The sequence below is a fragment of the Rhinopithecus roxellana genome, chromosome 16 (assembly GCF_007565055.1).
Source record: "Rhinopithecus roxellana isolate Shanxi Qingling chromosome 16, ASM756505v1, whole genome shotgun sequence".
Taxonomy (NCBI): domain Eukaryota; kingdom Metazoa; phylum Chordata; class Mammalia; order Primates; family Cercopithecidae; genus Rhinopithecus; species Rhinopithecus roxellana.
Genome location: NC_044564.1, coordinates 96,036,403 through 96,108,491, shown reverse-complemented (window position 1 = coordinate 96,108,491; position 72,089 = coordinate 96,036,403). Strand labels below are relative to the sequence as shown.

General features: G+C 43.1%; 1 protein-coding gene across 8 annotated transcripts; it reads right to left on the bottom strand.

Annotated features, from left to right (window-relative positions):
• Positions 1-46,886: 46,886 nt before the first annotated feature.
• Positions 46,887-71,806, bottom strand: PTGS1 (prostaglandin-endoperoxide synthase 1). Of its 8 annotated transcripts, XM_030919837.1 has the most exons (12): positions 71,717-71,771; positions 71,531-71,617; positions 70,978-71,199; positions 64,720-64,836; positions 64,162-64,302; positions 63,817-63,960; positions 61,306-61,487; positions 61,111-61,194; positions 59,055-59,301; positions 56,068-56,354; positions 51,986-52,133; positions 46,887-50,424 (listed from the first exon to the last, which is right to left on the bottom strand). In XM_030919837.1, exons 3-12 carry the CDS (start codon positions 70,994-70,996, stop codon positions 50,069-50,071), a joined length of 1,725 nt encoding a protein of 574 aa, XP_030775697.1. In that variant the 5' UTR covers positions 70,997-71,199; positions 71,531-71,617; positions 71,717-71,771; the 3' UTR covers positions 46,887-50,068. The 8 variants fall into 8 exon arrangements, with proteins under 8 accessions (XP_030775697.1, XP_030775698.1, XP_030775696.1 ...); XM_010355393.2 differs by lacking the exon at positions 70,978-71,199 and having other exon boundaries at positions 49,310-50,424; positions 71,717-71,806; XM_030919838.1 differs by lacking the exons at positions 64,720-64,836; positions 70,978-71,199 and having other exon boundaries at positions 71,717-71,806.
• Between the last annotated feature and the right edge of the window lie 283 nt (positions 71,807-72,089).

Sequence of the window (72,089 nt, the reverse complement as noted above, 5' to 3'; positions counted from 1 at the left end):
CTTTCTTCCTTCTAGCCAGCCGTGGAGGCTCCAGCTAAAGCCCTTGGCCTGGTCAGATATGTCAGAGCAGCAAATTCACAAGGGGATTTTGTTTCAAGAAATCATTCTGCATCCATTAACTATCCATATTTAATTTAATTTAAAAAATTAAATATGAATCTGCCTTGCAACATTTAGGAAAAAATATTCCAAGTGATTATACATCTAAATGTGACAGACAAAATGACAAGGCTTCTAGAACAAAATAGATGACTATCTTCATGACCTAGAGGTAAGTAGAGATTTGTTCACTGGAACAGAAACCCATCATAAAATAATAAACTAATAAATTTGACTACATTAAAATTAAAGACTTGTGTTCAAAGTACATGATTATAAAGAGTGAAAAGGGAAGCCACAGAGTGAGAGAACACATTTACAGCACATGTCATCTTCAGAACATATAAAGAACTCCTGTAAATCAACAGAAAAATGGATGGGAAATTTGGACAAGGAATTTCATATAAAAGAGAATATTCAAATGACCAATAAATATTAAGAAGGGTTAAAGATACCACTAAACACCTACCAGAATTGCTAAAATGAAAGACAAAAAACAAAAAGTCTAGTCAAGATTAAGGAGCAATAAAAACTCTTCTTCACTAGTAGCAACAGTGTATAAGTTAGTATCACTTTAAAACTGGCAGTATCTACTAAGGTGAACTTATGCATACTTTATGATCCAACAATTTCACTCCTAGAAATAGACCCAACAGATATACATGCATATGTTCACTAGGAGACATATATTAGAATATCTGTGGCAGCAGTAGTCATGATACCCAAAGTTGGAAACTGCCCAAGTGCTCATCAACAATAGAATAGAAAAATAAATTATGGAAAATTTACAGAATTATATACTTATATTGATAATTTTATAAACATAATGTTGCGCAAAAAACTCCAGACCTGAAAAAGTATTTCAATTCCATGTGTACAATGTACTAAACAGACAAGACTAATGTGTGGTGTTAGAAGTGAGCATAGTGGTTATGCCTGGGACAGGTAGTGCCTGAAATAGAGCATCATGGGGATTCCTAGGTGCTGGTAATGTTCTATTTTTTAATGTGAGTGCTGGTTACATGCTGTTTTCACTGTCCTGGGAAAATTCATAAAAATGTATACTAATAATTTGGCCACTTCTTTCTATGAATGTTTTATTTTTAATTTTTTAAAAATTTAAAACATACACAATAAAATGCCACTATAAACCTACCTGAATGGTTTAATTTTAAAACACTGACACCACCAAGTTTTGATGAAGATGTAGAACAATGGAAACTCTTACATAGTACCAGAAGGAGTGTAAATTGATTCAACTACTTTGGGAAACCCTTGAGAATTATTTACTAGATTTTAAAATACATATACCATCTCATTCAGCAAATCCACTCTTAGGTACACACCCAACAGGAATGTGTATGTTTTCACCAAAAAATATTTCCACAAATATTCATATCAGCATTATTCATAGTAGCCAAAAAACTGGAAATAAATTAAATGTTCATTAACAAACAGAATAGATGAATAAATTGTGGTGCAGATACAATTCTTTATACTATACAGCAACATGAACAATTCTGTATTGTATTAGTCTGTTTTCATGCTGCTGATAGAGACATACTCAAGACTGGAAGAAAAAGAGGTTTAATTGGACTTACAGTTCCACATGGCTGGGGAGTCCCCAGAATCATGGCAGGAGGTGAAAGGCACTTCTTATGTGGTGGCAGCAAGAGAAAATGAGGATAAAGCAAAACTAGAAACCCCGATAAACCCACCAGATCTTGTGAGACTTATTCACTATCATGAGAATAGTATACAAAAGACAGGCACCCACGATTCAATTACCTCCCCCTGGGTCCCTCCCACAACACATGGGAATTCTGGGAGATATAATTCAAATTGAGATTTGTCTGGGGACACAGCCAAACCATATTGTTCCACCCCTGGCCCCTCCAAATCTCATGTCCTCACATTTCAAAACCAATCATGCCTTCCCAGCAGTCCCCCAAAGTTTTAACCCATTTCAGCATTAACCCAAAGTCCACAGTCCAAAGTCTCATCTGAGACAAGGAAAGTTCCTTCCCGCCAATGAGCCTGTAAAATCAAAAGCAACTAGTTACTTCCTAGATACAATGGGGGTACAAGTATTGGGTAAATACAACCATTCCAAATGGGAGAAATTGGCCAAAACAAAGGGGTTGCAAGGCCCATGCAAGTCCAAAATCCAGCAAGTCAGTCAAATTTCAAAGCTCCAAAATGATCTCCTTTGACTCCAGGTCTCACATCCAGGTCACGCTGATGCATGAGGAAGGTTCCCATGATCTTGGGCAACTCCATCCCTATAGCTTTGCAAGGTCCAGCCTCCCTCCCAGCTGATTTCATGGGTTGGCGTTGAGTGTGGATTTTCCAGGCAACACAGTACAAGCTGCCAGTGGATCGACCATTCTGGGATCTAGAGGACATTGGCCCTCTTCTCACAGATCCACTAGGCAGTGCCCCAGTAGGGACTCTGTGCAGGGGCTCCAACTCCACATTTCCCTTCCACACTGCCCTAGTAGAGGTTCTTCACTAAGGCCCTGCACCCACAGCAAACTTTTGCCTGGGCATCCAGGCGTTTCCATATATCTTCTGAAATCTAGGCAAATGTCCCTAAACCTCAATTCTTGACTTTTGTTCACTCACAGGCTCAACACCACGTGGAAGATGCCAAAGCTTAGGGATTGCACCCTCTGAAGCCACAGCCCAAGCTCTATGTTGGCCCCTTTCAGCCATGGCTAGGACACAGGGCACCAAGTCCCTAGGCTGCTCACAGCACAGGGATCTGGGGCCCAGCCCATGAAACCATTTTTGCCTCCTAAACCTCCAGGCTTGTGATGGGAGGGGCTGCCGTGAAGACCTCTGACATGTCCTGGAGACATTTTCCCCATTGTCTTGGAGATTAACATTCAGCTCCTTGTTACTTATGCAAATATATGCAGCAGGCTTGGATTTCTCCTCAGAAAATGGGATTTTCTTTTCTATCACGTTGTCAGGCTGCAAATTTTCCAGATGTTTATGCTGTTTCCCTTTTAAAACTGAATGCCTTTAACAGCACCCAAGTCACCTCTTGAATGCTTTGCTGCTTAGAAATTTCTTCCCCCAGATATCTCAAACCATCTCTCTCAAGTTCAAAGTTCCACAAATCTCTAGGGCAGGGGCAAAATGCCACCAGTCTCTTTGCTAAAACATAAGAGTCACCTTTGTTCCAGTTCTCAACAAGTTCCCATCTCTACCTGAGACCACCTCAGCCTGGATCTTATTGTCCATATTGCTATCAGCATTTTGGGCAAACCCATTCAACAAGTCTCTAGTGCATTCCAAACTTTCCCACATTTTCCTGTCTTCTTCTCAGCACTCCAAACTGTTCCAGCTTCTGCCTGTTACCCAGTTCCAAAGTTGCTTCCACATTTTTGGGTATCTTTTCAGCAATGCCCCACTCTACTGGTACAAATTTACTGTATTAGTTCATTTTCACGCTGCTGATAAAGATACACCCAAGACTGGAAGAAAAAGAGGTTTAATTGGACTTACAGTTCTATATGGTTGGGGAAGCCTCAGAATCATGGAGGGAAGTAAAAGGCACTTCTTACATGGCAGAAGCAAGAGAAAATAAAGAAGAAGAAAAAGCAAAAACCCCTAATAAACCCACCAGATCTTATGAGACATATTCACTCTCATGAGAGTAGCATGGGAAAAACCAGTCCCCATGATTCAATTACCTCCCCCAGGTCCCTCCCATAACACATGGGAATTCTGGGAGATACAGTTCAAGTTGAGATTTGGGTGGGGACACAGTCAAACCATATCATGTATACTCTACAGAAACAAACAAATTACAGCCATTTGTACCAACATGAATGACTCTCAAGAGTACAATATTGGGTGAAAGAAATCAGACACAAAAGAATACATGCTATGTGATTTATGTATATAATTTTAATAGAAAAGCTAAACTGTAGTATTAGAGGTCAGGCTATCAGTTACTTTTGAGGGGGAAGAGAAAAGGGTAGCAGCTGAAAGAGAGCATGAGAGTGTCACTCATAAATGGGAAGACAAGGTTGTATGGAAAAGAGAATAGATAAGACAAAGTACAAACTGGAGCCATATCTTTCATGGTCTGTTAATCTCACCTGCTTCCCAAGAGGAAAAAATAATAACAAACCTCAGATACATCACTCTCAGGTTTCATGCCCTGTCTTCAGCTTTCATCAGGCCAGCACACCTCGGGCGCTCTCTCTCAGTCTCTGGTTCTGCCCCGTCTCTGCCCCACCTTTCCCATGAGTCCTTGGTGAAGGTTCTTGGGAAAGAAAAGGTTGGTGGCTACAGAAGTTCTCTGTGGCTGAGGCTCCAGTTGTAGACCATTATGCCAGCCCACATTTAGCCTTTAAATATTTGTTTAAAAGTCTGCTGTTTCCAGCCAGACATGGTGGTTCACGCCTACAATCCTAGCACTTTGGGAGGCCGATGTGGGTGGATCACCTGAGGTCAGGAGTTCAAGATCAGCCTGGCCAACATGGTGAAACCCTGTCTCTACTAAAATTACAAAAATTAGCTGGACATGATGCCACACGCCTGTAATCCCAGCTACTCAGGAGGCTGAGGCAGGAGAATCGCTTGAACCCCGGAGGTGGAGGTTGCAGTGAGCCTAGATCATGCCACTGTACTCCAGCCTGGGTGACAGAGCAAGACTCCATCAAAAAAAAAAAAAAATTCACCTGTTTCTTCTTACTCTCATCTTTGGAAGCTTTCTCCTCATGCGCTATTCCAACATGGATCAATGAAGCTTTGTGACTCTTCTAACCTGATATGGTTTGACTCTGTGTCCCCACCCAAATCTCCTGTCAAATTGTGATCCCTATATGTTGGGAGAGGGGCCTGGTGGGAGGTGATTGGATTATGGGGGTGGATTTCCCCTTGCTGTTCTCGAGAGAGTGAGTGAATTCTCACAAGATATGATGGTTTAGAAGTATGTGGCAATGGCCGGGCGCGGTGGCTCACGCCTGTAATCCCAGCACTGTGGGAGGCCAAGACGGGCGGATCACAAGGTCAGGAGATCGAGACCATCCTGGCTAACACGGTGAAACCCCGTCTCTACTAAAAATGCAAAAAATTAGCCGGGCGTGGCGGCGAGCGCTTTTAGTCCCAGCTGCTTGGGAGGCTGAGGCAGGAGAATGGCGGGAACCCGGGAGGCGGAGCTTGCAGTGAGCCGGGATGGCGCCACTGCACTCCAGCCTGGGCCACAGAGCGAGACTCCGTCCCAAAAAAAAAAAAAAAAAAAAAAAAGAAGTATGTGACACTGACACTTCCCCCTTCTCTCTTTCTCTCTCTCTCTCTCTCTCTCCTGCCACAGTGTGAAGAAGATCCTTGCTTCACCTTCACCTTCCACCATGACTGTATGTGTCCCCAGGTCTCCCAGCCATGCTTCCTGTTAAGCCTGTGGAACTGGGAGTCAACTAAACCTCTTTTCTACGTAAATTACCCAGTCTCAGGTAGTTCTTTATAGCAGTGTGATAACAGACTAATACATTGTCTAAAAGGAATTCACCATTTTCTGTATTTTTGTTCATTTACATAGTTTTGCATTTACACTCTAAAAGGAAAAAGTTCTCACTGTTAGGGTGGGAGCAATATTCTCTTATGACTTTCCACATCCTAAATGGAAGCAGAAGTCTAAAATTGTCTTCATTAAAGTATATGTATATTAATATTATATAGTGTGTGTATGTATGTGTGTGTATATTATAATATATATATCATTAACTTTTATATATGTATAATATATATTTTTATATATCTTTATACATATATATATATATCTTATTAACATTATTCCTGTATATTAGTCAGGGTTCTCCAAAGAAACAGAATCAATAGGATAAATATAAGAGGAGATTCATTATGGGATTCGGCTCATGTGATTATGAGCCCCAGGTCCCTCTATCTGCTGTCTGCAAGCTGGAGAACCAAGGATGCCTGGTGTAATTCAGTCTGTGCCCAAAGGCCTGAAAATGAGGGAGGCCACTAGTGTAAGATCTGTAGTCCCAAGCCCTGAGAACCTGGAGCTCTGATGTCTAAGGGCAAGAGAAGATGGATGTCCCAGCTCTAGAAGAAAGAATGAATAATCTCTTCTCTGCTTTTTTGTTCTGTGCAGACTCCCAACTGATTGGATGATGCCCACCCACATTGATGAAGGTGGACCTTCTTTCCCCTCAGTCCACTGATTCAAATGCTAATCTCTTTCAGAAACATCCTTACAGACACACTCAGAAATACTGTTTTAACAAATACCTGGGCATCCCTTAAAACAGTCAAGTTGATACATAAAATTAACCATCACAATTCCTAAGTAGCTTATCTTCTTGTGATTCTGAATGGGATCATTTTTTCAGCTTAAGTCCATATCCACCATACAATGTAAGGTACTGTTTCAAGCCCCAATATAATAAGTGGCTTGCAACAGATCAAAACCAAGTTGACCTTGCTTTATAAATCTAGAAGTGAACCACCTAGGTATTAGCTGAGATCTTGGCCTCTACAAATTTATGTACCAAATTCATGCCAAGGCAAGTATTCCCATGTTCAATGTTTCTGTCTAGAAGCATCTAAAAGAATTTACAGCTTATATGTCACTAAGCTTTTTTTTTTTTTAATGTGAATTTTAGAATAAGCTAAATTTTATAAGTTTCTTTGTGACCACCTCCTGGGGCTTGGTTTTTATAGTAACTCATCAACTCACAAAGGTAGTTCTGGGTTTCATTTTTGTCATAACTCATCAACCTCACACAGGCAGTTTGATAACTTAGCAATCTCTTTTAACAGTCCCTTTAAACCATATTATGGGGCAGCAGTTGTCCACATCTGAAGGAGGTGAAGAAAATCTAAGAAAGACCACCTGCCCTCTCCTCCTATACACAGCATGCAGGAGCACAGAGCATGCTGAGGTCTTGAGGCAGGACAGACAAACAGAGAAGGAAACCTTCAAACACAGCAGGACTTCACTGAGTTCTATGCAGCAGCCACCAGAGCTGGGAAAGGAAGTAACAAAGCAAAGAGAGACCTCCACCTGAAGCACAAGCAGAGAGGGAGCCATAGAACTGAGAAACACACCACTATCACTCTAGGCCTCCACTGAATACAAGGCAGCAGCTGCCTATGGCTGAAGAAGAGGCTGAAGAGCTGCGAGAGAACCATCCTATTCGGCAGGCAAATATGTATTGGGCTGGCTGAAGGCTAAGTGAAGATCAGGAGAATTAAAAGAAACCCCACATTTACTCATACACAAGCCCTTCTTTAGGAAAGTTGCAGTCTTGCCCTCATATCATTTGAAGTTAGTATGAACTGTAACTCACTAAAGCCACAACAAAGTCCAGACTTTGCCCAACTCTAAATTAGTTTGACTCATTTTCCCACACTAATAGCCACAATCAAACTGAAGCATGTATTTTGGGGGGCCTAAATATTATTTATATATTCTCTGTTATTTTACACATATGAAAAAAGGGCATGTGACCCATCAAGAAAGAAAATAATCAATATAACAAGACTCAAAGAGGACTTTTTATGTTAGAATTATTAGAAAAGGACTTTAATATAACTATGATAAAAATGTTAAAGGGTGTACTTAAAAAGACAGGCTACATGCTTGAACAGATGGAGAGTTTCAGAAGTGAGACTGAAACTTTTATAGTGTAGATATAATATATATTATACATAGTATATATTTATATACTACAAGTATATATATTATATGTACTATACTATATATAACATATTTTATTACTGTACTATACTCTGTATACATTTACTATACTATATTTTTATACTTTTATACTACATATATACTATATAATATCTATATGAGCCAAATGGAACTGTTAGAAATAAAAAATACATTATCAGATATAAAGAATTTTTACTATGTGTATATATATCAAAACATCATGTCATACATCTTAAATACATATCAGAAAAGAGAACCACTAACTTTGAAACAGAAAAAAATTTTTTCAGTGGGCTCCTCAGCAGATCAAACACAGCAGAAGAAAGAACCAATGAATTTGTAGCCATGTCAACAGAAATTATACAGACTGAAACACAAGATGGGGAAAATAATGCATTTGGTGAATGTAGGACAATAGAAAATGGTATAACATCTAAAATTGAAATTCAAGAATGAGAAAGGAGGGAAAATGTGGCAGAAGGAATATTTGAAAAGATGACGGTTAAGACTTTTCCCAGAGATCCAAAGAGCTCATTGAAACCCAAGGAGAACACACAAAGAAAACCATATGTAATGCTCACTACCTGGGTGTAATGCCCATGTAATGAACCTGCACATGCATTCCCTGTATCTAAAATAAAAGTTGAAGTTGAAAAATAATAACTGTCCAGGCACAGTGGCTCACATCTGTAATCCCAGCACTTTGGGAGGCCGAGGCAGGAGGATCATCCCTTGAACTCAGGAGTTCAAGACCAGCCTAGGCAAGATAGGATACCTTGTCTTCACAAAAAAATAAAAATAATAAACAATAATAATAAAACAACAAAAATGAAAACATATGTAGGCATGCCGGTAAAATGTAGCATATGTTGGCATACCAGTAAAACCAAAGGCAAGAAGATATTCTTGAAAATAGCCACAGGAAACAAGACATATCCTATGCAAGGGAAAAGGGATGAGAAGATAAAAATAATTTCTGAGTTTTTATCAGAAATACCGAAAGTCAGAAAACAATGGAGCATCAACTTCAAAGTGCTTAAAAAATAAGCCAAAAAAAACCCCTATCAACCTAGAATCTTATATCCAGCAAAAATATCCTTTAAATCTGAAAGCAAATGAAGAGATGTTTAGCCAAAAACCAGACTCACACTATAGGAAATGCTAAAAGAAGTGTATTAGGCTAAAGGGAAATGACAACAGGTAGAAATATGAATCTACAGGAAGGAAAGAAAGGCACTAGAGAAAATAAAATGTAGGTTAATATAAAGGACCTTTTGTTAAAAAAAGTTACGTTTGTAATTATATAGAAATGAATTGTAAATATGTTTATAATCATATATAACGTCTTTAAATCTCTTTAGACAACTGTTGATTATTGAAAGTAAAAATGATAACAATGGATCATGTGGTTTATGACATTTGTAGAAATAAAACATGATATTAAGAGTACAAAGGCTGGGAAGAGGAATCACAAGTGTCCCGTTATGAGGTGCTTACATTATTTGTAATGTGGCAGAACACCTTTTGAAGGTAGACTGTGATAGGTGAAAGTGAAGATTATAATCTCTAGAGTAATCATAAACACAGAGGCATAACTTAAGAGGGATAAATAGAGGAGATAAAAGAGAATACTTTAAAAAAATAATAATCAATCCACCTAAAGGGAGGCAAGAAAGGAAAAAAGATGAATAAAAAACATACACAACAAATAGTAAACAAATGCCAAGACTGGGCGTGGTGGCTCACGTCTACAATCCTAGCACTTTGGTAGGCCAAGGCAGGCGGATCACTTGAGGTCAGGAGTTTGAGATCAGCCTGGCCAACATTGTGAAAACCTGTCTCTACTAAAAATACAAACATTAGCTGGATGTGGTGGTGCGCATCTTTAATTCCAGCTACTTGGGAGGCTGAGGCAGGAGAATGACTTGAACCCGGGAAACAGAGGCTACAGTGAGCAGAGATTGCACCACTGCACTCCAGCCTGGGCGACAGAGTGAGAGTCCATCAGAAAGAAAGAAAGAAGAGAGAGAGAGAGAGAGAGAGAGAGAGAGAGAGAGAGAGAGAGAGAGAGAGAGAAGAGAGAGAAAGAGAGAAAGAGAGAAAGAGAAAGAGAGAAAGAGAGAAAGAGAGAGAGAAAGAGAGAAAGAGAGAAAGAGAGAAAGAGAGAAAGAGAGAAAGAGAGAAAGAGAGAAAGAGAGAAAGAAAGAAAGAAAGAAAGAAAGAAAGAAAGAAAGAAAGAAAAAGAAAGAAAGAAAGAAAGAAAGAAAGAAAGAAAGAAAGAAAGAAAGAAAGAAAGAAAGAAAGAAAGAAAGAAGACCAAAATAAAAAACTAGATTTAAACGCAAACTTATCACCAATTACGTCAAATGTAGATATTCTAACTACCTTCTTCCCAGAGGTTTAAAAAATAAAGATTATCACCAAACAAAAAGTTTCATCTAAATGCTTCCTACACCTACAAGAAACAGAAATTAGCCTAAAGATAGAGAAGGGTACTGGGAACATAACTAATTCTGCAAGGTTTTTTTGTTTTTTGTTTTTTTGTTTTAGTTCACGAATGAAAACTTCATCATGGACAAAAACTGATGCACAGACTAACACTTGAGATGCATTGGTGTAGAATACACTGGAATCTGGGAGCTAATTCAAAAGTTATGTTGTCTAAGGTTAAGATTTTATTTGGGTCCTGGAACACGTTTAGTGGGTGCTGTCTCAGCTCACCTGGAAGCAGATGTCTGATGGCCTTATTTCTAGGCACAAGTCCTCATTAGTCTCCTCAACTTTATAAAGATAATAATAATATCATTTATTAAGCACTTACTATACACTGGCTATTGTGTTAAATACTTTACTTGTGTAATCATATTTAATCCCAACAACCCCATAAGACAGACACTAATGTTATTCACATTTTATGGAAGAGAACCCTGAGACTTGGCAAAATTTTTAACTTGTTTATTACTGCACAGTTAGTTGAGTTATGGAGTTAGTATCCGAAACATCTGTCTGACTGAAAGCCCTGCACTAAATACTAGTGTGTTGTTTGATTGCCAACTCTAAATAGGATTCACCTCTCTACTTGATTGATAATAGACAACAGCCAAGCTTAGGTATCAACAAGGGACTATTGGTTGTCACTGATACTCAGTATTTACCAGAAGTTTAACTAAAAGAAAATATATTTAGGGAAGATTGCTCAAAGGATATGCAGGTCATCCATACTTACCTGCAAGTCTAAATTCCAATACGTTGTCCACCCAAACCACTGGAAATCTGAGCACCTAAACAGCATTCTTTTTGCCTCTGAGCTATTGCCTACTGTGAATTTTTGCACCCCAATGTGATTGCCAAAGCCTACATTAAGACAGATTAAAAGAAACCCCATGCAATGTGTTTGTTCTTAGAACCGCAGATGGTATAATTTCACCTAACCAAGAGGTTTATTTTTACTTTTGGTCCCTGTGAACTGTGTGACTGATCAGAAAGCTTGAGCCAAATCTGAGGCCCACCCATAACAACAGTCATCATAATCTGCATTTTCAGAGTCATTCCTGGCTCAATTTTATGTCTCCACCCTTGTTTATTCCCTCTTTTGTTCTTTTCTAACCTCATTTTCAATTTATCTTATCTTGTATTTTCCTTAAATTCTCCAGGAGTAAGACTTGACATAAATATAAATAAATTTGAGGAAATCCACCAAAATGTAGAAACAATGGTTACCTCTGGGTAGCAGGATAGATTTTTTTTTAAATCTGCATCTTCATAAAGGGTCTCACGCCCTGACCATAAACATTCTTTCTTTTTAGAAGTATGAAAATATATTTCTAATTACAGATAAACTGTAAAATTCTAATTTTTTGTTAGGAATATTGGTAAAAGTGTAGTCCATTAATGGAGACTGAAGGTAAAGATGGTGATACTCCTCAGGAGGGAGACTCTACAGTTGATTTCATGTGTTAAATTGGCTGAGCCATGGTAACAAGGTGTTTGGTCAAATATTATTCTATGTGTTTCTGTGAAAGTGTTTTTTGGCAATTCCTGACCTATTGGTTCAATGAAATCTCAATCAAAATTCTATTGGGCTCTTTTGTAAGTTGAAAATTTTTAAATGAAATTTATATGGAAATGGCAAAGAACCCAGAAGAACCTAAATAACTTTGGCGGGGGGAAGAAGACTCACACCATGCAATTCAAGACTTACTAAGCTGTAATAATCAAGACAGTATACTTTTGGTTTTATAGCTCAATCAAACAAAAAGAGTTCAGAAATAGATTACAGTTATATGGTCAATTGATTTTTGACAAAAATTCCAATGCAATAGAGAAAGGACAGTGTTTCAACAACTGATACTGGAACAATTGGATATCCATATAAAAACATTCAATCCTTAACTCACACCATATATATAAATTAATTCAAAATGGATCATAGTCTTAAAGGTAAGAGCTAAAACTGTAAAACCTATAGAAGAAAATATGAAACAAAAGCTTTGTAACCTTGGATTAGGCAAATAATTTTCACATAAGAAACAAAAAGCAAAAACCATAATAGAAAAAACTGCTAAATTCAGCATCATCAAAATGTTAAACTTCTGCTATTTGAGAGATACTGTTAAGAGAATGTAAAGACAAGCCACAGGCTGGAAGAAAATGTTTGCAAAACACATACCTAATAAAAACTTTATCTAGAAAAAAGAACTCTAACAATCAATTATAAGACAAGTAGCTCAAGTAGTGGGTAAAGGATCTGAACAGACACTTAACCAAAGAAGATATACAGATAGCAAATAAGCACACGAAAAGATGCTTGACACCACTGATCATTAGGGAAATGCAAATCAAAACCACAATGAAATACCACTACACATCACTAAAACGTCTAATAGCAAGCTCTGGTGAGAGAGGCACCTGGAACTTGTATCCATTGCAAAATTGAGCAGCCCTTTTTGAAAACAGTTTAGCAGTTTCTTTTTTTTTTTTTTTTCTCTCTTCTTTTTTTTTTTTTTTTTTATTGTACTTTAAGTTCTAGGGTACATGTGCATAACGTGCAGGTTTGTTACATACGTATACTTATGCCATGTTGGTGTGCTGCACCCATCAACTCGTCAGCACCCATCAATTCATCATTTATATCATGTATAACTCCCCAATGCAATCCCTCCCTCCTCCCCCCTCCCCCCTCCCCATGATAGGCCCCAGTGCGTGATGTTCCCCTTCCCGAGTCCAAGTGATCTCATTGTTCAGTTCCCACCTATGAGTGAGAACATGCGGTGTTTGGTTTTCTGTTCTTGTGATAGTTTGCTAAGAATGATGGTTTCCAGCTGCATCCATGTCCCTACAAAGGACGCAAACTCATCCTTTTTTATGGCTGCATAGTATTCCATGGTGTATATGTGCCACATTTTCTTAATCCAGTCTGTCACAGATGGACATTTGGGTTGATTCCAAGTCTTTGCTATTGTGAATAGTGCTGCAATAAACATACGTGTGCATGTGTCTTTATAGCAGCATGATTTATAATCCTTTGGGTATATACCCAGTAGTGGGATGGCTGGGTCATATGGTACATCTAGTTCTAGATCCTTGAGGAATCGCCATACTGTTTTCCATAATGGTTGAACTAGTTTACAATCCCACCAACAGTGTAAAAGTGTTCCTATTTCTCCACATCCTCTCCAACAGCAGTTTCTTTAAAAGTTTAACACATACCTACCATACAACCCAGCAATCCTATCCCTAGGTACTTACCCAAGAGAAAAGACACCATATGTTTGCGGAAAGAACTGTATGCCAATGTTTACAGTAGCTTTATTCACAGTAGCCAAACAGTGGAGACAGCCCACCAATGATGAACGGATAACCCAGTTGTGGCACATCCACACGCAGCAATAAAAATGAATGAATTACTTATATGTGCAACAACTTGGAAGAATCTCAAAAAAAGTATGCTAAATCAAAGAAACTAAACCAAAAAAAGGCTACATCTTATATCATTCTAACTGTATGACATTCAGGAAAAGGAAGGAGGAAATCAGATCAGTGTTTGCCTGGGGCTAGGAGTGGGAGAAGGATAGTGACTACCAATGGATAGGAGAGAACTTTTGTGGCAATAAGAATATTCTATATCTTCATTGTAGTTGTTACATAACGGCATGCTGTTGTCAAAACTCATCAAATGGAATACTTCTTATGAATAAATGTTATTGTTCATAAATTATGCTTTAGAAAACCTAATTTTAGAAAAAAACGCTTCATAGAAAATAAAAGTAATCGCATTTTAGAACCTGGGCTATGGAAATATTTTCTAAATAAGATCAAAGTGTAGCAAAAACAAAATATTGATAAAGTTGGCTCATATTAAAGCCAAAGTCTTTGCAATAATCTGACTACAAGACTCTATGTGAACTGGTCCTGTGGCCATTCTGACCTCAGCACCTTCCCCTCTTTATTCATTAAGCCCAGTCCAGCCACACTGGTGTGTTACTCCTTAAATACATCAGGTGCATTACTACCTCAGTGCTTTACCAATCCCATTCTATAATGTTCTGCCTCCTTCAACACAGAGGATATCACTAAGGTTGACTATGGCCGTGCAAGACCCATCTCCCCCAACTTGGTCCCTCAACTCTAGGTGTCAGTGCCGACCAGACCCAGGTAGGCCCTACTTTTTGGATTGGGAAGGGGAGCAGATGAGCCTGAGAGAGAAGTGCCTGTTTCTCCAGTATTCAGAGTTGGTGACAGCCAAAGTCTGTGTTTCCAATGAAGATACTGATCCACGGAGAGACTACGCTTAATTTTTAATTATTGCTCCCTTAGGAGAAGACAAACTTTTAACCACAGATGCCACTTAATTAAACCACAGAGACCTTCTCTCCATGACTAATTAGTATCGAAGCAGATGAGCCAGGAGATTCTCAAATGAAGTTTCTCTGGGGCCTCATTAACAAGAATGGAGCAGACCCCACAGAGGCAGCTACATGCACACTGAAACTTTTCTGATATTTTACACTCAAAGCCTGCTGGTTTCCTCAAGAGGTTCTGATCACCAACCAACACCATTATCAAAATCATCTTCCCAGCCGGACCCTGCCTAACTCTCTAGCCTCATTTCTCTTCATGATCTATCATTCTCTCTATTGCCAGAAATAACAAATAGGTTCCATCTCTTACCCTGCCACTATTTAACTAAGAGTAGCTCCCTGGAGTGCTAAGTTGAGGATGATTCAAAGGTTCAAATCAATCCCCATGAGAAATAATGCTCTGTGATAGATTAGCAATGTCCGTCATGGACATGGAAGGGGGAGATTGTAGGATGAAAGCTATATATTCTCCATCTCTGCCCTATACCAAATCCTGAACCATGCTGCATTCCCAGAACACTTAACGCTTCTTCATACCTCCATGTTTTTGTAGGTTATTGTGATACCACTCCTTCTCTTCACTCAGTCAATGCCTAGTTGCTATCCTCCAAGGCCTGACTTCTCTATAGCTTTCTCTGAGCATCCTTCCTTATCCTTGGGTTCAAGTGGGATAAATAATTTTCTCCATTGTACTTTTAACATCAGATTACTGTTGCAATTACTGCACTGATCTAAGTAATTGGAGTGCTGCACAAGAATAACTCCTAGAGAGGAGTTCTTGGTGAATGATATGAGAAGACAAAAGAGACTGGTAACGACTCTCTAGTGGGAAAAGGAAAACAAAAAGAATAGAGGTATTTATAGCAAGAAATAGAAAGACAAAAGATAGAACCTCTAAGAATAGAGGAAGAATGAGAGACACACCTCCTTAAAGTTACCGTGAGGGTTAGCTACAGAATAGTCCATGATATTGAAAGCAGAGTGGGGAATTGATGAAGAAAGCATAAACTGGATGAATCATATATCATCAGAAGTCCTGTACTAAAAAAACACTAAGGGAAGAAAGAAAATGATCGCAGGTGAAAGCACAAAATGCAAGCAGTGCAGTGCAATGGAAAGAAAAATAATGTGAGGCCGGGCGCGGTGGCTCAAGCCTGTAATCCCAGCACTTTGGGAGGCCGAGACGGGCGGATCACAAGGTCAGGAGATCGAGACCATCCTGGCTAACACGGTGAAACTCCGTCTCTACTAAAAACTACAAAAAAAAACTAGCCGGGCGAGGTGGCGGCGCCTGTAGTCCCAGCTACCCGGGAGACTGAGGCAGGAGAATGGCGTGAACCCGGGAGGCGGAGCTTGCAGTGAGCTGAGATCCGGCCACTGCACTCCAGCCTGGGTGACAGAGCGAGACTCCGTCTCAAAAAAAAAAAAAAAGAAAAAGAAAAATAATGTGAATACTCTGAAAGAATATTGCTTACTAAAAGCAATAGTTAAGGATGTCTTGTGAGGTTTAAAATGTGTGTTGAATTAAAATACATTAAAACTCTAACTCAAAAGGCAGGAGAGGAGCTAATGGAGTTAAAGTGTTCTACAGTTCTTGCATTTACTATGAAATGGTAAAAATATAAAAATATATTGGGCTTTAATAAGTAAAGGATATACATTATAATGTTTAAGGTAAGAACTTAGAGAATAAAATGTATAACTAACAAACTAATAGAAGAGCAAAATTTTAACAGTAATTTAAAAGAAAAGAAGAAAACAGAGAAAAAGGAACAAAAAACAGGCAGGACAAATAGAAAATATGTAGCAAGATACTAGAATTTCTATTGCAGTAATGGCAAAGCATCTTGTCTCCAGTCTGAGCCTCCCATTTTAATAATTTTAAATTATTGGGAGGGAAACTCTGGGGAAAAATTTTTGTTTGAAGGCTTTTGAGCATAACCAAAAGCAGGTACAAAATGGAAGGAATTAACCTTGCAAGAAGGAAATCACCTGGGTGAGATTCATATTTACTTGGCTTTTCTTCTGAGGGCATTCTCCAGGTTATACAATGCAAGGTGGTTAACACTCAAGCAAAAAGCCAATATATCAACATCTGGATTGATGGAGGGGACATTACTACATGCCTTACATACACTAAAAACATAATAAAGGGGAGACTGATTTGAGCAATAATAAAACTCTGGTCTCCCACACAGGGGATCTGTGTGAATTACTCTTTCTCTTGCAGTTCTCCTATCTCAATAAACCAGCTCTGTCTAGGCAGCAGGCAAGTTGAACCCATTGAGTGGTTACAAATTTGGGGGCTTGCCCAGGATTGCCCTTGTGGCTACCTGCCCATAGTCCAGTAGCCCCCCTCCAGTGATGGGTCCAGAGGCCAGCCCAAGCAGCCACCTAGTTCTCTTGGACTGGAACTGATTCTGGTACTCTCTCTACTGTCAGGGTGCTGCCAGCCCAATGTGCCTGGATTTAATTGCAATGGAGGAAAAGTCCTGGGGAGATGTCCCATAACTGCAGCCCTATCACAGGGTGTCTGCCGTAGCCCTACTGCAGGGTGTCTGCATTGGTGAGTATCCTAGACAGTGCCAATGCCTCCTTCCTTCTCCTGACTGGTTCTGTGGACCCATGGTAGGGTGTCTGTCTGTAGCCCCATTGTGGGGTGTCTGTTTGTAACTCCACCACAGGGTGTCTGTCTTGGTTCAGCTCCTTCAGGGGTCACAGTTTGTCTGTAGTCCCACTGAGGGTGTCTGTCTCAGTTCGGTTCCTGAGGGGTCTTGGTTGGCTCTCCCTAACTAGTAGGAAGAGTCCTGGTTTGGGAGACTTCTCAATCAGGAAGACTTTGGAGAGATTTCTCAGATGGAGAATGGGAGGATAGTTAGAAGGGATACTCTTGGAGTTCTTGGCTAGGGATCTGATTTGGAAGGCCTTTGTCTATCTCATCTTTGTGTGTGTTTGTATATGTGGAGCAGATCTCAGAAGGAATTGCTGACAGAAGTCCAGCAGGCCTAACTCAGAGAACATCCCCCATCCTTATTTGACTGGTCACATTCAGTGAGCCCTGAAGAAAGCTCAACAGGCCTGACTTGGTGAGACTGTCCACTCTTTGTCTTGCCCAGAGACCACCCACTGAATTACTGTTCAAAGATCATGCCTCCCCACCTGGAGTAGACCAAGGACAACAGGGACCAATGGGAGAAAGTTTGAGCCTTGCCGTGTTGACACTGGGTCCTGAACGAGGTGACTAGTGTCTGTTTTGTTACATGTATTTTGCTTCAGCTGGGATGGACAATGTTATTCAGTTTTCTATGCAGCCCATTGTGCAACATCTTGCAAAATTGAGAATCTTTTGTCTCTGTTTCCATAAAACAGAAAAGGGTGATTTTTCTGTTGTAAAGGGGCTTAACCCCTACAGCTATAGTACAGCAAGCAGGGTCATCAAAAGTCATTTCATTCTTCTGGCATTTCTTGGTGTGTAATTAACTAGGTAGGAGATACACTTTATGGTATAGCTAATGGCAGTCATGGAGGGATACTTGGCTCTTTGTACTCCTCAAACACAGAAGCATGCTCTTGGCCACCCGGAAGATATAGCAACATCCCCACTGAGACATAAGACTCCCATGCAGGATGGGCTGATTACAAAATGGGCTGATTGGCTTTGGGTTGCCTTGCAATGAAATGCATGGTAGAAGCAGTGCACTATCTTCTTCCATAGGATTGCCCTCCTTTTTGGGGATCCAGGATCCACTATAAAATAACACCCTATCCAAGCACTTTGGGAGGCCACAGTGGGCAGATGACTTGAAGTCAGGAGTTCGAGACCAGCCTGACCAACATGGTGAAACCCTGTCTCTACCAAAAACACAAAAATTAGCTGGGCGTGGTGGCAGGTGCCTGTAATCCCATCTACTCAGGAGGCTAAGGTATGAGAATCACTTGAAGTTGTAGAAGTTGCAGTGAGCCAAGATTGTGCCACTGCACTCCAACCTGGGTGACAGAGCAAGACTCTGTCTGAAAATACAATACAATACAATGCAATACAATACCATAACATGAAGATGGCCGAATAGGAACAGCTCCAGTCTCCAACTCCCAGCGCGAGCGACACAGAAGACCGGTGATTTCTGCATCTTCAACTGAGGTACTAGGGTCATCTCACTAGGGAGTGCCGGACAATCAGTGCTGGTCAGTTGCTGCAGCCTGACCAGCGAGAGCTGAAGCAGGGCGAGGCATCGCCTCACCTGGGAAGTGCAAGGGGAAAGGGTATCCCTTTTCCTAGCCAGGGGAACTGAGACACACAACACCTGGAAAATCGGGTAACTCCCACCCCAATACTGCGCTTTAAGCAAACAGGCACACCAGAAGAATATGTCCCTCACCTGGCCGGGAGGGTCCCACGCCCACGGAGCCTCCCTCATTGTTAACACAGCAGTCTGCGGGCGATCTAACCGCGAGGCAGCAGCGAGGCTGGGGGAGGGGCGCCCGCCATAGCTGAGGCTTAAGTAGGTAAACAAAGCCACTGGGAAGCTCGAACTGGGTGGAGCTCACAGCAGCTCAAGGAAACCTGCCTGTCTCTATAGACTCCACCTCTGGGGGCAGGGCTCAGCTAGAAAAAACAACAGGGGAAGCAACAGAGGCCTGAGCAGACGCGAACGACTCTGTCTGACAGCTTTGAAGAGAGCAGTGGATCTCCCAACACGGAGGTTGAGATCTGAGAACGGACAGACTGCCTGCTCAAGTGGGTCACTGACTCCTGAGTAGCCTAACTGGGAGACATCCCCCACTAGGGGCAGTCTGACACCCCACACCTCACAAGGTGGAGTACACCCCTGAGAGGAAGTTTCCAAAGTAAGAATCAGACAGGTACACTCGCTGTTCAGCAATATTCTATCTTCTGCAACCTCTGCTGCTGATACCCAGGCAAACAGGGTCTGGAGGGGACCTCAAGCAATCTCCAACAGACCTATAGCTGAGGGTCCTGACCGTCAGAAGGAAAACTATCAAACAGGAAGGACACCTATACCAAAACCCCATCAGTACGTCACCATCATCAAAGACCAGAGACAGATAAAACCACAAAAATGGGGAAAAAGCAGGGCAGAAAAGCTGGAAATTCAAAAAATAAGAGCGCATCTCCCCCTGCAAAGGAGCACAGCCCATCGCCAGCAACGGATCGAAGCTGGTCAGAGAATGACTTTGACGAGATGAGAGAAGAAGGCTTCAGTCCATCAAACTTCTCAGAGCTAAAGGAGGAATTACATACTCAGCGCAAAGAAACTAAAAATCTTGAAAAAAGAGTGGAAGAATTGACAGCTAGACTAATTAATGCAGAGAAGGTCATAAACGAAATGACAGAGATGAAAACCATGACACGAGAAATAAGTGACAAATGCACAAGCTTCAGTAACCGACTCGATCAACTGGAAGAAAGAGTATCAGCGATTGAGGATCAAATGAATGAAATGAAGCGAGAAGAGAAACCAAAAGAAAAAAGAAGAAAAGGCCGGGCGCGGTGGCTCAAGCCTGTACTCCCAGCACTTTGGGAGGCTGAGATGGGCGGATCACAAGGTCAGGAGATCGAGACAATCCTGGATAACACGGTGAAACCCCGTCTCTACTAAAAAGTACAAAAAACTAGCCAGGCGAGGTGGCAGGCGCCTGTAGTCCCAGCTACTCGGGAGGCTGAGGCAGGAGAATGGGGTGAACCCGGGAGGCGGAGCTTGCAGTGAGCTGAGATCCGGCCACTGCACTCCAGCTTGGGTGACAGAGCAAGACTCCGTCTCAAAAAAAAAAAAAGAAAAAAGAAAAAAGAAGAAAAAGAAATGAACAAAGCCTACAAGAAGTATGGGATTATGTAAAAAGACCAAATCTACGTCTGATTGGGGTGCCTGAAAGTGAGGGGGAAAATGGAACCAAGTTGGAAAACACTCTTCAGGATATCATCCAGGAGAACTTCCCCAACCTAGCAGGGCAGGCCAACATTCAAATTCAGGAAATACAGAGAACGCCACAAAGATACTCCTCCAGAAGAGCAACTCCAAGACACATAATTGCCAGATTCACCAAAGTTGAAATGAAGGAAAAAATCTTAAGGGCAGCCAGAGAGAAAAGTCGGCTTACCCACAAAGGGAAGCCCATCAGACTAACAGCAGATCTCTCGGCAGAAACTCTACAAGCCAGAAGAGAGTGGGGGCCAATATTCAACATTCGTAAAGAAAAGAATTTTCAACCCAGAATTTCATATCCAGCCAAACTAAGTTTCATACGTGAAGGAGAAATAAAATCCTTTACAGATCAGCAAATGCTTAGAGATTTTGTCACCACCAGGCCTGACTTACAAGAGACCCTGAAGGAAGCCCTAAACATGGAAAGGAACAACCGGTACCAGCCATTGCAAAAACATGCTAAAATGTAAAGACCATCGAGGCTAGGAAGAAACTGCATCAACTAACAAGCAAAATAACCAGTTAATATCATAATGGCAGGATCAAGTTCACACATAACAATATTAACCTTAAATGTAAATGGACTAAATGCTCCAATTAAAAGACACAGACTGGCAAACTGGATAAAGAGTCAAGACCCATCAGTCTGCTGTATTCAGGAGACCCATCTCACATGCAGAGACATACATAGGCTCAAAATAAAGGGATGGAGGAAGATCTACCAAGCAAATGGAGAACAAAAAAAAGCAGGGGTTGCAATCCTAGTCTCTGATAAAACAGACTTTAAACCATCAAAGATCAAAACAGACAAAGAAGGCCATTACATAATGGTGAAGGGATCAATTCAACAGGAAGAGCTAACTATCCTGAATATATGTGCACCCAATACAGGAGCACCCAGATTCATAAAGCAAGACCTTAGAGACTTACAAAGAGACTTAGACTCCCATACAATAATAATGGGAGACTTCAACACTCCACTGTCAACATTAGACAGATCAACGAGACAGAAAGTTAACAAGGATACCCAGGAATTGAACTCATCTCTGCACCAAGCGGACCTAATAGACATCTATAGAACTCTCCACCCCAAATCAACAGAATATACATTCTTCTCAGCACCACATCACACTTATTCCAAAATTGACCACATAATTGGAAGTAAAGCACTCCTCAGCAAATGTACAAGAACAAAAATTATAACAAACTGTCTCTCAGACCACAGTGCAATCAAACTAGAACTCAGGACTAAGAAACTCAATCAAAACCGCTCAACTACATGGAAACTGAACAACCTGCTCCTGAATGACTACTGGGTACATAATGAAATGAAGGCAGAAATAAAGATGTTCTTTGAAACCAATGAGAACAAAGATACAACATACCAGAATCTCTGGGACACATTTAAAGCAGTGTGTAGAGGGAAATTTATAGCACTAAATGCCCACAAGAGAAAGCAGGAAAGATCTAAAATTGACACTCTAACATCACAATTAAAAGAACTAGAGAGGCAAGAGCAAACACATTCAAAAGCTAGCAGAAGGCAAGAAATAACTAAGATCAGAGCAGAACTGAAGGAGATAGAGACACAAAAAACCCTCCAAAAAATCAATGAATCCAGGAGTTGGTTTTTTGAAAAGATCAACAAAATTGACAGACCGCTAGCAAGACTAATAAAGAAGAAAAGAGAGAGGAATCAAATAGATCCAATAAAAAATGATAAAGGGGATATCACCACCTACCCCACAGAAATGGAAACTACCATCAGAGAATACTATAAACACCTCTGCTCAAATCAACTAGAAAATCTAGAAGAAATGGATAATTTCCTGGACACTTACACTCTCCCAAGACTAAACCAGGAAGAAGTTGAATCCCTGAATAGACCAATAGCAGGCTCTGAAATTGAGGCAACAATTAATAGCCTACCCACCAAAAAAAGTCCAGGACCAGATGGATTCACAGCTGAATTCTACCAGAGGTACAAGGAGGAGCTGGTACCATTCCTTCTGAAACTATTCCAATCAATAGAAAAAGAGGGAATCCTCCCTAACTCATTTTATGAGGCCAACATCATCCTGATACCAAAGCCTGGCAGAGACACAACAAAAAAAGACAATTTTAGACCAATATCCCTGATGAACATCGATGCAAAAATCCTCAATAAAATACTGGCAAACCGGATTCAGCAGCACATCAAAAAGCTTATCCACCATGATCAAGTGGGCTTCATCCCTGGGATGCAAGGCTGGTTCAACATTCGCAAATCAATAAACGTAATCCAGCATATAAACAGAACCAAAGTCAAGAACCACATAATTATCTCAATAGATGCAGAAAAGGCTTTTGACAAAATTCAACAGCCCTTCATGCTAAAAACGCTCAATAAATTCGGTATTGATGGAACGTACCTCAAAATAATAAGAGCTATTTATGACAAACCCACACCCAATATCATACTGAATGTGCAAAAACTGGAAAAATTCCCTTTGAAAACTGGTACAAGACAGGGATGTCCTCTCTCACGACTCCTATTCAACATAGTGTTGGAAGTTCTGGCTAGGGCAATCAGGCAAGAGAAAGAAATCAAGGGTATCGAGTTAGGAAAAGAAGAAGTCAAATTGTCCCTGTTTGCAGATGACATGATTGTATATTTAGAAAACCCCATCGTCTCAGCCCAAAATCTCCTTAAGCTGATAAGCAACTTCAGCAAAGTCACCAGGATGCAAAATTAATGTGCAAAAATCACAAGCATTCTTATACACCAGTAACAGACAAGCAGAGAGCCAAGTCAGGAATGAACTTCCATTCACAATTGCTTCAAAGAGAATAAAATACCTAGGAATCCAGCTTACAAGGGATGTAAAGGACCTCTTCAAGGAGAACTACAAACCACTGCTCAGTGAAATCAAAGAGGACACAAACAAATGGAAGAACATACCATGCTCATGGATAGGAAGAATCAATATCGTGAAAATGGCCATACTGCCCAAGGTTATTTATAGATTCAATGCCATCCCCATCAAGCTACCAATGAGTTTCTTCACAGAATTGGAAAAAACTGCTTTAAAGTTCATATGGAACCGAAAAAGAGCCCACATTGCCAAGACAATCCTAAGTCAAAAGGACAAAGCTGGAGGCGTCACGCTACCTGACTTCAAACTATGCTACAAGGCTACAGTAACCAAAACAGCATGGTACTGGTACCAAAACAGAGATATAGACCAATGGAACAGAACAGAGTCCTCAGAAATAATACCACACATCTACAGCCATCTGATCTTTGACAAACCTGAGAGAAACAAGAAATGGGGAAAGGATTCCCTATTTAATAAATGGTGCGGGGAAAATTGGCTAGCCATAAGTAGAAAGCTGAAACTGGATCCTTTCCTTACTCCTTATACGAAGATTAATTCAAGATGGATTAGAGACTTAAATGTTAGACCTAATACCATAAAAACCCTAGAAGAAAATCTAGGTAGTACCATTCAGGACATAGGCATGGGCAAGGACTTCATGTCTAAAACACCAAAAGCAACGGCAGCAAAAGCAAAAATTGATAAATGGGATCTAATTAAACTAAAGAGCTTCTGCACAGCAAAAGAAACTACCATCAGAGTGAACAGGCAACCTACAGAATGGGAGAAAATTTTTGCAATCTACTCATCTGACAAAGGGCTAATATCCAGAATCTATAAAGAACTCAAACAAATATACAAGAAAAAAACAAACAACCCCATCAAAAAGTGGGCAAAGGATATGAACAGATATTTCTCAAAAGAAGATATTCATACAGCCAACAGACACATGAAAAAATGCTCATCATCACTCGCCATCAGAGAAATGCAAATCAAAACCACAATGAGATACCATCTCACACCAGCTAGAATGGCAATCACTAAAAAATCAGGAAACAACAATTGTTGGAGAGGATGTGGAGAAATAGGAACACTTTTACACTGTTGGTGGGATTGTAAACTAGTTCAACCATTATGGAAAACAGTATGGCAATTCCTCAAGGATCTAGAACTAGATGTACCATATGACCCAGCCATCCCACTACTGGGTATATACCCAAAGGATTATAAATTATTCTACTACAAAGACACATGCACACGTATGTTTATTGCGGCACTATTCACAATAGCAAAGACTTGGAATCAACCCAAATGTCCATCTGTGACAGATTGGACTAAGAAAATGTGGCACATATACACCATGGAATACTATGCAGCCATAAAAAAGGATGAGTTTGCGTCCTTTGTAGGGACATGGATGCAGCTGGAAACCATCATTCTCAGCAAACTATCACAAGAAGAGAAAACCAAACACCGCATGTTCTCACTCATAGGTGGGAACTGAACAATGAGATCACTTGGACTCGGGAAGGGGAACATCACACACCGGGGCCTATCATGGCGAGGGGGGAGGGGGGAGGGATTGCATTGGGGAGTTATACATGATATAAATGATGAATTGATGGGTGCTGACGAGTTGATGGGTGCAGCACACCAACATGGCACAAATATACATATGTAACAAACCTGCACGTTATGCACATGTACCCTAGAACTTAAAGTATAATAAAAAATAAAAAATAAAACAATACCATACCATACCATACCATACCATACCATACCATACCATACCATACCATATCATACCATGCAATACAAATGTCACCCTTAATTTTGGGGAACTGTCTTTGCCTTCCACCTGTGCTTCCTTATTAGGCCCTAGAAACTGCATGCTTTCCTGACCCTGTTCTCCCAAGTACTCCACCCAGAAGCCAGTAATCCAATTTTAAAACCTAGCAAATGAAAAGTCTTACAACTGTTGGACTGTCTGTCCGTCTGTCTGTCTGTCTGTGTATTTATGTATTGTTTGTGTGATGTTTATATTTTAAAAGCCCTGATTAATTGATTTAGAAAAATAAGTGCTTAAATCATATTTTGTCAGAAAAATAGACACTTTAATGCGTTTTTGTTCACATGACTTTATTAATATTTTGGGGGGAAAAGACAGTTTTAAAGTTTATTGGTAAAATAAAAATGTCTTCAAAACATAGGCATTTGTTCTAAATTTAAGGTCAGACAACAGATTTGCTAACTGCTTTAAGATCCTAGACTGCTTCTTTGACTTTTGATAATTGTTCAATTTACCTACTTTGTAGCATGAGATTCTAGATAAGGCCCGAAGACATGTGGAGTTAGCCATGCCCCCAACCCCCACTCAACCCTCTGGCTATGCTGGGAAGAGTCAGACCTTATCTGCACTTCTGACTGATGTCCTAGGTTCCATCCCTAGTACATAATTAAAATCACTTATCAGGTTTTTCCACCAAAAGTAAACAGTGCTAATAGTTAATATTGTAACATGTAATTGAGGCTACTTGAGAAGTAGTTTTATGTACAAGATGTGTAAGAAAGTAGAATGTGTTTTTGGTAAAAGATTATACTTTTATAATGAGAATATGGCATGAGAATATGGCTTTTGTTAAAGGGAATGTAATTTTATCTACTTCAGAGGGTTTTAAATATCGTCTTAACCTAAAAGAGTAATGGAACAAAACTGAAAGTTTAAGCAAAGTGAAAAGGGTTTGTGAAGCCTTGGTCTTGTAAAGAAAGTTCTGTGGGTGTGAGCAAGTTGGCTAAGATTTGAAGGGGATTATTTAACTTTTTTCCATAGGTTGAACATTAAAATAAAAGCACACTAATGCAGGGCCAGAATCTGGGCCCATGTGTCCAAATAACAGGATTTTCTTAGAAAATCGATCTGCTGTTTAACAGAAAATTGTAAAGAGTTCTAAAAAGTTTATGAAAATCTTACCTTAGGGTCAAACTAATTAAAACTAGGTAGATTTATAAAATTTTACTTAAAAACTAGCTTTAGCATTAAAGATGCAGTAAAGCAAACATGAAATACGGTTTTCTCTTTTGAAAAATATCTTTATGTAATATTAAAAGATAATGAAAGGTTTTTGTTTGCCCCTTTGGGTAAATTACAGTGAAAAAAAAAGAGAGAAGAGAAAAGAGAAAAATTCAGATGGCCTCCTGCTAACTTCATTGGGTCTTGTTTGGAAAGCTGTATCTTTTCTATCAAAGTAAAGGTTTTTGCCTCTTAAAAAGCTTCTTTGAGTTACTACTTTGGATAAATGAACAACCCATGATCCTATTTTGTGATATCCGTGTTTTAAACCTTTGATATTTGACAACCTTTCCAAAATCAAATTACAAAGTATGTCATTTTCTGATCTAACTAATCCTTTAGACTTTAAGTCCCCTAAAGTCTAAAAATAATATGTTTGGCTTACTTGGTATAAAAATCATATAGGAAGCATTGTCGAATATAAAATGGTGTTTGACTTTCTTTGGGCTATATTTATGTAAATGTGTATTGGTATGTGTTCCAAAATTATGTGAAACTTCTATAATTCTGATATGACTCAGTATATGTTATCAGTAATAATGATAATTTTTATGTTAAATTAGTGTATGCCACAGAGGCAACCAAAATTCCTAGTTAACTGTGGCTATAATAATGGCTGTCCTAAGACTTTCTGTCATCCACAGGCAATTGTTGTGTTATTACAATCCTCTTCAAAAGGTGTTTTATAATAGGCTATAGGACTTTGAGAAGTGTTCTTGAATGCAGGTTTCAAATAACTTTGGAGATTGTGACATTAGAATAGAGGAAAAACTTTCGGGACTCTCATGGAGAGCTGAAATGTTCACGAATATCAAGCAGAACAGGAGTTAACTGAATGGATCGAACTAATAAGAAACTGAAGTAATCATTTTTTTGACTTTTTTGCTAAAAACATTGCTGATCCTTTTCTTTCCAGAGCCAAGAAAACTTATCTTTTGAGCTATGTATAGCTTTTAACAATTGAGTAAAATATACTCCTGTGATCAAAATTTGGAGCATATTTGTGTCTCTCTACCTGATTTCTCCAGAATTTGGAAACTACTTGAACATTCTCAACTTATGACAGTATAGTTATTGCATAAGTGCAATAAGAACCTGCTTTCTTTTGTAACAGGACACAATTGGAGAAACTGGTTACTTTACCAAGACTGGAATGGCATGTTTTCCTTTAAGGAATCTAACTTGACTCACAGAGCCAATAAAAGCCCCTTGGTAAAACTGGCCTCATACCTTGTCTATACAGTCCCTGTATAGGGTTCCTGACCTTTGGTAAGTAAAGCATGTCACTTTTTAACAGGCCCAAGAGCCCCAAGTTATCCTGGGACCTCAAGAGGAGAGGAATATACCCCACTCATAGTAATTTGAGGGTACAAACCCATGGCTGGGCTCAGCTTTTAAAAAATCTTATCTGAAATTCCTTATGGAATAGAGTTCCATCAAAGCCAATTTAAAAAGCCAATGTGGGAATAATTATTCTTGCTGCACTTTATGCAAATAGTCAGGCCAAATATAATAAGACTAAAGTTTATTTTGCAAACAAATCAGTTCTATCATGATTTGTTTTTAATAAAAATGGGAACTGGTGAGAGAAAAATTACACTTAAAAAAATATATAGTACACCTGTTGTTAGCTGTTCTTGACTTTTTTCTGCAGTTTGCACTAGATCCTAAAGTCTTTGTGGGCTGCAAGTCTCCAAACTAATGCTTTCAAATATTTACTTTTAAAACTGGGAACTGCACTCCTTACCCTAGTACTCATGATTTACCTTATAATATGGTGTTCCCTTAAATGCAGTACAAAAGTATAGATGACAATACCTTCCCTTTTCCATGCAAGCCTTGGAACTCCAGCCAGGCCTGCATGAGTATGCTCAGACAGTTGCAAAGTGGTTCCACTCCTCTCACGTTGGGATCAACACCTACCTCCACTACACCCTGATCAGCAGAAAGAAGTTAGAGTGATCTTCACCCGTTTTCCATCTTCTTTAGCCAACACCTTAAGATTAAGGTGTTATAAAACCCAAAGGGAGAGATTGAAACCACCATTGCAAAATTGTAACTGAGACAGTGAAAGAGAACTGACCTAACCAACTCCATCTTGCTTTTAACTTCCAAACTGTCCTTGTTCATTTCCTGGGCATAGGCACAACTAACTTTGGGAATAACTTAGTTTATAGTTTAAAACAAAGAATGAGAACAGGCCTTTCCCAAGGCAAATTCCTTCCTTGCCTGGGGACTAGACTGCCTTTTTAGGACTAACAAATTAGCCACAAGATTAGAAATTATGGGCCGGACATAGTGGCTCATGTCTGTAATCCCAGCACTTTGGGAGGCCAAGGTGGGTGGATCACATGAGTTCAGGAGTTGAAGACCAGCCATGGCTAAACCCCGTCTCTACTAAAAATATAAAATTAGCCAGGTGTGGTGGTGAGTGCCTGTAATCCCAGCTACTCAAGAGGCTGAAGCAGGAGAATTGCTTCAACCCAGGAGGCAGAGGTTGCAGTGAGCAAAGATTGTGCGATTGCAATCTAGCTTGGACGACAGAACAAAACTTTATCAAAAAAAAAAAAAAAGATTAGAAATTATGGTTTAGGAGCCATGCAGTTAAAGGCTACAATATTCTGACTCTCCCTAAACTGCTCATAAGATCAGTGCTTCAGATATTTTACAGATCCTGCACTTAATGGATCAGCTAGTACCACACAGATCGATAAACTGGCTTATCTGATCTTGTGCCCCCTACCCAGGAACTGACTCAGAATAAGAAGACAGCTTCTACTTCCTGTGATTTCTTCTCTGACCTAACCAATCAGCACTCCTGGCTCACTGGCTTCCCCCTACCCACCAAGTTGTCCTTAAAAACTTTGACCCTTGAATGCTTGGGGAGACTGATTGGAGTAATAATAAAACTCCAGTCTCCCCCTCACCAAAAAAAAAGTACAATAAAGGAGCTGGGCATGGTGGCTCACGTCTATAATCCCAACAGTTTGGGAGGCCAAGGTGAGAGGATTGCTTGAGCCCAGGAGTTCAAGACCAGCTTAGGCAAGATGGCAAAGCTCCGTCTCTACAGAAAAAACAAAAATAAGCTGGACATGGTTGTGCACACCTGCAATCCCAGCTACTCAGGAGGCTGAGGTGAGAGGATAACCTGAGCCTGGGCAGTCGAGACTGCAGTGAGCCGTGATTATACCACTGCACCCCAGCCTGGGTGACAGAGCAAGATCCTGTCTCAAAGAAACAAAAATAAAAAAGTATAATAAAGGTATATTGTGAACAACTCTCTACCAATAAACTCAACGACCTAAGGACAAATTCTTTGAAAGACACGATTATGAAAACAGACTCAAGAAACACAGAAAATCTAAATAACTCTGTATCTCTTTTTAAAATCAAATTAATGACTTGAAACCTTCCCAAAACAGATCCTCCATCCTCAGATGACCTCATTAATAATTCTTTTTTTTTTTTTGCTCAGCTTTCTGATCTACTCATTAATAAGTTTTATTAATCATTTAAAGAAGAAATAATACCAACCTTATGTAAACTCTTTCAGAAAGTAGAGGTGTGGCATTTCCCAATCCATTTCATGAGACCAGCATTACCCTGATAACATAAGCATAAATATAAAACATAAAAATAAACATAAAAACATAAATATAAACCAAAAAATCTACTTAAAATATTATCAAATTGAATCCAACCATACATAGAAAGAATAAGACCTTATGTCCAAGGATGGTTTATCCCAGGTATGCAAAATTGTTTCCACATTTAAAAGTCAATTCATGGCCGGGAGTGGTGGCTCAAGCCTGTAATCCCAGCACTTTGGGAGGCCGAGATGGGCGGATCACGAAGTCAGCAGATCAAGACCATCCTGGCTAACACGGTGAAACTCCGTCTCTACTAAAAAATACAAAAAAAAACCTAGCTGGGCGAGGTGGCAGGCGCCTGTAGTCCCAGCTACTCGGGAGGCTGAGGCAGGAGAATGGCGTGAACCCGGGAGGCGGAGCTTGCAGTGAGCTGAGATCCGGCCACTGCACTCCAGCCTGGGCGACAGAGTGAGACTCCGTCTCAAAAAAATAAAAAAAATAAATAAATAAATAAATAAAAAATCAATTCATGTAATTTACCATATCAATAGAGTAAAAAAGAAAAACAACTTTAATATCTCAATAGATGCAGAAAAAGCATATGACAAAAAATATCGACAATAAATAGAACTCTCAGTAAGCTCAGAATAAAAAAGAACTTTCTCAAACTGATGAAAGGTCTTTCCACAAAACACAGCTAACATTACACTTAATGGCGAAAGACTAAATGCTGTCACCCTAAGATAGGGACAAGGGAAGGATGTCTTCTGTCACTGATTCTACTAAATATTGTACTAAAGATCCTAGCTATACAGCATGGCAAGAAAAAGAAGTAAAAAGGCATGCATGTTAAAAAGAAAGAAGTAAAATTGTTCTTATTCAAAGATAACACTATCATACACATAGGAAGGCCATAAAGATTATGAAAGGAAAATAAATCTGCTAAAGTCAATATGTAAATTTAGTGAGTTTCCAGGATCCAAAAAGTCAAACGTGTTTCTATATACTAGGCAAAAAAAAAGCCAAAGTAAATTAAAAAAAAAAAAAAAACAGTTCAGCAATTTATCCACGTAACAAACCTGCACATGTACCCCTTGATCCTAAAATGAACGTAGGGAAAAAAAAGAATTTCGTCTACGATATCATCAAAAACTTTAAAATACTTCTGGCTAAATTTAACAAAATCATATAAAATCTGTACACTGAAAACTACAAAACAATACTGAGATTAAAAACCTAAATAAAGGAAAAAATACACCATGCTCCTAAATTGGAAGTCTCAGTATTAAGATGTTAGTTCTTCCCTACTTGATGTATAGATTCAACACTGTCCCTATCAAAATCCCAGCAGCTGTTTTTATAGAAATTGACAAGGTGATTATAAGATTTTTATGGAAATTCAACGGACTTAGAAAAGCTAAAATCATCTTCAAAAAAATTTTTAAAACCACAGTGGAAAACTTACACTGAACATTTTCAAGACTTACTAAATAGCTACTTATCCACTCACTATAAAGCTACAAACCTGTGTGATGTTGTCATAAGCATAAATAAATTAGTGAAACATAATGGAGAGCCCGGACACACATATATCCAGTCACTTAGCTGTTTATAAAGGTGCTAGTGCAATTAAATGAGGGAAGGAGTAGTCTATTCAACAAATGATGCCAGAGCAACTAGATGTCTAAATGGAAAGAAATCAACCTTGGCACTATCTGTATCATGGCCTTATCATATGTTATGCAAAAAATAAGTTAAAATGGAGTGGAGACCTAAGCGTAAAACTACAAACTTTCTAGAGAAAAAAAACAGGAGAATATCTTTGTAACATTGCAGTAAATATAATTTTTTATACAGGATAAAAAATAAAAACACTAACCATAAGGGAAAAATGGGTAAGTTGGGCTTTATTAAAATGTTTTAAATCATATTCTTCAAAGTTATGTTAAGAAAATAAAAGGGCAAGCCACAGACTAGGAGAAAGTATTTGCAATTCCTATAACTTATAATAGTGATAAGACAAACAACCCAATAAAAGGGCAAAAGGTTCAAACAGACACATCATAAAAGAAGATATGCAAATGACCAATGATATGTGAAAAGATGCTCAATGTCATCAGCTGTCAGGGAAATGAAAATTAAAATTACAGTGAGATACCACTTAACAGCCACCAGGAAAATGGCTCAATTAAAAACATATGAGAACCAAGTGTTGCCAAAGATGTGGCACCACTAGGACTCTCATACGTTGTTGAGGGAGTGCAGCACATGACAACCCCTTTGGAAAACTATTTGGCAGTTTCTTAAAATTAAATACTTATCTACCATATGATCTAGAAATTCTACTCCAAATATTTATTTAGAGAAAATTATTACATTATTTGTTTGCATATCTTCTTTTGTGATGTGTCTGCTGAAATCTTTTGCCTTCTTGTTGGGTTGTTTGTCTTATCCCTATTAGAAGTTACAAGTATTACAAATATTTGTGATATTTAGTTAAGAGAAAGGAAGACTTATATTCACAAATGACTTGTATCAAATACTCACAATAGTTGTTTTCACAGCAGCCCAAACAAGAAACAATCTAAATGTCCATCAGCAAGGATAAGCAAGGATAAACAAGCAAATTGCTGTATGTTTACACAACAGAATGCCACCCAGGACTGAAAAAGAACAAACGGCTGATAAACACAGCAACATGTATAATTTCACAAGACATTACATTCAGCACAAGAAGTAAGAAACAAAAGAATATATATAGGCCAAGTGGGGTGGCTCATGCCTGTAGTGTCAGCACTTTGGGAGACTGAGTCAGTAGGATCACTTGAGCCTAGGAGTTCAAGACCAGCGAGACTCCATCCATATCAAAAAAAAAAAAAAATTAAAAATTAGCCAGGCATGGTGTGTGTCTGTAGTCCCAGCTACTCAGGAGGCTGAGGCAGGAGGATCCCTTGAGCTCAGGGGTTCAAGGCTGCAGCAAGTTATGATGGCACCGCTACACTCCAGTCTGGGCATCAGAATGAGACCCTGTTTCTTTAAAAAATTAATTAAATTAAAAATAAAGAATATATATAGTATGATGCCATTCGTATGAAGTTCAAGAACAGGCTAAACTATCTACAGTGCTGGAAGTCAGGCTAGTAGTTACCTCTTTAGGTTAAAAAAAAGTTCAGGTAGACCGGGTGCCATGGCTCACACCTGTAATCATGGCACTTTGGGAAACTGAGGCAGGAGGATTTCTTGAACTCAGGAGTTCAAGACCAGCCTGGGCAACATAGGGAGGCCCCATCTCTACAAAAAAATAAAAATAAAAATAGGCCTGGTACAGTGGCTCATGCCTGTAATCCTAGCACTTTGGGAGGCCAAGGCGGGCGGATCATAAGGTCAGGAGATCGAGACCACCCTGGCCAACATGGTGAAACCCCATCTCTACTAAAAATACCAAAAATTACCCGGACACGGTGATGGGTGCCTGTAGTCCCAGCTACTTGGGAGCCTGAGGCAGGAGAATCGCTTGAACCTGGGAGGCAGAGGTTGCAGTGAGCCAAGATTGTGCCACTGCACTCCAGCCTGGTGACAGAGCAAGACTCCGTCTCAAAAAAATAAATTAATTAAATTAATAAAAAATAAATTAGCCAGGTGTGGTTTTGCATACCTGTGGTCCCATCTACTTGGGAGGCTGAGGAGAAGGATTACTTGAGGCTCAGAGATCAAGGCTGTAGAGAGTTGTGATCACACACCTCTGCGCTCCATCCTGAATGACAAAGCAAGACCCTGCCTCAAAAAAAAAAAAAAAAGTTTAAGCTGTACACTTGAGATGTGTGCATTTTAATGTAAGTAAAATATGCCTCAATTTGCATTGTAAATTTATTTTTAAGACACCTCACTATTAAGTCTTTGATGATTTTTCGGTCACTACTCTTCTACTAGCAAGCTTATGCCCACAGGTACCCTATACTTTACCAAGTTTTACACTGCTCAAAGTCCATTCAATTGTGAGATTCCCTGCTCCCTCCCTAAATTGCTAACAATTAGGGTCAAGACCAGCTGCCATTTTGAATGGCAGCTACAAGTTCAGCTATATTTATGAAGCACCATATGTAAAAATAATCTACTGGAACACTTAGTTGGTGAACTTATGTTCCATATTTTTCCAAATCAGCAGAGACTCCACCTCTGAGCTCTTGTCTAGCTGAATGACAAAGGCAATCAGATTCAGACCAATGACCAGAATGCTACTCAACCACAGCGATCATGCAGAAAGGCTCACAAAGCAAGGTTGTTCAAGAAACCCACACAATGCACAATGCCTGATGGTCACTGACCTTTTCAAAGGCTTATGGAATTATTTGAGACTTGGAAGAAATAATGTAGTGTCCCAAAAACTTACAAAATGAAAATTATATTTAATTAAATGTCTACAAAAGGCATTATGTTAGTCACCTAAAACCTACCTCAACATATATATGTAAATTATACTAAATGTGCTATATGGCTACATTTTAACATGTTTGATATGAGGTAGGAAGAGGCATCCAACACAGATTTGTCTTAATTGCATGAAGGTCAGGAAAATGCGGCCTTGCTTACATGTCATATGGTAGCTTTTCTGTTAAGTCTAATAAGCTCCTCCTTTTTTTGTGAACATGGAGATTTCAATTGCTTCCTTCATTTCTGGAACCATAATGGAAGTCAGCCTACATGGTCCTAGCAACCAAAAGCCCAAGCTCTTGAAGGAAGAATCTTAGACAACAAGGCATGAGAAACAGCCATCTGGTAGATGTTAGAACCTTTCCTTTTGTGAGACCCCCTCAGCCTGTGAAGCATTTGGAGTCACTTTATTTCTCACTCTGCTTGCCCTGTGTGCCATCCCAAGATCTGAGAAGTCAACTGACAGTTTCTGGGGTCACAGATCCCAGAAAATTCCTAGAGCGTAAGTCATTTGAATGTGTGTTCACTGCATTTTTTTTGTTTGTTTTTTGTTACCACTGACCTTCAGGATGGAATGGAAAGAATATTCTTTTGGAATGGAAAATACATGTGCTTAGGAGTTACCCACACCTGCATCACTCATGTTTATCACAGGAAAGACTCTTAGGTTTTGGTCATCATTTAGCAGTCATTGGAAACAGCGCTGGGCTGGAGTGGGGGGTGGTTTCATCCAGGATCTACCACTTACAGGCTTTGTGACCTCACATAAATGTTTTCTCTCTAAGCCTCAAATATCTCACCTGTGAAATGGAAGGAAGAACCCCAATTTCATAGAGCTACTTGCATGAGAATTAATAAGGTGTGTGTATCATGATATTAGCACAATACCTGGCATGTAGTGAGTGCTCTCAACATTGTCAGACAGAAAGAAGGTTAATGGTTGCCAGGGGCTGGAAATGGAGAGTTACTGCTGAAAATGGTTAGGGGATTTCCTTTGGAATGATGAAAATGTTCTAGAACTAGGTATTGGTGATGGTTGCACCACATTGTGAATATACTAAATGTCATTCAATTGCACACTGTAAGGTGTTTAAAATGATCAACTTTACATTACATGTATTTTACCACAATGAAAGAAAAATAACTGCTAGACCATCTTTTCTATCCCATAGGGTGAGTGGGGAGGAGGAGGAAATTAGATCTGTCCTGAATCCCTCCCATAAGGGCAGAAACTGAGAATCAAGACAAGAGCAGGTCCTTGAGCATCAGCCTGGTGAAGGAGGCAGAGCTTGGGTTGGGGCCTCACTGAGTGTGGCTCACTTGGTGAGGGAAGAGGTAAGGTCAAGTGGGCAGCAGGCGGAAGAGAGACGGCACTGCTTTGAGATTTCAGATAACCAGTTATGTGCAGTGAATATCACTGAGGAGGCAGAGTGTGAGTCATAAATCAGAAAGGAGACAGCAAGCCTGGAAAAAGTGAGTCATGGGGAGAGGAAAGAAAACGTCATTCATCTAAAGAGAAAAAGAATGACCAAAGGCAGCATGATACAGTGCAGAGGGCTCCCTCTGAGGCTTATGGATAGAATCATCTGGAAGTGCATCAATATCAACAATGACCACCACCCTCCACTCCCCCATCCCTACTGTGGTTCTTGTTCTAGATGATTTGGACAGGGTGCATGGTGGAAAAAGGGCATGCTTTGGAATTTCATGTGACCTCCAACCACTTTGTAGCTGTATGACTCCAGACAGGTCACCTAATTTTTCTGTGTCTCAATTTCATCCTTTGTGAAACAGGAAAACCTACCTACAAAGTTGTTAGGAAGAGTTAATAAAATAGGCAGGTAAAATACATGCCCCAGAGTAGATGTCTAATAAATATATGCTCCCTTTCTCCTGTAATGGTACATGTACACTCATGAATCTATTTTCTCTTTCCATCAGTCCATGAAGCAAGATAAGACACAAAAAGAAATTTTGAATAGAGAAGTGGAACCATTTCCCCTAATAAGTGTGTTTAAAGATGATGTTTTAATTACAGCCCTCATTGAAAGAGTTAAAATTGGCCCAGCGCGGTGACTCACGCCTGTAATCCCAGCACTCTGGGAGGCCGAGGCGGGCGGATCAGGAGGTCAGGAGATCGAGACCATCCTGCCTAACACGGTGAAACCCCGTCTCTACTAAAAATACAAAAAAATTATCCAGGCGTAGTGGCAGGCGCCTGTAGTCCCAGCAACTTGGGAGGCTGAGGCAGGAGAATGGCGTGAACCCGGGAGACAGAGCTTGCAGTGAGCCGAGATCGCGCCACTGCACCCCAGCCTGGGCGACAGAGTGAGACTCCGTCCCAAAAAAAAAAAAAAAAAAAAAGAGTTAAAATCTACCATAGAGGGCATGATATTTATTCATAATAGTCAAAAAATAGAAACAACCCAAATGTCCATCAACAGGAGACGAGATAAATCAACTGTGATATACGTGAGTTACACAGCAATAAAAAGATCAAGCTGCTGATATACACAGCAACATGGATGTCAACAAATGTTATGTTGAGCAAAAGAAATCAAACACACAAAAAAAGTACATACTTTATGACGCTAGTCAAATGAAGTTCGTGAGTAGACAAAACGAATCAAAAGCGATAAAAGCGAAAATAGTGGTTACCTTTCGGTGGTTTTTGACTGGGAAGGAGCACAAAAGAGCCTTCTAGAATGCTGGGAATGTTCTATATCTTGATTTCTTTGGCGGTTTATACATGTGTAAAAATGTGTCGAATTATGCACATAAGATTAGTGCTCTTTGCTATATGTTATACTCCAGTTGAAGGCAGGAGGGAGACTGAACTGCCACAGAAATCTGCAAGGGTGTACTGCTGCGTTGTTCTGAAACCCTAGCTTCAGTTGTACAAATGGCCCAAAATCCCTTTTGGCTAAAGGATAAAGATTGAAAGCAAGACCATCCTGGCTAACACGGTGAAACCCCATCTCTACCAAAAAATACAGAAAACTAGCTGGGCGAGGTGGTAGCACCTGTAGTCCCAGCTACTCGGAAGGCTGAAGCAGGAGAATGGCGTAAACCCGGCAGGCGGAGCTTGCAGTGAGCTGAAATGCGGCCACTGCACTCCAGCCTGGGCGGCAGAGCGAGACTCCGTCTCAAAAAAAAAAAAAAAAAAAAGATTGAAAGCAAAAGACGTTATCTTGACCAAATGTGGAGGGAAACCAACTTTGAATGAAACACGAATAACAGGTAAGATAGTGAAGAAAGTGCTTCATTGTGATTACTCTTAATAGTACTCAATAAAAGTATCTTTTAAGTTTTAGTATTTCTTTCTGTCATTCACCCATAACTGTTTTAAGTTAGAGTTCATTTTTATAGGAAAAGCATGATAAAGTTGAAAAGTGAGTTGTAGGCATGTCTAACGTATTTTTGTGTGTGACATATTTTGTGTGTGGATACATAGTAGATGTGTATATTTATGGGTTACGTGAGATGTTTTGATTCCGGCATGCAATGCATAATGATCACATCAGAGTAAATAGGGTATCCATCACCTCAAGCATTTATACTTTATGTTACAAACAATCCAATTCTACTCTTTCACTTATTTTTAATATACAATTAATTTATTATTGACTATAATCATCCTGTTGTGCTATCAAATATAAGATCTTATTCATTCTTTCTATTTTTTGTACCCATTAAACATCCCTCTTTCCCCCAAATCCCCTACTACCCATCCCAGCCTCTGGTAACCATCCTTCTACTCTCTACCTCCATGAGTTCAATTGTTTTAATTTTTAGCTTTCCAAATAAGTGAGAGCATGCAAAGTTTGTCCTTTCTGCGCCTGGCTTGTTTCACTTAACATAATGACCTCTCGTTCCATCCAAGTTGCTGCAAATGAGAGGACCTCATTCTTTTTTATGGCTGAATAGTGCTCCATTGTGTATATGTCCCACATTTTCTTTAACCATTCATCTGTTGATGGACACTTAGGTTGCTTCCAAATGTTGGCTATTGTGAATAGTACTGCAATAAACATGAGAATGTAGGTATTTCTTCAATATACTGATTCCCTCTCTTGTAAGTACATACCCACCAGTGTAACTGCTGTATTGTAGAGTAGCTCTTAATTTTTATTCTTATTTTTGAGGAACCTGCAACCTGTTCTCCACAGTGGTTGTACTGATTTACATTCCCACTAACAGTATACAAGGGTTCCCTTTTCTCCACATCCTCTCCAGCATTTGTTATTGTCCTTCTTTCGTCTCTCTCCATTTTAACTGGAGTGAGATGATATCTCATTGTAGTTTTGATTTGCATTTTTCTGATGATCAATGATGTTCAGCACCTTTTCATATACCTGTTTGCCATTTGTATGTCTTCTTTTTTTTTTTTTTTTTTTTTTAAGATTGATTTTCACTCTCATTGCCCAGGCCAGTGTGCAATGGCATGATCTCGGCTCACTGCAACCTCTGCCTCTGGGGTTCAAGCGATCATCCTACCCCAGCCTCCCGAGTAACTGGGATTACAGGTGCCCAGCTAATTTTTGGTATTTTTAGTAGAAACGGGGTTTCACCATGTTGGCCAGGCTGGTCTCGAACTCCTGACCTCAGATGACTCACCTGCTTTGGCCTGCCAAAGTGCTGGGATTACAGGTGTGAGCCACTGTGCCCAACCTTGTATGTCTTCTTTTGAGAGAAGTCTATTCAGATCTTTTGCCCAATTTAAACTGGATTATTAGGTTTTTTTTCCTGTAGAGTTGTTTGAGCTTCTTATATATTCTCATTATCAATCCCTTGTCTGATGGATAGTTAGCAAATATTTTCTCCCATTCTGTGGGTTGTCTCTTTGTTGATCATTTCCTTTGCTGTGCAGAAGCTTTTTAACTTGATGTGATCCCATTTATCCATCTTTGCTTTGGTTGCCTGTGCTTGTGAGGTATTACTCAAGAAATCTTTGCCTACTTCAATGTCCTGGAGAGTTTCCACAGAGTTTTTGCATAGTAGTTTTATAGTTTGAGGTCTTAGATTTAAGTTTTAATTCACTTTGATTTGATTTTTGTATATGGCAAGAGATAGGGGTCTAGTTTCATTCTTCTGCACATGGATTTTCAGTTTTCCCAGCATCATTTATTGAAGATTAACTGTCCTTTTCCCAATATATGTTCTTAACAGCTTTATCAAAAATGAGTTCCTGTAGATGTATAGATCTATTTCTGGGTTCTCTAGTCTATTTCATTGGTCTATGTGTCTGTTTTTATGCCAGTATAATGCTATTTTGGTTACTGTAGCTTTGCAGTATAATTTGAAGTCAGGTAATGCGATTCCTCCAGTTTTATTCTTTTTGCTTAGGACAGCTTTGGCTATTCTGGGTCTTTTGTGGTTCTGTATAAATTCTAGGATTGTTTTTTCTGTTTATATGAAGAATGTCATTGGTATTTTGATAAGGATTGTATTGAATCTATAGACTGCTTTGGGTAGTATGGACATTTTAACAATGTTGATTCTTCCAATCTGTGAATATGGAATATTTTTCTGTTTTTCGTGTGTCCTCTCCAATTTCTTTCATAGTGTTTTATTTTCCATTGTCAAGATCTTTCACTTCTTTGATTAATTTCTAGGTACTTAATTTTATTTGTAATTATTGTAAATGGGATTACTATTTTCAGAATGTTCACTGTTTTCATATAGAAACGTTACTAATTTTTGTATGTTGATTTTGTGTCTTGCAACTTTACTGAATTTGTCCACCAATTCTAACAGTTTTCTGGGCTTTTCTTTGCTAGGAGACTTTTTATTATGGCTTTCATCTCATTACTTGTTATTGGTCTGTTCAGGTTTTGGATTTCCTCATGATTCAGTGTCAGCAGGTTGTATGTGCCTAGGAATTTATCCATTTCTTCTGGGTTTTTCAATTTATTGGCATATAATTGCTCATAGGAGCCTCTAATGACCCTTTGAATCTCTGTGGTATCAGTTGTAATGCCTCCTTTTTCATCTCTGATTTTATTTATTTGGGCCTTCTACTTTTTTTTCATAGTCTGGCTAAAAGTTTCTCAATTGTATTTATTTATCTTTTCAAAAAACAACTTTTCATTCTGTTGATCTTTTGTATTGTTTTCTTCATTTCAATTCCATTTACTTCTACTCTGATCTTTTCTTTTTTTTTTAATTTTGGGTTTGCTCTTGATTTTCTAGTTCTTTAGGATGTATCCTTGGATACATTTGAAGTCTTTATGTCAGCACTTATAGCCATAAAATTCCCTCTAAGTACTACTTTTGCTGTATCTCATACATTTTGGTATGTTGTGTTTCCATTTTCATTTGTTTCAAGAAAAATTTAAATTTTCTTCTTAATTTACTCATTGACCCACAGGCCATTCAGGAATGTATTGTTTAACTTCCATGTGTTTGTACAGCTTACAAAATTCGTCTTGTTATTGATTTCTAATTTTATTCCATGGTAGTCAGAGAAGATATTTGACATTATTTCCATTTTTTTTAATGTTTTAAGACTTGTTTTGTGGCCTATCATATGGTCTGTCCTTAAGAATGATTTACGTGCTGAGAAAAACAATGTGTATTCTGCAGCCACTGGATGAAATGTTCTGTAAATATCTCTTAGGTCCACTTGGTCTATAGTAGACTAAGTCCAATGTTTCTTTGTTGATTTTCTGTCTGGAAGATGTGTCCAGTGCTGAAAGTGGGGTGTTGAAGTCCCCAACTGTCCAATGCTAAGAGTGGGGTATGTTGAAAGCAGGATGTTGAAGTGGGGTGTTGAAGAATCCAGTTGGATTGAATACCCCAATTTTTCTATTGTGGTCTCTTTCTCTAGCTCTAATAATAACTGCTTTATATATATGGGTGCTCCAGTGTTGGGTGCATACATATTTACAATTGTTACATCTGCTTGTTTATTGGAATCTTTTATCATTATATAATAATCTTCTTTTTCTCTCCTTATACTTTTTGTCTTGAAATCTATTTTGTCTCATTTAAGTATAGATATTCCTGCTCTTTTTTGGTTTCCATTTCCTGGAATACCTTTTCATCCCATTGTTTTCAGTCTATGTGTCTTTATAGGTAAAGTGTATTTCCTGTAGACAACAGATCATTGGATCTTGTCTTTTTATTCATTCAGCCACTCTATGTCTTTTGATTGTAGAGTTTAGTCCATGTGCATTCAACGTCATTATTGATAAGTAAGGACTTATCCTGCCATTTTCTTATTTGTTTTCTGATTGTTTTGTTGTCTTCTCCTCCTTCTTTCCTTCCTTCTTGTCTTCCTGTTAGTGAAGGTGATTTTCTTTGGTGGTATGTTTTAATTTCTTGCTTTTTATTTTTTATGTATCCATTGTATTTTTTTTATTTGAGGTTACCATGAGGCTTGCAAATAACATTTATAACCCATTGTTTTAAACTGATGACAATTTAACACTGATTACTTTAAAAAACTAACAAATAAGCAAAGAGAAAGCTAATAAAAACTCTACATTTCAGCTTGTTCCCCTCACTTTTCAACTTTTTGTTGTTTCTATTTATATCTTATTGTACTGTCTAGGTCTTAAAAAGTTGTTGTAGGTGTTATTTTTAACAGTTCATCTTTTAGTCTTTCTACGTAAGATACAAGTAGTATATCTTAAGTATACTTAACATATATCTTAGGTGTACACCACTTATATATATTTTAAGTATAACAAAATTACAGTGTTCAGTGTTTTTCTGTGTACCCACTATTACTAACAAGTTTTGTACTTTCAGTTGATTTCTTCTTGCTCATTAACATTCTTTTTTTTCAGATTGAACTCCATTTAGCATTTCTTGTAGGACAGGTCTGGTGTTGATGAAATCCCTCAGTTTTTGTCTGTGAAAGTCTTTACTTCTCCTTAACGCTGGAAGGATAATTTTTCTGGATATATTATTCTAGGGTAAAAGTTTTTTTCCATCAGCACCTTAAATATGTCATGCCACTCTCCTCTGGCCTGTAAAGTTTCCACCAAACTGCTGCCAGACACATTGGAGTTCTGTTGTATGTTATTTGTTTCCTTTCTCTTGCTGCTTTTAGGTTCCTTTCTCATCCTTGCTCTTTGGGAGTTTGATTGTTAAATGCCTTGAGGTAGTCTTTGGGTTCAACCTGCTTGATGTTCTATAACCTTCTTCTACTTAAATATTGACATCTTTCTCTAGGTTTGAGAAGCTCTCTGCTATTATCATTTTGAATAAACTTTCTACCCCTATCTCTCTCTCTCTCTCTCTCTACCAATTCTTTGAAGCCAATGACTCTCATATTTGCCCTTTTGAGACTGTTTTCTAGATCTTGTTTATGTGCTTCATTGTTTTTTATTCTTTTTGTCTCCTCTGGCCATGTATTTTCAAATAGCTTATATTCAAGCTCACTAATTCTTTCTTCTCCTTGATCAATTCTGCTATTAAGAGACTCTGATGCATTCCTTAGTAGTCAGTTGCATTTTTCAACCTAAGAATTTCAGCTTGATTTTTTTTAATTATTTCAGTCTCTTGGATAAGTTGATCTGATAGGATTCTGAATTCCTTCTCTGTATTATCTTGAACTTCATTGAGTTTCCTCAAAATAACTATTTCGAATTCTCTATCTGAAAGGTCTAGAGGTGTAGATATATGACGTTTCTCTGAGAGATAGAGAAAGATCACATATTTTATCTCTCTAGAATCAATCCCTGGTGACTGACTTACTTTGTTTCATGAAGTCATATTTTCTTGAATGATGATGATGCTTGTGGATGTTCATTGGTGTCTGGGCATTGAAAAGTTAGATATCTATGGTAGTCTTTGCATTCTGGGCTTGTTTGTACCCATCCTTCTTGGGAAGGTTTTCCAGGTATTCGAAGAGACCTGGGTGTTGTTATCTAAGTTTTTGGTCACTGTAGTCATATCTACATTAGGAGGCACCCCAAGCCCAGAAATGCTGCGGCTCTTGCAGACTTATAGAGGTACCACTTGGTGGTCTTGGATAAGATCTTGGATAAGGTCTGGATTACCAGGCAAATATTCTTTTTCTCTTCCCTTACTTTCTCCCAACAGACAGAGTCCCAACAGACAGAGTCTCTGTCTCTGTGCTGAGCTGCCTGCAGTGGGGAGGGGTGGCACAAGCACCCCTGTGGCCACCACCACTGGGACTGCACTAGGTCAGACCTGAAGCCAGCACAGCACTGTGTCTTACCCAAGGCCCATTATAACCACTATCTGGCTACCACCTTTGTTCACTCAAGGCTTTAGGGCTTTACAGTTAGCAGGTGGTGAAGTCAGCCAAAGCTTGTGTCCTTTCCTTCAGGACAGCAAGTTCCCCCAAGCAGGTCCATAGATGCTGTTTGGGAACCAGGGCCTTGAGTTGAAAATCTTAAGAATCTGCCTTGTGTTCTATTCTACTGCAGCTGAGCTGCAGACAAAGCCATAAGACAAGTCTTTGCCACTCATCCCTCCCCTTCCCACAGGCAGAGGAGTCTCTCCCCATGGCCGCCACCACCACAGGCCCATGGGGAGTACTGCCTGCTGCCACCAATGTTCACGCAAGGCCAAGGGTTCTTCAATGAGCTTGTGGTGAATGCTGCCAGGCCTGGGACTCACCTCTCAGGGCAGTGGTCTCCCCTCTGGCCCAGGTCAAATCCAGAAATGCTGTGCAAGAGCCAAGGCCTAGAATCAGGGACCCTGAGAGCCCACTTGGTGCTCTGCCCCACTGTGGCCAAGCTAGTACCTAAGCTGCAAGACGAAATCCCCTTTACTTTTCCTCCTGCTTTTCTTAAGTAGAAGGAGTCTCTCCCCATAGCCACCACAGCTGGGAAAGTGCTAGGTCACACCTGAAGTCAGCACATCTCAGAATCTCACTCAAGGGACATAGTGTGTACTACCTGGCTACAGGTGCTGATTATTCAGGGCCCAATGGCACTTTAGTCAGCAGGTGGTGAATACTATCAGGACTAGATCCTTTCATTCATGGCAGCAGGTTCCCTTCTGCCTTATATGGCCCATATAAGCCCAGGGTGTGTCTAGAAATGTCATCTGGAAGTTAGGTCCTGGAATGGGTGCCTCAGGACTCTGCCCAGTGCCCTAATCTACTGTGGCTGAGCTGGTATCCAAGTTGCAAGACAAGTCCTCTTTACTCTTCTCTCCTCAAGCTGAAGAAAGGAGTCTCTGTTTCAGAGCTGTGAGCTGCACTGCCGAGGGTTGGGAGAGGGGTGGCGCAAGCACTCTTTTGGCTATCTCAGCAGGTCACATGCCCCTCAAGTCCACTGGCTCCAAGCGCAGATCAGACTTTCCTAGGAGTTGTAATCCTTGTGGTCTATACTGACTTTCAAGTTTACTTAGAACCCCAGAGCCCTTTAGCCCATTCAGCAACTAGGATGGATGGTTTTCCCCTCTGGCTAGGGCTGGTCTAAATTCTCCCTCATGGGTATTAGCTGAGTTTGACCTCGTATTGCTTTCCGCTGTAACAAGGCAACACTGAGTTCTAACACAAAATCCTACAACCACTACACTCTCCCTACACAGATTCTCTATGCCATATGGCTCCTGCCGGGGATCTGGGGAGGGATGGCTCTGGCAATTCAAGACCATCTTTCCTATCCTCTTCAGTGCCTCTTTCAGTAATACAAAGTTAAAACCAGGTACTGCAATAATTTACCTGAACTTTGGTTCTAATGAAGGTGCATTTTTGTGTAGATAGTTGTTAAATTTGGTGTTCCTGTGGAGAAGACAATTGGTAGAAGCTTCTATTCTGCCTTCTTGCTCGCCTCCTGCGTTGTTGACACTTTTTTGAACTCAAAAATTACTAAAAGAGTGGACTGTGTGTACTCAACAGTCTTTGTTTCTCTGTTGTTCTGTAATTACATAACTTCACTTCTTAAGCTCTTTGCTTGCAACAATATTGAGCTGCTACCAGGTCAACAGTAAGGCCATTGTGATGGTCTTTGTAGCATTCTAGGGATAGGGCCTACAGAGGCAGAACAGAAGTAAGAAAATTCAGATTCACTGAAGTAGACTTTCCATGTTTCCCAGCCCCTTTGAATACCTTTCCTATGTATGATGAATTTTCCTCATTATGGGTTCCTCCTTTTCAAGGCACAAACCAGAAAACTCACTTTCCCATTCTTCCTTGTAGCTGCAGTACAGACACATGAGCTGGGCTCCACTGATCAGACACAAAATAAAGATAATTTTAATTCTAAGTAGAGAAAAGAGAGGAAGCAAGTATTGTACAGAATCCATTTTCCAGCAAGAGTGGCTGTAGAAGCAGCCTGTTTTGGGGGGCAGCAGTAGTGGGGTTTGGGCAGCAAACGTGTCATTTGAGATGGCTGTGTCCATGGCAGTAGTAGAGGCATCTCCACTGGACAGTGGCCACCATTCCTAGGTGCAAAGCCTCCAAGCCTAATTCCCTGGTCCTCCCAGTGGCTCCATGAGCTATGTAATGTCCTATAATAAATTCCTTCCTGTTTATACAGTCTAGAGAAGGCTCTGTTGTTTGCATTGAGAGTCCTGAATGAATCACCCATTGTATTAGTCAGGGTTCTCCAGAGAAGTAGAACCAATAGAATATATGTATATTATTATTATTATTTAATTTCCAATAATCAAATAATACAGGGGTTTGTGTATTATTTGATTATTGGAACTCAAATAATAATATACATCTATTGGTTACGTGTGTAGGATGTGCAGGTTTGTTACACAGGTAAACGTGTGCCATGGTAGTTTGCTGCACCAATCATCCCATCAACTAGGTATTAAGCTCAGCATCCTTTAGCTATTATTCCTGATGGCCCGCCTCCCACCCTCCAACAAGCCCCAGTGTGCGTTATTCCCCGCCATGTGTCCATGTATTCTCATCATTCAGCTCCCATGATTAAGTGAGAACATGCAGTATATGGTTTTCTGTTCTTGCATTATTACTGAGAGAAGTAGAAATATATATATATATATTTATATATAGAGAGAGAGAGAGAATATATATATAAATATAAACATATATATCTTGAATATATATATGGAGGATACACTATACTATATACATATGCACATATCCTCCATATCCATGGGTTCCATATTTGTGAATTCAACCAAATGCAGATCAAAATATTCAAAATAATAATACAATAAAAATAATACAAAGAAAAAATATAGTATAAGAACTAGCATTTACACTGTATTAGGTATTGTAAGTAATCTAGAGATGATTGAAGTTATACGGAGACTGCACATAGGTTATATGCAAATACTGTAGCACTTTATATAAAGGACTTGAGGAACCACAGATTTTGGTATCTATAGCAATCCCTGAAACAAATCCCCTACAAATACCAAAGAATGGCTGTATATAGCTTTATTTTTAGAAATTAATTCACACAATTGTTGGGGTTGGCAAACCTGAAATCCATAGGGCAGACTAGCAGGCTGGAAACTCAGGCAGGAGTTGATGGCTATAGCCTTGAGGCAGTTTCTTCTTTTCCACAAAACTGCAGTTTTTGTTCTTAAGGTCTTTCAACTAATTAGGTGCGGCTCACCCAAATTATTTAAGTACTCTTTTACTTAAAGTCAACTGATTGTAGATGTTAATCACATCTACAAAATACCTTCACAGCCACACCTACATTAATGTTTGATTAAATAACTGGGTGCTATAGCCCAGCCAAACTGACAAATAAAACCAACCATCACATCCACCAAATCAAAACTCCAGGAACAAATGTTCAAATTACAAGCATTAAGATTATTCACTCTGAAGAAGTCTTTTTGGTGCATTTAGCCTGCTTCCCTTTGCAAAACTTTCATGTGCAGTTGTCCATGCTAAGCAAAGTCTACCTAATCTAGGCACCTGCATTCAAGAGAGGAATACCTCTGGAACCCATCCCATTCTTCCATCCCCAAAGCCCTTCCCCTAGCCCCAGCTGCCGTCAGCTCCTGGTTGGACCACAGCTGTAGCCTCCTCAGTTTTGCCAGCTTCCTGTCCATCCTGCTCTGCTCTGTTGTCCACCCTTCCTGAGTGAGGGTGCTCTTTCCAAAACACTCATCTGATTGCATCTTCACTGATTAAAAGTCCCTCCAGGCCATTAAAGTGCTTGTGTCACTTAGCCAGGCAGCCATAAAGGCTTGATTACAAGCAACAGACACAAACTCCAACTGATTTAAGCAAAAGAGGAATTCCTGGAATAGGCCACCAGATGGAAGGAAGAGCTAAAGTCTTGAGAAGGGCAGGGATCCAGGCTGCCCTGGGGATCTCAGAAGCAGAAACAAATGGACCATCTTGTCAGAGCCAGCTGTGGCGATGAATCAGAGTCAGTGACCTCAGTCTCCATGGGCCAGTTTTTAAGGAGAGGGTGTCTGATTGCCCAGGATTGATTCACAGGCCCACCCCTTGGCCAGAATGCACCCCGATAGAACCACCAAGACTGAAATTAGTAAGAGAGGAGAGGATTCTCAAGCAAAGTAAGAGGTATTAGCAGAAGAGGGGAAAGAATCTGCAAGAAAGGACAGGACACAAGCTCTTCATGGACACTTCCAGCATCCAAAGGATCTTTCTACATCAGAGCCACTGCTAGAGCAGGGAAGGATTGCATTCCCTGCATTCAGCAGGGGCCAGAAGGAATGATGGGAGCAGTTTCCAGGCAACTAAGGAGAAACAGGATTTTCTGGACTATAAGACAGGAGACTTAACCCCAAAGACTGTCAGACTGAACTCTAGTTTCCCCTGTTGTTTCTGGGCCATAGTTCTTCCTGAGAAATGCTAAGCCCAAAGTATGGATCATGAAGAACCTTCCCTCAACCCCCCATCTTACCCCTCTGTCCTCTCTCTCTGCTGCCTACAGAGGTCCTGAGAAAAGGGTCTTGGGACTGGGGTGGAGGGCGCCTGAGATCACTGCTGTTGGGTCTCTGGTCTTGAGAGCGCAGTAGGGGAGGACAGAGCAGAGTGGGTTAGAAGGGAAGTCACACTTACCTGGTATATATATATATATATATATATATATATATATATATATATATCTTATTTCATTGTTTCCTTATTTATGGTCTGTTTCTCTGCCACTGGAGTGTGAGCTCCATAAGGGCAGAACCTTGTCTGCATTGATTACTCACTGCTGTGTCCCCACACCTGTTACAGGAACTGGCACATAGTAAGCACTTAGGAAAATACATGTTTGGAACTGAATGAGTAGCCTGAATATCAGGTGGAGGCTACACTCCACCATTCTGTCTTTGACCCTGAGCCAGACAGGCAAGATCAGGCCTGGAACTGAGTCAAACCAGGAATCAAGAGGAGCACAAGCTCTGGACTCAGCCTGCGTTTGGCGTGTCACACAACGACTCTGAGGCTGCTTCCTTGGTTTTGAAATGCAGATTATACCACGCACTTCACACTGTTGGTGTGAGAACAAATGAGAATTGAAAGAGTGAAATTGGCACACAGTATGTGCTTTCCTCCCCGGGTGTCCCTCTGTTGTTTGCTCTGTAAGGGAGGAAGTTGTTTTAATCAGATGATGAGAACTGAAAGTTATATCTCCCGGGGCTGGGGCAATGGATATTTTAGGAGAGCATCCTGAAAAGGGCAGTGCCTGGCCCACAGAGAAAAAGAAAGCTCCAGTGGTAACATGTCTACACAGTGATGGGCCCAGGGATCCCAGCAGAAAATCTCATGCTGCAACCTCTAGCACGCCCAGCTGTGGCTAGGAGAAAGGCTAGCCACATTCGGTTGCCTCCGCTTTGGGGGATGGGACCAAAAGAGATATAACAGGCAACTTTAGAAAGCGAATTTTATTAGCTTCATGAGAAACAGCTGCCATGAGTCAAGACCTGGATGGGGATAGAGCCCTGGTAGCTTCCAACCAAAGGCATGAATAAAGCCCACCTGTTCTTTCTACATCCTCAGACCAGGGTCTTAGTGGGGGTCCCAAGAAGAACACCCCACCTCCTTGCCCCCTCAGTGCAGGCACAGATTCAGGGAATGCATTCTTGTTGGACCTTAGGCTCTTCCACTCTATGATATCTCACTGAACAGGAAAATGAATCAAATCCACATTCTAGAAACTCAGATGCTGACAGATTTAGGATACGAGCCACTGTTCTGGGTCGTCAGCCAGGAACACAACACTTTGAATCACCAATCAGAAAGTCAAGATTCTGGAATGCAAAATAAGAACCCCTTAACTTTCTAGCAGATTTCATCAGTAGCTCCACATTCTAGAATGCCTGTGTTACAAATCAACCAGAAATCTGACATTCTAGATTGTCAGCTAAGAACCCCGTATTCTGGCAGACCAAATGAGAACTACTCCTAACAATCTGATGGGCTAACAAGGAATTCAGCATTCTGGAAGAACAAACAGAATCACAATATTCCAGATAATGAGTGAGACTCGAAGTTCTAAATGTCAGCCCCAACACTCACCATGCCAAACCAGAAAAAATGAGCATTTAAGACCATCAGCCCTGGCCTCAGCACTCTGGAATGACAAGCACAAAGCTCTCCCCTCCAGAATGCTGCTTTCCTGCCCCTCAGAGCTCTGTGGATGGTCGCTCCACAGCAGGCCCATCATCCTGACTGGCATCCGGCACACGGAAGGAAACGTAGGGACAGGTCTTGGTGTTGAGGCAGACCAGCTTCTTCAGTGTGGCCGTCTTGACGATGTTAAAGCCCATCTCGCCGCCAAATGTGCTCGGCTTCCAGTACTCCGGAGAACAGATGGGATTCCCTAGGAGACCCTTGAGGGAAAAGGGAGCCCCAATCTCTATCATACTCTCCCCAAATATAGAGTTTGGATGGCACTTTTCAAGAAGCAGCCCAGGGTAGAACTCCAACGCATCAATGTCTCCATACAGCTCCTCCAACTCCGCTGCCATCTCCTTCTCTCCTGCAAGGAGATAAGGGGAAACGCTAGCGTCAGATTCATGATGCCATTAAGGTCAACCTGGGGTGTGACCCTTCTCTGTCCACCTTTTTCTGGGGATAATAGGGACTCCAGGAGAATAACGTGAGCAACTGAGCATGTGCCCTAGAATTTGGCCTGGTTGGCACTGGGGAAAAGGGTCAAGAAGAAAATCACAAATTGCTCCTCCTCAGGGACTGGGTCTAGGGAAGGAAAATGCTACTAAAGAGAAAGTCAGAGGCCTAGATCTGCCCCCAAACAGCCTGTAACCTTGAGCAACTCTGGGCCCTAATTATCTGATGATTACATAAAGGAGAATGCTCCCCATCTTGCTTCCTTCACAGACAGATTTCAAGACCTTAGCCTGGGCCAAGCCCTTTTATTACTAGAGCTCAAAGATGTAACATGTCCGAGCTCACACAGAAATTCAGTGGCAGTGTTCCTTCTGCTCCGGGGACCATTTCCCATGGGAGACTAAAGAATAACAAAGATTGCTGTTTCAGGATCTCAGGGAACTCAGGTACAGAATCTGCTCCACTCTGCAATACCCACATGTTCATGGATAGTGGCCAAGGGGAGACAGATGTGAAGCTTCCCTGCTTCCCTGCCCGGTTCCTCAAATCCATCCTCCATTGGGAACTCTCATGGGCCATGTCACACCCTGCTTCAGTGGCTCCCCACTGTATGTGACAAGGGTTGGCAACTTGGCTGCCCAATATCTGAGGATCTTGGGGGATATATATATATATATATACACACACTCACATATATTTATATATACACACATATATATTTATATATACATACATATTTATATAGATGTGTGTATATGTATATGTGTATACATATGTATATGTATATATTGATATATATGTATATATACTCTTCGTATATATTGATATATATGTATATATACTCTTCATATATATGTATATATACTCTATTCATATATATTCATATATATGTATATATACTCTATTCATATGAATATGCAGATTCTTGGGCACCACCCAGGATGGTTGAATCAGAATCTGCAGGACAGGCATCTGAGATTTGGTATTTTAATCAGCTTTCTAAGTGATTTTTATGCAGCTGGCCCATAAGTGGGTACTTAGAAAGCACTAGACAGAATAAAACCCAAAATATTTAGTATGAAAGCCAAGATTCTACATGGTTTGGCCCCAACCTCCCACCACTAATCACCCCCACAGCATAAGCCCCTTGCCCCAGCCACATCTACGACTGTTTCCCCAGATACCTGCTGTCTGACCTCTATGCCTTTGTACTTTCTATGGCTCTGCCTAAAATGCTCCTCCCTCTCTTCTCCCACTGGAAACTGCCATTTGTTCTCCAAACCCAGCTGAAAAGTCACCTTCTCTCCCCAAGCAGGATTATTTACCACCCCGGCACAGCACTTCCACGCCCGTTGTAAGTCTGTCGTTACACATTGCTGCATGCATGGTCCCGTTCTATTTCCTTGATGTCTCCCTGACTTTGCTGCCAGTCCCTCAAGGGCAGGGACTGCATCCAGGAAACAACTGCTCACCTACGAGCTCCTGGAAGGAGGTGTAGGGCTTCATGCCAAACCTCTTGCGGTACTCATTGAAGGGTTGCAGCCGCATCTCCCGAGACTCCCTGATGACATCCACAGCCACGTGCAGGACGTGGCGGTCCATGTTCCTGCCCCCACCGATCTGCCGAGAGAGAAGTACAGCAGTGGTCTGAGAGCCAGGCCAGGCTGTCCTGGAGCCTGGGTAAGTTCCTGGGACAACAGCTTCTAATGGGAGTCCCTTCTGAGCTAGGATGGAGAGTGCTGGACAGCCTAGCAGCTGTGATGCTGTAGACCTGCCCCTGGGCCTGCTGCTGTCATGCTGTCTCAGGAAGCCCCTCTGAGTCTCAGCTTCTTCATTTTTTGTGTGTGGGTTTTTTTTTTTTTTTTTTTAGACAGTGTCTCACTCCATTGCCCTGGCTGGAGTGCAATAGCACGATCTTGACTCAGTGTAGCCTCAACTTCCTCAGGCTCAAGCAATCCTCCCACCTCAGCTTCTCAAGTAGCTAGGACTACAGGCACATGCCACCATGCCTAGCTAATTTTGTTTTATTTTATTTTTGTAGAGGTGAGGTCTCACTATATTGCCCAGGCTGGTCTCAAACTCCTGGCCTCAAATTATCCTCCCACCACGGCCTCCCAAACTGCCAGGATTACAGGATGAGCCATCACACCCGGCAGCTTCCTCATCTTTGAAGTGTGGAATGGACCAAGAGGACCTCTCTTGTGGTTCACACTGCTCCCCAGTCCGTTGAATTACACCAACAGGTACTGTAACCCCCTGTGAAGGGAGGGAAAATAGGACTCAAATCTCAGGTAACCTCGTGAGATAAAAGAGGCTGCAGAAAAAGATTCTGATTACTAACAGTTAAGGCACATTAGTCTAAAGAAAGCTCTGGTGCTGGCCAGGCACAGTGGCTCACACCTGTAATCCCAGCACCTTAGGAGGCCAAGGCAGGCGGATCACTTGAGGCCAGGAGTTCAAGACCAGCCTGGCCAACATAGCAAAGACCCGTCTCCACTAAAAATACAAAAATTAGCTGGGCATGGTGGCAGGTGCCTGTAATCCCAGCTATTTGGGAGGCTGAGGCAGGTGAATTGCTTCAACCCAGGAGACAGAGGTTACAGTGAGCCGAAATCATACCACTGCACTCCAGCCCACGCAACAGAGCAAGACTCCATCTCAAAAAGCAAGCAAACAAGAAAGAAAGAAAGAAAGAAAGAAAGAAAGAAAGAAAGAAAGAAAGAAAGGAAGGAAGGAAGGAAGGAAGGAAGGAAGGAAGGAAGGAAGGAAGGAAGGAAGGAAGGAAGGAAGGAAGGAAGGAAGGAAGGAAGGAAGGAAGGAAGGAAGGAAGGAAAGAAGGCTCTGGTGCTTAGGATGAAACAATAACGTTCATGCTTAAGAGATAGTCATTTTAATAGAACAACTATAATTGGGCAAAAAAGAAAGCCATGGTTGGATGAAATCATATGAGCAAAGCAAGCAGAGGATGGTGCCAATTACAGCTTTACAAGCTGTGGGGCTGTTGAGGGTTGAACTGTGTTCCCCAAAATATTAAATATGTGTTGAAGTCCTAACTCTCTGCATCTGTGAATGCATCCTTATTTGGAAATGAAGTCTTTGCAAAAGTAATCAATTTAAGATGAGATCCTACTGGATTAGGGTGGACTCCAATCCAATAACTGGTGTCTTTATAAAATGAGGAAAGACAAGGTCAGGGAGTGCACCACAGGATGATAGAGGCAGAGACTGGAGCGATGCCTCTGCAAGCCGAGGAATGCCAGGGACTGTCGGCCACCATCAGAAGACAAGGAGGCATAGAACCTTGACAGGGAGCATGGCACTGCTGACACCTTGAATTCAGACTTCTAGCCTCCATTTGTTGCTCTGAGCTTCCCAGTTTGTGGTACTTTGTTGCAGCAGCCTAAGGAAACTAACATAGGGACCTCGAGCTAAGTTTGAGTTCCCACATATGTAAAAATGGGGAAGGGAAAAGCATCTACCTGATATGGCTGTGGTCAATTTAAATGGGATAAACTATGCAAAGCTGTTATCTCAGTATCGGTCACATGGGAACCCCTGAGAGGGTAGCCATGCACAATGGTTATCAGGGGAAGCCTGTCTTAACATCACTCACTCTTCTTATTATCCTGAGAGTCGCCTGTAATCCCAGCACTTTGAGAGGCCTAGGCAGGCAGATCGCTTGAGCCCAGGAGTTCAAGACCAGCCTGGGCAACATGGCAAAACCCCATCTCTATTTTAAAATAAAAAAAATCTTGAGAGTCAATACATCTCTGTGGTCTTTCTGCCTTGTGCCAGGTACGATGCCAGGGCTCTTCACACACATCATCATGGTCATTCCTTGAAAATGCTTTGAAAACTGTCCAGCCTCACACAAAGGTTACTGTCTCTGATCATGTCTTGTGTCCCCACAAAGAACCATAAAGAAACCCATAAAGAGGCCATAAAGCAGCCAGCAGCTGCCCACCTGTGGCAGCAAAAGCTAATTTCAGTCAAATTATCAGAAGGAAATGGAAATCCATGTATGCCACAACTTCATGACAGGGTTTAGGGACAAGGATTAGAGAGAAGCAGAGGACTGGGAGGCAACAGGGGAGCCAGAGACTGCAATGAAGCAGATGGGAGCTTCCGAATGTGCAGAAGGGGAGATTGAGGAAGGAGTTGGCTGGGAATTGCAGGGAAAGAGAATGTGTTTGTTTGCTAGGGCTGCCATGACAATGTATCACAGACTGAGTGGCTCAAACAATAGAAATTATTTCCTCCGGCCGGGCGCGGTGGCTCAAGCCTGTAATCCCAGGACTTTGGGAGGCCAAGACGGGTGGATCACGAGGTCAGGAGATTGAGACCATCCTGGCTAACACGGTGAAACCCCGTCTCTACTAAAAACATACAAAAACAAACAAACAAACAAACAAAAACTAGCCGGGCAAGGTGGTGGCGCCTGTAGTCCCAGCTACTCTGGAGGCTAAAGCAGGAGAATGGCATAAACCCGGGAGGCGGAACTTGCAGTGAGCCGAGATCCGGCCACTGCACTCCAGCCTGGGCGACAGAGCGAGACTCCGTCTCAAAAAAAAAAAAGAAATTATTTCCTCCATCTGGAGACTGGAGGTTCAAGATCAAGGTGTTGGCAGGCTTGGTATCTTCCGAGGCCTCTTTCCTTGGCTTGTAGATGGCTGTCTTCTCCCTACATCTTCATGTGGCCTTCCCTCTGTGTGTGTGACCTAATCTCTTCTTCTTATAAGGACACCAGTCACAGTGGATTAGGGCCCACCCTAATGACCTCAATTAAACTTAATTACCTCTTTAAAGACCTTGTCTCCAAATGCAGTCACATACTAGGGTCTGGCGGTTAGGATTTCAACATATGAACTTTAGGGGAACCTCAATTCAGCCCATAGTGGAGGCTTATGATTTAACAAACACCATAGGCAGGCACCGTTACATATATTACCATACCCTGAATGTCCTTATGTTCCTCAAATTGCCATGTCCTCTGACTTTCATGCCTTTCACCCATGCCGTCATCTCTATCTGGAACACAGCCATCCCCTGCCACTAACACCACCTCTTACCCTGGGAAATCTCTATCCCTCCTTCCAATTTCTGCTCAGACATCACTTCTTTCCCATAACCCACAACTCTGGGTCAGATGTCCCTCCCTGATTCCCAGAGCATGGTGAGTTTTTGTACTGTGGTTTATAGCACACTCTTAGAATTCTGATAACATAGGAGAAGCCCTTAGAACAGTGCCTGACACACAGTAAGGGCCCGAATGCTGTTAGCTGTCATATGACTGCCATCACTTTCTAGGGTGTGAGCACTAAAAGATGAGCCAAGAACCACATAGGTCTTGTTCCCACTATATCTCCAGTACCTGGCGTAAATGTCTGGTGTTATGGAATGAACAAATGAACCAAAGAATTCATGCAGGAATGCTTACAACTGCCCTGTAGAAGTGACATTAGCCCCATTTTACAGAAGAGGAACTGGAATTTGGACCCAGGTCTGCTGGATCCCTCAGCCCACCTGCCCTCACCAGCACTCCTCTGGGGCTTACCCGGCCAGCGCTCTGGCGAGAGAAGGCATCCACCAGGGCCTCGACCCCATAGTCCACCAACATGGAGGTGTTGAACAAGAACTGCTCGTAGCTGTACTCCTGGGAGCGCACCTTGAAGGAGTCAGGCATGAGGGGGTGCCAGTGGTAGAGATGGTTGAACTCCATGGCAATGCGATTGCGGTACTGGAACTGGACACCAAACAGCAACTCTGGGTCAAACTTTAGCTGCAGGAAGTAGCCACTCAGCTGCTGCACATACTCCTCGATGACAATCCTGATGGTCTCCCCTGGGCAGGGAAGGATTGGAAATAAGGTCAGCCAAGCACAGTGATTTAGATGCCCAGCTTGGAAAGCAGGCCAGTTCATGAGAAATGCTTGCTTTTGGTCTGTTTATTGTTGTTGTTGATGTTTATTTTTATTTTTGGAGACAAGGTCTTGGTCTGTCACCCAAGCTGAAGCACAATGGTATAATTACAGCTCACTCCAGCCTGGACCTCCCGGGCTCAAGCAATCCTCCCACCTCAGCCTCCCAAGTAGCTGGGACCACAGGCGTGCACCACCACACTCAGCTTTTTTTTTTTTTTTTAAGAGATGGGGTCTCGCTATGTTATCCAGGCTGGTCTTGAACTGCAGGCCTCAAGCCATCCTCTCACCTCAGCCTCTCAAAAGCCCTGGAATTACAAGTGTAAGCCACCATACCTGGCCTTGCTGTTGATGTTTAATTTTGTTGGCCTCTTCCATTTTGTCTCTTTGTAACAGGATGTGAAAATAGAACTTTTGGTCTATTTTGACTGAGGTCTCAAGACAAGAGCACCAACTACTCCCACATTTCAGAGGGAGGTTCTAGGCCCAGCTAAGCAGGACATGCAAAGGAGGTGTCCAAGAATTGGTCTCGTGACCTCCCTCCTGAAGCCCATTAAAAGAAGGTGGAGAGACTACAAAAGATGGAAAAGTGGAGGATTTACTGGTGAGAGCTGTCATCATGCTGACACCCTCGGTGATAGAGGGGGACTTCAAGGAGACCACTCAGAGCTGCTGCAGTGGCAAAAAGGAATACTGAGGACAGAAGGGGAGCCCAGCCCTAAATATATTTCAAAAAACGTATTTCCTATATGTTCTTGCATAGCAGGATTCTTATAAATAAATTTTTACTCTGCCCCCTTTGTAACTATAACCAGCTAGAAAGCAAAAAGCCAGAGAAGATGCAAATTGAATATTCTGTAACAAAATTAAAACTGGGCAACTAGATATTGAAAGAAACTGATATTTAGGCCAATTAGCCATTAGACAAATTGGCTTTTGGAAGTTGACCTGGAGCTACAGACTGTGGGATCAGTAGACCTGGATTCAAATCTTGGCTTTACCATTTCGAGCCACCTGAGCTTGGGCTGAGTTACTTAATCTCTCAAAACCTCACTTTCTTTAACTGTCAAATGTGCGTTATAATAATATCAGTGTGGCCGGGTGCTGTGGCTCATGCCTATAAACCCAGAACTTTGGGATGCCGAGGCGGTAGATCACCTGAGGTCAGGAGTTCGAGATCAGTCTGGCCAACATGGCAAAACCCTGTCTCTGCTAAAAGTACAAAAATTAGCCAGGCATGGTGGTGGGCACCTGTAATCCCAGCTACTCAGGAGGCTGAGACAGGAGAATGGCTTGAACCCGGGAGGCAGAGGTTGCAGTGAGCCAAGATGACGCCATTGCACTACTGTCTGGGCAACAGAAGAAGACTCCATCTCAAAAATAATAATAATAATAATAATAACATCAGTGCAATACTACATTAGGGTTGTTGAGAAAAGCAGACAATGAATACAGCGAAATTGCTGACACAGCGCCTGGCATAAGAGGGGGTGTCCATATATGTCGGCCAAAAGTAGGAATACTAAGTGTAGACATGAGGGGGAATCCCTTTCCAATACTTGCATGTCACAGAAGATCATACTGAGGCTTGCAACCCCTTCCCATTCAAGAAGAGCCCCCTTCGTGATGGAGTGGAAGTAGCATAAATTTTGGTGGCAACCAGACCTCAAGTCTCCATCTGCTGAGTGTCCCTGGAGAATTCACTTAACCTCCCTGAATCTTGATTTTCATAGGGTAATCACACCCAGCTCATGAGGTTGTAGGGGAGTTAAATGAAGCACTGGATGTGTGGTGCCCTAGGGTCCTGCCTTTGGTCACAGCTTCATCTCCAGCCAGTGTGCTGGGCAGCCTCCAGCTTTCTCTGGTAAAGGTCTCTGGGATGCTGAAACTTCAGAACCAGCCTCTCTTCTCTCTAGTGACTGTTTCTATTCCCAGTGCCTGGCTCTTTGTGGCTCCAGTGAATTAGGCTCTATAATTGGGACCAGCCAGGCCCAGTGGTGCCCAGAGGTGGGGGAAGGGAGTTACTGGTGACTCAGAGTGAACATGGTCTGGACAGGGATGTCAGGGGCCAAGCTCCCAGGCAGGAAACCATCTGACATTTTAGGTTGCAGACTCGCCCCCGTAGGGAACACAAAAATATCCTTTCCCTGAGTCATCTAGAAGCTACCAAACTGCAGGAAGGTAGATACATGCAGGGAAGGGAACATGAAGATTCCTGAAGGCAAGGCAAGCTAGAGTTTGACCCTGCACATGCTGGGGACCACAAGTGTGCATCTGGGTGCAGCACATGGGGGAACTGAGACTCAGGGTGGCTAATCAAATGTGCTGAGTCACCCAGCTAATAATCAACCATCACAGTCATCCATTTTTCTGAAGGCCTGCTATGTGCTAGGTGCCTTCCCATCCATGATCTCAATAAATCCTTACAATCATCATTCACCCCAATGTACAGATTTGGAGACCGAGGTTTACAGAGGTTGAGGGGCCTGCTCAAGGTCTACTGGCCACTAAGCAGAAAAGCAAGGATTCTAATCCCAGCCTCCACCTCTAAATACCCCCCAGCCCCCCGCTTCTCGGGATGGAGGGCATGACCTTCCAGGGCAGGGCAGGTCTGGAGTCCTCACCTATGAGGATGAGGCGGGTCGTCTGGAAAAGCTGCTCATCACCCCAGGTGGGGTGCTCAGCCTTCAGCAGGTCACACACACGATTGTGCTCGCGTAGCCAGAGCGTGGCATACAGCATGAGCCCGGGAAGCAGCCCAAACACCTCCTGGCCCACCGCCATCTGGCTCTGGGGCGGGATGCCTCGGGGATAGTGCATCAACACAGGCGCCTCTTCTACCGAGGGCGGGTACATTTCTCCGTCCAGCACCTGTGGGATGGGGCCACCTGGCAACCTAAAGTTGAGGGTCACCCCCAGCTGCCCACAACCAACTCCCTCCCACTCCTGCTGGAGCTGCCAGTTCCCCTTAGCCAAGGCTGTTGATTCCACCTCCAAAATGTCTCTTAAAATCAGTCCCCTGCTCTCCATCTCTACCACCACTACCTCAAGCAACCCACCCTCATCTTCCACTATGACTCCTTTCCCTAAGCGGGTTCCCTATGTCCACTCCTATCCCCCAGACAGGCCAGTCTCTACACTGCACCCAAGCAAAAAAGAAAAAAAGAGAGAAAAAAAAAAACCTTTTAAAAAAAATATTGTATCATGAGCTGACTTAAAACCTTTCCAAATACTCTCTCTGCTCTTGGCAGAAAGTAGAATTCCTTAACACGGTCCCCACAGACATCTCCACCTTCCCGTTAAGTCATTGTTACCCTCGATCGCTAGGCTCAACAAATGCTCCCATTTTTATACTCCTTCCAAGTCACCAAGCTGCTCTCCACCTCTGAGCCTTTGTACTTGCTAAACCCTCTACCTGGAAAGTCCTCTCCCATTCTTAGCATCCCTAACTCCTCCTCATCCTTCATGCAACTCTGGGTTTATTTGTAACTTCCTAGGGAAGTTTTACCCACCATCCAAACACTCTAATGGCACTCACAGCTTCTCCTTGGTGGCAGCTACAAGTGTACCTAATTATTTGGCAACTTCTTCATTCATTCAGTAAATACATGCCAAGAGACTACTACATGCCAAGTCCTGTTCTTAGTCCTAAAGATTCAGCATCGAACTTTGCTTTGGTGCTTGCCTAAGATTTGCATGATCCAATATGGTAGCCACTAGCCATGTGTGGCTACTGAGCACTAGAAACTTGGCTAGTGTGAATGGAGAACTGAATGTTACTTCGTTTAATTTATTTTATTTATGTTATTTAGTTTAATTTATTTAATTTATTTATTTAGGTTTTTCTTAATTTCTATTTGAATTTTAAAACTGATACTTCAGCTACTGGAAAACCTTTAAGGATGCATGGAACAAGTCGGACATGTCACAAGTTGGACATGTTACTCTACTTATTCAGCTGTACATTTTATGAAATCTTAATACAGATTAGATCACTCCAGTGAAAACTGAACATCCAAATTGAGAAGTCCTGTGAGTGTGAAATATACACCAGATTTTGAAGCTTTAGCATGAAAAAAGAATGTGACATATTTTATTAACAATTTATTGATTACATGTTAAAATGCTAATCACCTGGACATATTGCATTAAGTAAAATGTATTATTAAAATCCATTTCACCTGTTTCTGTTTCCCTCTTTTAATATGGACATTACAAAATTTTAACTATGTATGTGGTTCACATTATATTTCTGTTGGACAGTTCTGATTTAGACAAAAGCCCTCGTAGAATGAGCATCCTAGAGTTTGTCTGTGGTTTTCTGAGGGCAGGGCCCATAACTATAATGGTCACTACTCAATCACCTGTGCCAGGTATACTCTCATGTCCAATTAATATTATGGAATAATTAAATAAATACACGCAGACTACAAATGTTCATCTCCTATTGAGCTCCAAAATCCACCTCCCTGGCTGACATGGGAGGCCACGTCTGCTCCTCACTGGCTTCTCACACCTGCTGCCTCCTCCCAGGGTATACTGTCACTCCTGGCACACGCCTCCCACTCCCATGGTTGGCCCTCTCAGGACATGACCAGAGCCGCCCTGCCCCAAGCAGTCTTTGCCAGGGAAGACCATGGGAGACCCTTCCCTCTGCCCTACCCCCTGGCCCAGCACTACCTGGTACTTGAGTTTCCCATCCTTAAAGAGCCGCAGTTGATACTGACGCTCCAGATTGTCTCCATAAATGTGACCGAGGTCTACCTGTGGATAGAGAGGGGTTCCCTCAGGTCACCAGGGTTCCGGCCCACTATCGATGACATGCGTGTGCCAAATTAGGTCCAGAGCAATTCTGAATCCTTCCTAGGTACTCACCCCATGGCCCAAGGCCTTGGTGAAGCCAGGACCCATCTTGCCAGAAGTTTTGAAGAACTGGTGGGTGAAGTGTTGTGCAAAGAAGGCAAACATGAGGTTCGTGCCTTGGGGGTCAGGTATGAACTTCCTCCTGAGCAGGAAGCGGCGGGCCAGGAGCTGGGCATCTGGCAACTGCTTCTTCCCTGGTTGGGGGATAGGAAACAGCAGTACCTTCTCCTATCTGGATCTTGCTGCCCTAGGGACATCTGGGCTCACCAGGCAAACTGGCCCTAGCAGGAAGCCCAGAGTGGCCTCCTCAGGACCACCTCCCCACCACCACCAAGTAACTCACTCTACCAAAAGACCCTCAAAGTATTTATGGGTGAAGTGGCATGATTCTTAGAATTTTAAGTGGCATGACTTTTAGAATTTGATTTAAAATACTTTACAAAAGTATGAGAGGGCAGAAATGAAATAAGATGAAGAAATTGTGGGTAAATGTTGAAACTGAAAGATGGGTACATAGTTCATTCTGCTTTTCTCTCAACTTTTGTGCATCTTTGCAATTTTTCCATAATGAAACATTTCACCAAAAAGAAATAAAGAAACAGAAAAAAACAAACATGAACTCTCTTCACCTGAGTCAAGGTTGCCTGTGTCTGCAACTGACTATGCCATTTGCTAGCTGTGTGAACACAGATAAGTCATCTCATCTCTCTGAGTGTCAATTTTTCCATCTTTAAAAAGGGGCAAATGATGCCCATTTGATACAGTGAATCTGAGGATTGCAAGAGATAAGTAAGCATGGCAGAGAACCAGTGGGTATAATTTTTTTAAATCAAAGGTCAGAAAGCTTTTTCTAGAGAAAGCCATAGAGTAAACATTTTAGGCTTTGCAGACCATACGGACCTGTCACATCTATTCAGTTTTTGCTATTGTAGCAGGAAAGCAGTCACAGATGACACATAAATGCATGTGGCTGTGTTCCAATAAAAGTATTTACAAAAATGGGGAGGTGGGCTGAATTTGGCCTGCAGGCTGTAGTTTGCCAACCTATTTTACTTATTTATTTATTTATTTTTGAGACAGGGTCTCACTCTATTGCACAGGCCAGAATGCAGTGCCACTCTGCACTCTGGCTCACTGCAGCCTTGACCTCCTGGGCTCAATTGATCCACCCACCTCAGCCTCCTGAGTAGCTGGGACTACAAGCACACACAACTACACCCAGCTAACTTGTGTATTCTTTTGTAGAGAAGGTGTCTCACCATGTCATCCAGGTTGGTCTTGAATTTCTGAGCTCAAGCAATCCACCCACCTCAGCCTCCCAAAGTGCTGGGATTACAGGCGTTTGTCACTACACCTGGCCCTGTCAACCTATTTTAAATGATGCCAATCTTTCTATGTCTGGCATAAAGACAAGTCATCCTTAGAATAAGTATTGAGAGGCCTTCCTTAATTATGTCAGTGTCAAATGAGTTGTCACCCAATGCCCTCACAGAAAGGAATAGAATTTTTTAAGTTCTGGTAAAGGCATCTCTTCACAATGCATCAAGATGTGAGCCCTGATGTTGAAGGTCCAAGATCAATGGAAATTATTTGGATTAAGATGGCTGACTGGGTTCCTCTGGCAGCAAAAAATATCAAGTACCCTTAAAGAAAATCCACCAAAAGGGAAGTTAGAGGAGTGATCCATCAACCGTAATTTGGAATCATCACTCACTGACACTGGGCAAGCATTGATTTCAGTAAAGTTGGCAAGACCTAGCTATCCTGGTAGAACGGTCATGCTTTGGGAATAGCAGCTAACCATGTGATTGAAAACCATCAGAGTAGTGCCCCAAGCAGGGACAGGGTGCAAGGTTTTGAACCCAAAAAAGGACACAACCATGAGGATGCACAGGACTGGCATTCAACAGTGCCACCATGTGGCAGGAACTGAAGTATAGAAGCAGTGGACTAATGAGCCTCTCTTGTCCTCTCTGTACTTGACAATGAACTGATGGGTCTGAAATGAATAATATCCCAGGTTTTTGGATAATTGCAGGTGGCATGGGAAAGTCTTACAAGGAAGAATCCTGCCAGTGTGGCTAAGTGGAGTCTTGAGCAATGAAAGAAAAAAATGTGACTTATTTGTACCTTACACTGGTGAAGCATGTAAAACTATTTACATTTGTAAAGAACCAAACACAGAGACAGCACCCAATAAATAGCTCACTATTCATTCTTTCCTACATCATAACTTCCAAGTCACATCCACCTCAGCGGGACCTAACTCATCATTAGAAAAGGATCAAGCAAAGAGGCATCCTGGAACTATGGAAACATCAGTCTGACTCTAGGTGACCTCAGGCAAGACCCTGTGCTGCCCTTTCCTGTTCTCAGCCCAGGCTCTGGACATGTCATATGTCTTGCTTTGGTCTAGCCATCTGCAGAATTGGGTCAATAATTGTTCTTCTGCCTGATTTTTTCCAAAGAGGAGAACTGAGCACCTCCTGTGATCCCCAGGTCCAGCTCCTCACCCCATTTTACCTTTGGTTCCCATGGGCGTGGGGCAGTCTTTAGGCACAGAGGGCAGAATACGAGTGTAATAGCTCACGTTGGAGAAAGACTCCCAGCTGATGTAGTCATGTGCTGAGTTGTAGGTGGGGGGACTGGGGATAAGGTTGGAGCGCACTGCAGACAGCAAAAATAATGGTGACAAGGGTGTTTCCACCCCCAGCTCCACCCCAGTTCCTGCCTCCTCCTGGATTGGGGCTTATTTTATCTGGCATCATAGACTCTCCCCACCCACTACCCTTATCAGATGTCAAGAATTCAAAAGGACTGGCAGGATTGCTTGCTCCCCCAGGTCAGGGGGCCCTGCCCCACACCCACCTGTGAGTACCAGGCGCATGAGCATCTCTCGGATGAAGGTGGCATTGACAAACTCCCAGAACCAGCGCCCGTGTGTGAGCAGAAAGTGGGTGAAAGAGGGGCTGGGCCGCAATGAATTCCGGAGCCAGGTCCACAGGCCAGCTGCAGGAGCAATGGGAGTCACTCAGTTCATCCCTCCTAGCAGGACCAGAAGTAGCCAGGGTGGAAGATGAGGCACTGAGGACAAGGGTCGGGATGGAACAGAGTAGCACCTATAGGGAAGTGGGTAAGGATGGAACCTTGGGAGCAATGACACATAACAGAGCCAGAACCAGGCGTGAGGACAGGGGCCAGGGCATGTGGTGAAGACTCACCATGGAACCCAGAAGCAGGGAGTAAGGGTGGACCAAGCGTGAGAGCTCATGCTGAAGCCAGGTCAAGGAGAGGGGCAGAGCCAGGCAAGGAAGGAGAACAGGGCCATGGCCAGAGAGGAGGGTAGGAAGTTAGGGTCTAGGAGAAGGGGCCCAGGGAACAGGAGGGTGCAAGAGGGCAGGAGTGAGGGCTGAAGGCCCAGCTCACGGATGGTGCAGTTGGGGCCGGAATAGCCCGTGCGGGTGCAGTCACACTGGTAGCGGTCAAGGCCGAAGCGGACACAGATGCCCTGGTGCTGGCATGGATAGTAACAACAGGGATTCACTGTGGGTGAGAAATGGAGGTCAGAGACCATGCTAGGGTGGCCTCCTAACCCCCATCTAGCCCCTGATGGGGGAATGAGGGGCCAGAGGCATAGACTTAAGTTGCAGCTCCGTCCTGAATCACCGGGTACCAGAGCTCCAGGGTTCCCCCAAGAGCCCCCCACCGTTCCCACCTCTGTGAACATAAAGACCCCATCCTGACATTACCACGCCCTGCTCTGCAACTCCAGCCTAGCCCACATCAGGCCCCCAGCGGAAGTGCCCCCTCCCTCCCTATTGCCACCAAATGGCGGCAGGAGAAGAGTCCAGAGCCCCGGCTGTGACACTGAAGGTTAAGAAGGAGCTGATAAAACTCCGCAGCCACGAGCTTCTAGAGTGTTCACTTCCTGCCTAGTCAGAGTCCAGCAGCAAGGGCAGGCTGGGGCGGGGGGGCAGTCAGAAAAGGGACAAGGATGAGGAGAGGGACTTCTCCCAGACCACCACCCCAGGCTCTGAGCACCTGAACACTAGGAAAACGAGATCCCTCACCACCCCTCCATTTCTGCAGAAGGTAGAGAAGAGCAGGTATCACTATGCCCACATTGCAGATGGGGAAATTGAAGCCAGCAAAAGGGAAAGCCAGACCTATCATCCCACAAGTCTCACCAGACCAAATGTCCATCCCTTCACTTTCAGTCCACCCCCACAGCCTCAGCAGTCAAGTCTAAGGAAAGAAGTTTTCCAGAACCCTGGGGACAGAGGATGGGTGTGCAGAAGGAGGGGGACTCCAAGGTCTCAGCTGCCTCAGCCCCCATTCCTGATGGAATCAGACTTGGCCCGCATCAGGGTGGGGTCTGGGCTCTAGGATCCAGAGGAAGGTCACAGACCAAGGGAATAGGAGAGATAGGACCGGAAAGATCTCCTGGGAGGGTGCGTGGAGCTCTGGCGTCCGCCCTGCTGCCTCCTGCAGAAACTCTGTGAGAAAGTCCCTCTCAGCATCTAACCCAGATCCCTCAGACCACCACGCCCTTGCTAAATCTGCCTCCGTGATTCCTTAGCAGCAAAGTTACAGACTCCTCAGGTTCAGAAGGATCTACTATCACCCCCACCACCACTGCTCAGTGAAGGAAGCTGAGGTTCAGGGAGAGGTGACAACTTGGCCAAGGAAACAGAACAGAGCTGGGTAGACCAAAAACTCCTACCTCCTGGCAGGAGGCTCCATCTCTGACCTTACCCAGAAAACGCCGGGCTCCTTTCTGCAAACATACTTCCTTATCTGGGCTCAGAGCCAACGTTATAGGGAACATGTATTCTTAGTGCAACTGGTTATTGCAGGTCAAAAGGGTAGTGAAAGGCGGGAGCAGCTGAGGATGAAATACTGGGGTGCTAGGATCAGAGAGCATGACCCTGGGCAAGACCTGCCCCCATCCCCTGCCCTGGTCTCAGTCTCCTCACTTCACAGCACAGGGCTTGACCCGGGCAGCAGAGTCCTCTTAGTCCCCACGTCGAAGACAGAAACACCACCTCACAGACACACACACACACACACACACACACAAGCAAGGACCACAAGAATCATGCAAATAGTTTTGCTTAAGCCCTGGCAACTCTCCACAGCCCCACAATGGCCCCAGTAGGAGTGTAGGAGGGAGGGGTCGGGGGAAGAAGGCTGGACAAAAAGGCTTTATCAGGCAGCCACAGGCGAACCTGGCAGGCAGGATCCAGGGAAAGGGCCTGGCAGTACCCCAGCCCCCGCCTCCCCCAGCCACAGGCCCAGAAAGGCCAAGAGTCCTCTGGATCAGCCCCTGTGCTGGCTCAGAGTTCTGGTCCCCCCAGAAAGGACTTGTCACCTTTGCTGGAACTCTCCTTCTTGCCCCTCCTGCTGGCCTCTCTCAACTGCCCATGAGCCCCTGTAGCACCCACTGCCCAGCTCCCAACCCTGGCACACAAGGCCCTCTAGGACTCAGGGTCCAGTTCTACCACTCTAAGGGCACAGGGTTTAGGCCTTCCCTAGGCTCAATTTCCCCATCCTTGCCACAGCAGAGATCTCAAAATGAACTCCAGAGGTCCCTGCAGTTCAAACACTCTGCGCCAGCCCCTCCCTTAGCCCCAAACCCTCAGCGTCTCCATCCTTTATCCAGGCTGTTAGCCTCCTTAATACATTTCCTCCAAATCAGCTGAGCCCACGCCTTGCCTCCCCAAGAAGGCTTCCCCGAATGTCCACACTCCCTCCTCCCACTCTCCCTTGTCCTGGCTCCGGGTTCCAATTCAACCTGCTTTTCTCCACCATAAGCTTCCAGGAGAAGGGACTCCCACCCCTTCCCTTCCCCAGCTTTCTCTTCCCCCAGTACAGGCTATGCACACAACTGGGGCTTAACCCAGGTCTGGGATCCAGATGTGGTAGCCAGAGCTTAACGAATGTTCGTGGAATAAATAAAATGAAGTCAGGAGACTGGCCACCTCCACCCTGACCAAAGGGAGTCCCTCATCTTCCAGACCCTCAACAGCTGTCTGAGGTGGAGCCAGAAGGCCTCCCGCCGTGGCCCTAGAGCTCTGCCTCGGCAGGCAGAAAAGCCACAAGCTCCAGACGCTGAAGCTGGAATGGCTGCCCACACCCTCCCCGCCAAGAGAAGCTGCACAGAGCTGAGGCTCCTCCCTCCCAGGCCAGCCTGTCCAGCTTCCCCCCTCCTCCCCCCACTCCCCACATTCTTTCCATAAACACCAGCTGCTCCGGGACAGGAAAAGTTCTCCCAGGAAGGACAACAGTGGGTCTGCTGCTAGTGCCCCAGGATGTCAGGTTGGGCAGAGAGGAGACTGGGTGCCACTAAACTACAGCCAGCCAGAAAGCCAGGGCTCTAGCTGACCAAGTCCACAACCTTCCACACCAACACTCATTTATCTCCCCAGCACTCCCTAGGAGAGGTAGGTGAGACTCCCCATTGCACAATGAGGAATGTGAGGCCCAGAGAAAGCAGGAGGCTTGCCCAGATCCCTCTGCTTTGAAGTTGCGGAGTCAAGACTTAAACTTCCTCCTCCTCCTCCTCCTGGAGGTGCCCAGGACTGGATTTGGGGAAGGGATGGAAAGGGAGAGTCGCTTTGATGCACAGACTGGGGATGACCCAGGTGAGGTGGATTTGTCACATTCCTTCAAAGTGAACCTTGAAAATCCAGAACGAATGAAACCAGGACCCCAGGGGGATCACCATCTCCTGCCACAACCAGACCTTTAGGAAGTATTCATACAGGAAGGCCTTCCTTCGGTCTAACTTCAATCCTGCATGTTTTCATGCCAACTCAGTTCTGCGCTCAGTGGAGGATATCCCTGTTCATCAAGAAAGAGAACCAGGGAGATGCAGGCACCAATCTAATTCACTTTGAGTCCCCCACACTCAGCACAGGGCCAGGCACCAAGTAGTTGCTCAGGAGAGCTGTATTAGAGAGCGGATGCTCTTACTGGCTGTGCATTCTTGCTCAAGTCCCTCCCACCTCTGGAGCCTCATTTTTCTGTATATCCCATGAAGGGGGTGCAGCAGGCGGGCTAAAGGAGGCCTTCCATTCGACATCCAGGCCTTCTACTCTGGGTAGAACCAATCTGTCCCTCTCCATTATTTGTATCAGTACAACCTTCCCACAACTGTCCCATCATCAGAGAACCTTCCCATTTGCTCTCACTGAGTCCCCAAGACACGTGGAGGCAGACGTGACCAGCACACCACACTGCATGCCAGACACACACGGCCGAAAGGCCAAGCTGCTAGTCCTCACCCCCACAGATGAGAACTGTCCAGGACTGCCTGGTTCCAGAACCTTTCCAAGGGTTTGGGCAAGGAAACATCCCCCAGCCCAAAAGTCAGGGCTCCAGGTCCAGGACTGAGCGTGACTAGGGGACAGGCACAGCCAGGGAACACCAGGTCCTCCAGGATGCGGAGGCGTTAGGCTGCAAGACTGCCCAGTGAAGAGGCAGGACCCAAATCCCCTAAACAATAATATTTAGAGAGGCTCTGGGGACCTGGCAGCCAGAAGGAAAAATAAAAGGGTGGAGGACCCTGACTGGTCTGGCCTGCGTCCCAGTTCCCATACCTAAGCACCACCGCACCAGACCTAGACAACTGGGCCCAGCAGCTGGAAGAGCCTGCTGGAGAGGAAGCCCCCTCCTGGTCCACAGACCCAGCTGGTGCTGGCAGAGCAGGTGCAGGCACCTGGGCAGCCTTGGCACGGCTGGGATCTTGCCCCATGTGCCCGGGTCAGTTGGCCTGGGGCTCCTCTGCCTGGCACACAGCTCTAGTTGCCAGGTTGTGCCCTATCTCCATCTAGAAGATGGGCACTGAGTCAGGTCCAGAGACTAGAGGGGAAGTACTTGAGGATTCAGGGTTCACTGGTACAGCCTTGCCTCCAGGCTGGCCTCCATCTCCTCCCCTAACAGAGAGGGAAAGCAGCATTCTCTCCCTCCGTGTGCCCTCTCAGGTGAGTGCAGCCCTCATCTCTTCATCTCCTTTGCCTCTAGAGGCAAAACACAGGCTTTGGCTTCCTGGGGCAGATGCCCAAGTAGCTTGACCCTCAGTTTACTTGCAGACTTGGAAATATGAGGGCAACCCAGACCTTCTACCCCTGCACTCCACCTGTCATTTGTTCTTTCCTAAATCCTTGCAGGAGCCTTGGTACCGGCTTTCCGGCCTCCAGTCTCATCCCCACATTATGCATCCATTCTCAGCCTCCTGCTCCCAATTACCCTTATGGTGTTTCACGGTGGAGTCTCTTACTCTTTCCCCCACCCGCCACCTCCTTCAAGGTCCAGTCCAAATGTCATCAGATCCAAGTAGCCTCCCACAATTCTTCGCACTGAGAGGCAGCTGCTCCCTCCCCTGAGCACCGCACATCCCTGCTCCCTCCCCTGGGCTCCTCACACCCCTGCTCCCTCCCTTGAGCTCTCCACATCCCTGCTCCCTCCCGTGGGCTCCCCACACCCCACTCCCTCCCCTGGGCTCCCCACACCCCTGCTCCCTCCCCTGGGCTCTGCACACCCCTGCTTCCTCCCATGAGCTCCACACAGCCCTGGTCCCCTTGGATGACAGTCTGTTGGCATTTCTGGCCTGTCAGCTCCTCCCAGCTCTGTGTCTCCAGGCCCCAGCCAAAGACTGGTATAAATAAGCCCTTGGGAATGAAAAAAAAAAAAAAAAACAATTCCATGTAAACATTTATTATACAAAAGGAAACAGAAAAGGCAAAGAACAAAATAGCACAGACCGTGGCTCATTGTGCATTAGTGAATGGACTAAAAAAAAACACAGGCGAGTGGCCCTGTATTCCAAGAGTGCCTGGATGGAGCCAGCTGGGGGCTCAGAGGAAGTGCTGGACTGATCTAGGGACTGACAAGATGGTTCAGCCAGGCAGCCTGATGAGCCCCTTCTACTCCCCACCACCAGCTCACTGTGAGGACTCAGACAAGTGGCCTCACTCCCTCTGGGCCTCAGAGTCCCCTTCTGTAGACTGGGTCTAACGCACGTCTCTGGCAGGGCTGTTGAGAGCACCAAAGAAGTGGATGTCCACAACCAACCTTTGTAAACTTTAAAGTGCTGGCCACATGAGTTTTCCTCCTCTTCTTCCCATAAACCAGACTTTTATTCAACCCAAACCCTTTCCTAGAGCACCATCCATCCTCTCTTTGGCTTCCCTAAATGCCACCCACCCAAAGCCTCTGTTTCAGGAAACTTGGTCGGATCCAAAGTCCATGTATGTATCTTTCCTCTCTCTCCTAAGCACCAGATCCTTAGAGCATCACAGCAGAAAGTGCAGACCCCTTCTGCCCCCTCCTGCCCTCTCTGGGTCTCATTTTAGAGATTTTACACAGCTAGGTGGTGGAGGAAACGATGTCCAGCTGGGACACACGCTCACACACATGCACACACACAGAAACAGTAAGCTGGGGGAGGAAGGCTGGCTGAGGGAGGAGCTGAATTCCTTCACCTGGAACCTGGCACATGCATGGGGGAGGGAGGGGCGGAATTTCCCCATCAACCTCCCCCATGAAACCCAGAGTGGCCCATTGTGGGTAGAAGCAGCTTTCTGTGGAAAGACCTTGTGAAGTGTGTGGAGGCAGACAGACCTGAGTTCAGATCCTAGGCCCACCATGTGTTGTGTGAGCTTGGGGGATCATGGCACCTACTGAGCCTCAGTTTCCTCATCTGCTCAGTGGGGATCTCTTAAACCCCAGAGGACACATCGCGGCTCCTAAATGTATTTCCATCTCCCGTGTTCTCCCAAAGTCTTCACCAGGGGAGACCTTCTCCATTGGCAATGGGAATCAGGATGGGTTCCCAGAAGGTTAGCGGCTGGAGAAAGGGAACTCATTTCCCTTGGTGCCTGCGGCTTCCTCCCAAAGAGGCCCCTATAGGAAACAGTGGGGTTGTTGGGTGCAGAGGCTACTTAGACATCTGGGGCCCAGAACAGGTGAAGGGGGTGGATAGGGACTGTCCCTTCTCCCCAAGCCGGCACCAGATCCCACTCTGCTGTTTCCCCTGAAAGGCCCATTAGCCAGGCCACACTCCCGGGGGCCTTCAGAGAGCCCCCATTGCACCAAAAGACTCAGCCTCAGTCCCCTTTCTCAGCATCGCGAGCAGAAAGGGGAAGCTGAGCCCGCTGGAGGGGAAGGGAGGGGGTTGAAACCAGACCAGGGGCGCAAGACTGGGGGTTCCCGTGGGGAGGGATGGGCCGCCTACCTGGCGTGGGCGCCGCCGGGTCCGCGAGCAGGACCGGGAGCTGCAGCAGCAGGAGCAGGAGCAGCAAGAACCGGAGCAAGAGACTCCCTGCAGAGGAGAGAGACGAGGGGCTGAGCCTGGCATTCAAGGCTCCGCCAGGAGGCCAAGAAAATTCCTGGCCGCGCGGGGCACCGGGGTCACACTCACGGCTCATGGCGCGGCTGCTGGGGTGCGGGACGCAGAGTGCAGGCTCCCGTGCGTGCGCCTCGCACACTGCCCGGAGCTCCGGCCCCTCCCCTCCCCACCCTTCTCCCGGCTCCACCCCGCCCCTCCCTCCAGCTGTCACCTCAGCCGCCCGCTTACTTCCTCTGCCCAGCCCCGGCCAAGAGCATTTTATTAATTAGTGTATGATCGCTGCTAAGGCGGCTTTTCACCCGAGATCCTTGAAGCACTTACGTTTCTAATGCCTGGTGGCACTAGATATAGACAGGAAACTGAGGCTCAGAGACGATGCTCAATGCTGAGGTCACTCAGGGCTTAGGGACAGAACTGAGGATGGAAGAGGCTCGTCTGAACCACA

Excerpts from the sequence above, each read along its gene's own strand:
- PTGS1 (XM_030919836.1), bottom strand. The coding sequence starts at position 71,723 with ATGAGCCGTGAGTGTGACCCCGGTGCCCCGCGCGGCCAGGAATTTTCT. Across the intron at positions 64,303-64,719 it reads CGGCCCCAACTGCACCATCC|CTGGCCTGTGGACCTGGCTC; the intron begins GTGAGCTGGGCC and ends TTGCTCCTGCAG. Across the intron at positions 61,195-61,305 it reads CCAAGGCCTTGGGCCATGGG|GTAGACCTCGGTCACATTTA; the intron begins GTGAGTACCTAG and ends CTCTATCCACAG.